We start from the raw sequence: 72,089 nt of genomic DNA on the forward strand, positions 1-72,089 counted from the left end.
TTCTGGCCATAAAATCACACAAACGGGCTACCAGAAGATGTAGGAGGCCGGTATACATTTCAATCGGCCATGGGAGGCCATGGATTAGGTGGGGATTGAGGTGGATTAGGGTGGAATTGGGTGGCGGCGGCTAGGGTTCATGTGAGGATGCAGAGAGAATTGAGAGAAGTGGGATTCAAGGGCGGCGTTTGGTGAAAAGTGAGTTAGGGTAGAGGGTCGTTTGGGATTAATCATGGTAAGGGGTAATGATGGTCGTTGATTTGAATGATCAACGACCTGGATTAAAATGGTTAAGTGGGGAATCCGGGTTGGGCTGGTTTAATTGGGTTAGGGATCAGGTTTAAATTAAAATTGGGCTGGGGAAATTGGGTTTGGTTTGGGGTCAAATTGAAGACAAATTTGGGCTAAAATTTAAATAGTCACTTTTCCCTTTTTAATTTATAAAAAATAGTAAATAAATTTTTAAAAACAAATTGAAGGCACTAAAATGATTTATAATATATAATTAATAATTTAAAAATACAGGATCCCATTTTATAAATGTGAAACCTGATTAAACCTTAAAAGGGCTAATATTGCAATTATATGCAATTTAGCTTAAAAGATATTAAATAAAATTGTAAAAATATGTAAAAATTACATTATCCATATTTTGGCATAAATATAAAGATCCAATAAATGAATCATCAAAAATAATAATTTTGAAAATACTTGTTGAGATTTACGGATAAAAAAGGGAAATAAATCGAAAAAACCTTTAAAAAATTATGGAAAAATAATAGAACATTTGGACATGCTTATGTATACATTTATATGTTATTTTGAAGTTATTTTTCATATCGAAAATATATAGGGGAAAATTGGGTATCAGCAGTCTCACGCCTAGGCAAGCCTTAGGTAACCAATTCTTATAAGTCTAAAACTGCCTCTTTGTGTTTGCTGCTTAATGACTGACAGGCTTAAAATTAGTAGGCAAACTGATTAGGGCCCCTGCTTCTGAGCTCATAAAATAAAACTGCCTATCTTCTATGTTTTGGTATTCACTTAGGCATCATGCCTTAAGATCCTGTTTAATAATACTGCCCTTATTTGTGTTTGATTTGTGCTGCTTATGTGCATTATTTGTGGAGGTAAACCTGAGCCTCGAATTGCTTATTTTCTGTCTTATGTGCTAAAGTCCTATTTGTTCTTGCATGTCGCCTAGTATTTTCTCCTTTAAGCCTAAGGGTCTGTCTAGAACTACCTGTAGGTAGAGGTCCTAAATTCCTCCAGGACCATTAGGAAGGGGCGGGTAACAGCATGCAATAGAGATCGCTAAACAACACTCGCTTTAATAACCGCTAAGTGGTGGGAAGGGTAGAAAGGGATATGATGACTACGCGCTAATGTCACCTGTAGCCCCTCATTGAGGAATGTTTACCGGACATTGCGTGGGGTGATCATGTAGGTTAACCAATCTAGGACCCCTCCTTTCCCAAAATTCCTTTTGCTTAAAACATCATTTTTTTTATGAACACAACTTGTTCAAATCCTTTGTCTTATTATCTGAGTCATACAATGTCCAATATGTTTTATTTGTTTCAACTACTTATTTGTTAAAGGACTAATTCATAAGTAAAAGTTCGGTCGGGACCCACTGTAATGGACCGAGAGGGTTGCCTAACACCTTGCCCTCAAGGTTATTTCGAGCCCTTACCCTAAATCTCTGGTAATGCAAACCAATCAAAGTTTTAACCGCTCTGGGTGCCCTAACGCACCATAATCCATTAGGTAGCGACTCTTCAAATACCCAATTCCTAAAAGGAAATGAGTTATGTCGAAACCCGGACTTCTCTCCGCGGAGGGAAAAAAAGGGGGCTCGACAGCATGGCGACTCTGCTAGGGATACCTTTAGGCTCTTACCATAATGAACTTATCTTTGATAAATTAGTCCAAGCATGCTTTATCCCGTACCTTTTCCCCTTATTTGAATTTAATTGCCTATTTTCTTTTAAGCCTTTATGATCCTTTATTCCTGAAACTGACTTGTCTCTTTGTTTTCTTTCTTCGTAACTGTATTTCAATTATTTAAATATTGTATTTTTTTTCCTACGTGCAAATACCTAACTACATGCTATTAATTGCTTCATAAATCATGCTTCACATCATATTCCACTCGTGCGTACCAAATCCTATAGCAATGCTTAATGAGTGGATGCGCTCTTCCAATTTATTACCCTAAAATTCGGAAAGGCTTATTTGCGGTAAAACCAGTCGATCAGCGGTGCAGTCGACGGTTCTGTGCCTTTCTCCCTCAAGTTGTCCGCTGGAAGGTACCAGTCTAAAACCCTATAGTAACCTTACTCTGATCGAAATTGTGCATGCATCATGGTCAAACCTAGTCGGATCAGTTATGTTGTCCACATAATGATCCTTTAAGATAAGCATTATCCGAAGTCCACCGGGGTTTCCATAATCCCAACGGACATAACCACGTTTAGTGCATTAATTTGGAGAACTAAATGTCAATATACTAATCATGAATGTATAAATAGTCGAGTCTGGTGGGGGAAAAGGCCTAACCTTTTTGTTTTGCAGAAAATGAGGCACGAGGTCCCCAGATTCGGTATGGTTAGCAATATTCCACCATTGCTGCTAGATTGGTGGGAGGACCTTTGCTCAAGTGACAAGAAACATGTAAGGAAGTACATGGGTAACTTGCCTTCCTTGCTAGACATTGAGCCAAACAACAAGTTGATCGAGGCTACCACTTTGTTTTAGGACAATGAGAGGTCTGTGTTCCGTTTCGCCGACATAGAAATGACACCACTTCTAGAAGAAATTGGAGGGCTTGCGGGATTGACTTGGGATAGTCCCGAGTTATTGGTGCTGGAAAACTGTACCAGTAAAGGGTTCTTAAAGATGATGGGGTTGAAGAAGAATGTTGACCTGGTATGCCTAAAGAAATCTTACATACCCTTTGAATATATGTATGAGAGGTAGGGCCATAGCAAGTCCTACCGTACCTACCATGATGAGATCTCTCTCACTTCTCTAGGTCACATCCACCGCAGAGTGTTTGTGTTCATTGTATGCTTCTTGGGCCTGATAGTGTTCCCAATGAAAAGTGAAAGAATCCACACTAGGTTGGCAATGGTCGCCAAGACTATGATGGAAGGAATTAATGGATAGACATATATTATAGTCCCCATGATCATAGACGACATCTACAGGGCTCTGGAGCTCTGTCAAAGAGGGGTCAAGCATTTCGAGGGTTGTAACTTGTTGCTGCAGTTGTGGTTGTTGGAATATTTCCAAAAGGGTCACTATCACCAAGAATTTCCGCGAAGGGCTTGGAACGACCATATTGCCTTCCATCACACCAAGCGGATGACTTACATTCCAGACATGTTTGCTCAGCCAAATACTGCTAAAGAATGGGTAGGGTTCTTCGACAATCTGATCGAGGGACATGTGCAATGGATGTTTGAATGGTTCCCAACAGACGAATTCATCATCAGATCCAGGGATGCTCCGCACTTGGTGCTAATCGGGTTGAGAGGGATATACCTCTATGTCCCTATCAGAGTTATGAGGCAAGCAGGCAGGAAATAGGTTGTACCAAGGGTTGTCAAGTTGAGTCATTTCAGGGCAGACTTTCAAGACGACGACATCCCTTACAAGTGCCAAGCTCAGCACATGTGGCACTGCAAAATCATTGTGGAGAAGAACACCATTGGGCCAGACATGTATCATGCGAGGTACGAGCCTCTCTACCCGGCCTGGTTAGAGGACAATCTGAAAGGAATGGTGACACCAGAGGCTGGTTGAGGGAATAGGATCATAAATGAGGAAGCTGAGGCTCAAGTCAAATACAATAGGCTGCACAAGAGGGTCCACGACTCTGATAATGAGCATCGGGAAATACATGAAAGGAATGTGAGGTTGATTGAAGAATGGAAAGAGATGGCAGTCACTTCCAACAAGAAACTGGAGTATCTGGAGCAAGGAATAGTGGAGCTGGAAGGTAAAGTCATAAAGAGGATCGAGGATTGCTAGAACATTGAAGGAGCTGAAGGAGGGCATCTGGCTAGGGCCTACTTGCTACTGGGTCTGCGTGAGCTGGGGGACCTATATGATGGAGTCAGGAAGATCGAATCTAGGGAAGGTCCTTCTAGGACCAAATAGGCTAGATTTATTTGCTTTCCTAAATGTAATAAGGCCAAGTGCTAGTAGTGACTTATTTTTATTATCTTAGTGATGTTTTGGGATTCGTCTATTTTTATATTATGAAATGAAGCATTTATTGTCATTTAAAGTTCTTCAAATTTATTTGCCGCTAGGCCTACCCCGGGCATAACGAGGTTCCCAAAGTACGACACGAATTTATATTTCTGCAATATTTGTTTAAATACTGCAAACAATTCAGGATCCTCACTGACTTGTTACCTTTTTTGTTTTCTCTTTATTTTGATTATTCCCATACCCTTAGGTTGTTCACTCATACTGGCCTTATCAGCGTATCATACCAGATCTAAAGGCCATCCACCTCCTCCTCCTCCAAGCAACACAAAAGGCAGAGAAAAAGCAAAAATGGACGACTTAAGTGGTATCCGAAAGGAGAATGTTGAGAACGCAAAAACCTTAGATGGTCGTAGTACTCCGGCCCCAAATGATCTAGTCTTGAGATTGGAACAAAATATATTGGAATTGCAAGGAGAACTTGAGCAGGTTCGTAACCTGGCAAACTTGTCACTCACCCTAAATGTCCCCGACATCCACCAACAAAACACAAAGAACCCAGCACCTCCCCAGAACGTACAAAACCAACATCCACAAAATCCTACCGCACCAAATCAATACGCAACTCCACCCCAAAATCTCAATCTATTGTCAATACCTACTCTGCCACAACATCACCATCAACCAATTCAGTACCCACCAACCACCATTTACCACACTCCCCAAAACACACCACAACCCATTCTCGATCCCCAAAACTCCACCAATGAACATCACTACACTCAAGTCCCTGGCACCATCAAAGCAACCCTATATACGTAGAAACTCTACCTCACTCTACCCAACTAATCTCCTACACACCAGAATCCTCCAAAAAGGACCTGCTCATTAAGAACATGGATGAAGAGCTTAAGAAGTTAACAAGCCGAGTTCAGGGTGTTGAAGGTGACAGAGGAATAGAAGATTTGAACTATGAAGACCTATGCATACAGCTAGATGTGGAACTTCCAGAGGGGTACAAACCTCCCAAGTTAGAGATGTTCGACGGCATAGGTGATCCCAGGGTTCATCTAAGGACCTATTGTGACAAGCTTGTCGGGGTTGGGAAAGATGAAAAGATCCGAATGAAGCTCTTTATGAGGAGTCTTACTGGAGATGCTTTGTCCTGGTATATCAGCCAAGATTCCAAGAAATGGTCCAATTGGGTAGGTATGGCGTCAGATTTCATGGACCGATTCAGGTTCAATATAGAGAACGCATCGGATGTTTTCTATATCCGGAATCTTAAGAAAAAACCTACTAAGACTTTTGTGAATATGCTACTCGTTGGAGGTCGGAAGCAGCCAAGGTCAGGCCATCTTTGGACGAAGAACAGATGAACAAATTCTTTGTTAGAGCACATGATACGCAATATTATGAAAGGTTGATGGTAATATAAAACCACAAATTCTCTGATATCATCAAACTTGGAGAAAGAATCGAAGAAGAAATCAAGAGCGGGATGGTAATGAATTTCGAGGCACTACAGGCCACTAATAAGGTGTAACAATCAGGTGGCATATCGAAGAAGAGAGATGTTGGAGCAGTAATGGTGGCCCAGGGTCCAAAATCTCCACTAATCTATCAAACACCTCTACCCACATATCAAACACCTCCACCTACATATCAAACACCTCCACCCACATACCAAGCATCACCGTCTACATATCAACCCTTATCTCCCAGATACTCTCAAACAACCACTGTCTATCACACCTATAACTCACAATCATCTCACTTCAAATCACCACCATCTCACCAAAATTATCCAAGACCAAGACCCAACTTCGATCGCAAGCTGCCCAGACAATACACCGCCATTGTTGAGCCTATCGACCAGTTGTATGAAAGGTTGAAAGACGCGGGTTACATCACTCCTGTTCTCGTTGTGGCATTAGAAAACCCATCCCAATAGGTTAATCCGAACAAGACTTGTGCGTACCATTCCAAAATGAAGGGGCACACCACTGCTGAGTGCCGAACATTAAAGGATAAGATCCAGACGCTAATTGACAACAAGGTTATACAGGAAAAGGAAGTCGCGCCTAATGTCTGCGACAACCCCCTCCCTAATCATAGAGGTGGTGGAGTACATGTGATAGAGACAAACAAAGAATGGGACCCCGAGGGGTCGATTGGGCTTATTCGAGAAGGTGATGGATTTAACGTTGCATTCACACTTACCCCTATCGTGGTATAGACTCAGTCAGCAATCAAGTTTGAGGTAACTACATCAGTTCCATTCGAGGTAGAGGTGGCTACGCCTACAGCCACCCCCGCTCCATTTGAAGTAGAAGTGGTCACACCTTTCACTGTGACAGTATCAACCACACCTCCATTCGACTCAAAAGCGATACCCTAGGATTATGTTGTCGAGGCTCGGCGAAAAGGGAAGGCCAAGGTAGAAGAATTTGATGTTGCACAAGGGAAGACTAGGCCTGAAAGAGTCTATACAACTGAACAGTTGGGAGGATCAAGCAAGGATGCCACTACCAGGAAACCCGTCATTGAGACAGGGTCAGATGACCTGTAGAGGAAAGTACAGGCAAAGGAGTATTCCGTTGTTGACCATCTGAACAAACCCTAGCACAGATATCTATCCTGTCACTATTGCAAAATTCAGAGGCACATAAGAACGCTTTAATGAAAGTGCTAAGCGAGGTTTATGTACCCAATAACATCACTGGCGGGGAAATGGCTAACATAGTGGGGCAAGTATTGGAAAGCCATAAGATTATCTTCCACGAAGATGAACTACCACCTGAGGGGCTGAATCACAATCGGGCATTGCACATTACAGTGCAATTTGAAGACAAATTCATTGCCAGGGTCTTGGTTGATGGAGGTTCGAGCCTAAATATTTGTCCATTGGACACTCTAAAAAGGTTGGACAAGGGTTTCCATGAGATATGGGTAGGAAGAATGAATGTGAAGCCTTTCGATGGGTCCTAGAGGGCCACGATCGGGGAAATCAACCTTTGTTTACAAATGGGGCCAACTTGGTTTGACGTCGAATTTCAGCTACTCGACATACCAGCCTCATATAACCTTCTGTTGGGCCGACCATGGACCCATGCCACTGGGGCCGTACCTTCCACACTACATCAAGCCGTGAAATTCGAATGGAATCATCAGGAGGTGATAATTCACGGAGATGGGAGTAACCCCATTTACACTAGTCAAACCATCCTGTCCATTGGACATAGAAGAAGGCTAAGAGGGGAAACCTATCATCATATTGAATGGGTCAATGCCGTCGAGAAGGATAAGTGGTGGAGTAACAAAATAGAAAGCATACTAGCATGGTCTAGATATGAACACGGCAAAGGGTTGGGAAAGAACCTCCAAGGTATCACCAAATCGATATAGCTGAAAAACCATGGTACCACCTTTGGGCTCGGATACCAGTACACATGGCAAGAGTATAGAAATTGGTCGCCTCCATGGCGTGGACCGTACTACCCTCTCGAGCAAACAGTGGCACATTTGGAACAAGCTTTTCACCAAGCTGATACGATATGGGGGACTGCAGAAGAAGAAGCACTAGCTGGTTTGAAGAATTTGTTCTTGGAGGATGAGGACATAAACTGCAGTGCCATAACTGAGGAGGAGGAGGAAGAAGGCCTCACTATTCAAACCGTGAAGAAAGGAGTTATTCTCAAAAACTGGATCGCCACACCATCCCGAGCCTGTCGAGTCCCTGGGTAGCTTGGCAGAATTTACTTTTATAGCCATTCTAGGCATTTAAGATTTCCCGCAATTTTGTTTTAAGATTTACTTGTTTCAAAATAAATGCTCGAATCATCGAGGCCTACTTTGTCTAATGATTTTTCAGTTTTAATCAAATGCATTTGCTCTTTATTATTCACTATTATCCTTACATTATTGCTTTCTATAGCGTTATTATTACTTTTCCTGATGAACTAGTGACTGTGACATGTAATGAGGCAACGCAACATGAGAATAGTGATTCAGATGAGGAAGATGAGATACCCGAGGAAATTGTCAGGGAGGTTGAAAATTTTGAGAATAAGCCTAAGTCCAATCTAGATGAGACCGAGGCAGTAAATTTGGGAGACGCCGAGGCCGTCAAGGAGACTCGCATCAGTATTCACTTGTTACCAACAGAGAAGGAAGAGTACATTCTCTTCCTAAAAGAGTATGAGGATATTTTTGCATGGTCATATGATGACATGACCGACTTGAGCACATCTAGAGTGGCTCACAAGTTGCCTACTAATCCCATGTGTCTTCCAGGCAAACAAAAACTCTGAAAGTTCAAACTAGACATGAGCCTAAAAATCAAGGAAGAAGTTACCAAGCAGATCAAAGCCAAAGTTCTCAGGATGGTTGAGTACCCAACCTGGTTAGCTAACATCGTGCCAGTTCCGAAGAAGGATGGGAAGGTCAGAGTATGTGTTGACTATCGAGATTTAAATAAAGCAAGTCCCAAAGACGACTTCCCACTGCCAAATATACACATCCTGATCGATACTTGTGCCAAGCATGAACTCTAATACTTTGTAGATTGCTTCGCGGGTTATCACCATATTTGGATAGATGAAGAAGATGCAGAAAAGATAGTTTTAATCACACCGTGGGGTGTGTACTATTACAAGATGATGTCATTCAGTCTGAAGAATGCTGGGGCCACTTACATGAGAGCCATGACAACTATCTTCAATGACATGATCCATAAAGAAATAGAAGTGTATGTGGACGACGTCATTATCAAATCTAAAAGGGCTGCAGATCACATAGCGGACCTGAGAAAGTTCTTTGACAGACTAAGGAGGTACAATTTGAAACTAAATCCTGCAAAGTGTGCCTTTAGGGTTCTCGCAGAGAAGTTATTGGGATTCATCATCAGTCGTCGAGGGATCGAGTTAGATCCGTCCAAAGTCAAGGCTATTTAGGAGTTACCGCCACTTAGGAGCAAAAAGGACATGATAAGCTTCCTAGGATGTCTCTACTATATCAGCCACTTCATAGCACAGTCCACAGTCATATGTGAACCCATCTTAAAGATGCTGAGGAAAGATGGTGAAACAAGTTGGATAGAGGATTGTCAGAAACCTTTTGACAAGATCAAGGAGTACCTGTCCACACCACCAGTTCTGGTCCCGCCAGAACTAGGACGACCTTTGCTACTCTATCTATCTATATTAGATGGAGTCTTCGGATGTGTTTTGGGACAACATGACGAGACAGGGAGAAAGGAGCAAGCCATATATTACTTGAGCAAGAAGTTCACACCTTACGAAGTACGGTACTCTTTGCTAAAGCGTACTTGTTGTGCTTTGACCCGGACAGCTCAGAAATTGAGGCATTACTTCTATGCCTACACTACATACCTCATATCCAGGATGGACCCTCTGAAGTACATATTCCAGAAACCCATGCCGACTGGAAAGGTAGCCAAGTGGCAGATACTATTAAGTAAGTTCGATATCGTCTACGTAACCCAAAAGGCAGTTAAAGGACAAGCATTGGCAGATCGCCTTGCTGAAAATCTGGTGGGAGGAGCATACAAACCTTTAAAGACGTATTTTCCTGATGAAAAAGTATCATTTGTAGGAGAATCCATTAACGAAGCATATGACGGTTGGAGGATGTTCTTTGATAGAGCCGCAAATTTCAAAGGAGTAGGCATTGGAGCAATTTTGGTATCAGAAATGGGTCAACATTATCCGGTATCTGCTAAACTCAGATTTCCCTACACCAATAATGTGGCAGAGTATGAAGCCTATATACTAGAACTCAAAATGGCAGCCGATATGAACATTCAGGAGTTGCTAGTGATCGGTGATTCAGATTTGCTTGTGCACCAGGTACAAGGAGAGTGGGCCACCAAGAATTCCAAGATAGTGTCATATCTGCACCATGTACAAGAATTGAGAAAGAGGTTCACGAAGATAGAATTCCGACATGTGCCCAGAATTCAGAATGAGTTTGCCAATGCATTGGCCACCTTGCCATCTATGATACAATATCCAGATAAGAATTATATTGATCCCATTCCGGTGAGTATTCATAATCAGTCGGCATATTATGCTAATGTTGAAGAAGAAACGGATGGAAAGCCTTGGTTCCATGACATCAAGGAGTATTTGTCAAAGGGAGAATATTTGGAGCATGCAAACCACACTCAAAAATGCACACTCCGGAGATTGTCCAATCACTTCTTCCAAAACGAAGGAAACTTGTACAAGAGAACTCTTGATTTGGGTTTGCTAAGATGTGTCGACGCAAAAGAAGCTTCAAAAATTGCTTGAGGACGTACATGCTGGAGCCTGTGGCCCGCACATGAATGATTTTGTCTTGGCTAAGAAGATACTTAGGGCCGGTTACTTTTGGATGACCATGGACACAGATTGTATCTAGTATGTCCGCAAATGCTTTCAATGCCAGGTGCATGCCGATATGATAAAAGTGCCGCCAAACGAGCTCAATACAACAAGCTCACCTTGTCCATTCGCCGCTTGGGGAATGGATATTATTGGTCCTATTGAGCCAACTGCTTCAAACGGACACAGGTTTATTCTGGTAGCCATTGATTACTTCACAAAATGGGTAGAGGTTGTGTCCTACAAGGCTTTAACCAAGAAAGTCATCGCAGATTTTGTCAAGGGTCGATTTTTTGCCAATTCGGTGTTCCCGAATCCATTGTCACTGATAATGCCGCCAATCTCAACAGTGATCTGATGAAAGCTATGTGTGAAACTTTCAAAATCAAGCACAAGAATTCTACAGCCTACAGACCTTAGATGAATGGAGCCCTAGAAGTCGCCAACAAAAACATCAAGAAGATACTAAGGAAGATGGTAGAAAACCACAAGCAGTGGCATAAGAAGCTACCTTTTGCTTTATTGGGATACCGCACTATGGTTCACACATCAACCGGGGCGACTCCCTACATGTTGGTTTATAATACTGAGGTTGTCATCCCAGCCGAAGTAGAGATTCCTTCTATGAGAGTCATACAGGAAGCTGAACTCGGCGATGCAGAGTGGATAAGGAGTCGCTATGAACAATTGGCCCTCGTCAATGGAAAAAGGGTAAACACAGTGTGTCACGGCCAACATAATCATAACAGAATGTCTAGAGCTTTCAACAAAAGGTCAACCCGAGGCAGTTTGCACCAGGTCAGTTGGGGATGAAGAAGATCTTCCCACATCAAGATGAAGCCAAAGGGAAATTCTCTCCCAACTAGCAAGGTCCGTACATGGTTCACAGGGTGCTGACAGGGGGAGCACTTATACTTGCAAAAATTGATGGAGAAATCTGGCCAAAACCAATCAATTCAGACGCAGTCAAGAGATACTATGCTTAGATTATTTACATTTCCTCATCCGATGTAATTGAACTATGCTTGACCTGATTCCCGTTTAAGAGGGGATATGTAGGCAGCCTTATGGGCTCGGTCATATCATAATAAAATTTTCATTTCCCCCAAATATCATAAACTGGGGCAGAATTTAGATGAGGACCCTCAAAATTCCGAAGCAAGTCCAGCCAACGTCATCGCATGTCAGACGGTCAAGAATCAGTTAAGAAACTGGGGCAGAATTTTGAGAAGGATTCTCAAAATTCCGAAGAAGGTTCAGCAAGGCCTATCATCCACCAACAGTCAAAAAGTCATCTACCAAACTGGGGCAGAATTTTGAGGAGGACCCTCAAAATTGCATAAGAGAGTTGCAATGCCTTTGAGACGTGTTACAGTCACTAGTTCATCAAAAATCGTTTGATATATCAATATGTTTCTAAACAACTCTATTTTTATCAATAATTGCATAGTTTCGAAAACTCTATTTCCATAACAGTCAGGTGTTACCTAGGGGAACTCGAAAGGGGCTTCCAGGATTGAGCAAAGCAAGGCCAGCGGACAGAAGCACGAACCAACCTCCCCCCACAAAACTTACAACTTTTCTTTGAATGTAGGCACATTTGACGTAAAGATAGTGCTCACAAACATATATACACAAAGCAAATTCACTATCCATCCGGCCATTATGAATATATCTCCAGCTAAGACATACACTACTCTTATTTGCTACTCGCTCTTTGCATGGGACTAATCCTTGTCCCTCATATTTGCATGAGGCTAATCCCTGCCTCCACATTTGCGTGAGGCTAATCCTTTCCTCCATACTTGCATGAGGCTAATCCTTGCCTCCATACTTGCATAAGGCTAATCCTTGCCTCCATACCTACATGAGGCTAATCCTTGCCTCCATACATGCATGAGGCTAATCAATGCCTCCCTAATTGCATGAGGCTAATCCTTGCCTCCATACTTGCATGAGGCTAATCCCTGACTCCCTGCCTGCATGAGGCTAATCCCTGCCTCCCTACCTGCATGAGGATAATCCTTGCCTTCATACTTGCATGAGGCTAATACTTGCCTACATACTTGCATTAGACTAATCCCTACCTCCCTATTTACATGAGGCTGATCCTTGCCTCCATACTTGCATGAGGCTAATCCTTGCCTCCATACTTGCATGAGGCTAATCTCTGCCTCCCTATTTGCATGAGGCTAATCCTTGCCTCCCTACTTGCATGAGGCTAATCCTTGCCTCCATACCTGCATGAGGCTAATTCTTGTCTCCATACCTACATGAGGCTAATCCCTGCCTCTCTATTTGCATGAGGCTAATCTTTGCCTCCATACCAATATGAGGCTAATCCCTGCCTTCCTACTTGCATGCTAATCCTTGCCTCTATACTTGCATGAGGTTAGTCCTTGCCTCCATACATGTATGAGGCTCATCCCTGCCTCCCTATTTGCATGAGGTTAATCCTTGCCTCCATACTTGCATGAGGCTAATCCTTGCCTCCCTACCTACATGAGGCTAATCATTGCCTCCATATCTGCATGAGGCTAATCTCTGCCTCCATATTTGCATGAGGCTAATCCTTGACTCCCTATTTGCATGAGGCTAATCTGTGCTTCCGTACTTGCATGAGGCTAATCCTTGCCTCCATATTTGTGTGAGGCTAATCCTTGCCTCCATATTTGCATGAGGCTAATCCCTTGCCTCCCTTTTTACATGAGGCTAATCTCTGCCTCCATATCTGCATGAGGCTAATCCCTGCCTCCATATTCGCATGGGACTAAGCATTGTCCTTTTTCGCACAAATTTTGCTCTATTTCTAGCACTATCTATTTGCTTTTCGATCGGGCTAAGCTCTGCCCTCCATTTCACAAGACTAAGCCTTGTCTTGTTAACATTATTATTGCATATCATAGGCTGAAATATCGCCAATCTATCCAAAGGCGTCATAGTCTAAAGGCATCATCCTCATAGCCGGAAGACACCATGCCATGGCCTGAGGATCTCTCAAATTTGCATATCATTATTCAAAGACGTCATGGTTCAGAGGCATGATTTTCATGGCCCGAGAACATCATTTCATGGCCTGCGAATCCCTCACTAAACAATTCATAGCCCAGGATGTCATGGCCCAAGGACGTCATCTTTAACCGTCCAAAGATAACCTTCATGGTCCAAAGGGAATATGCATCATGTTTAAATTTTTGCAAATATATGTTTGTAGAATCTTTTATCTGTAGGTAACCAGTAAGCAACCGCTATCCTAGCAGGAGCGATCTCGCTCCAGTTCCTTCAACTGTCTCGAACCTTAACCGCTCACCCTAGCCGTTTCCGCATCGCGTGTCCGTTCTTGCAATAATTTCATTAGCATATTCCGCCGATGAATCCAGAACTACACATGGCCTGATTCCTGTAAAACCAGGGATATGTAGGCAACTCGAAGACCGGAGTCCGGCCTCTATCTTTCAAAACATCCCGCCCGGTCAACTATTGATACCCAATTTTTTCCTATATATTTTTAATATATATAAATAGTTTCAAAATAGCATATATGCATATATAAGCATGCATAAGCATTTTTATAATTTTTTCTATAATTTTAAAGGCTTCAAATTGATTTGCTTCCTCCCTTTTTACTCATAAAATCTCCAGTAATTATCCTTCAAATTATTTTGTGGTGATTTAGCCATCTAATTTCTGTATTTATGCCAAAACATTGTTAAAATATTTTTAGTGAATTCTTTTATAATTGCATTTGCATTTGTTAAGCTAATTTGCATATATTTTGCAATACTAGCCCTATTAATGCATAATTACATTTATATGCATAACATGATCTTCTATATTTTTAAAATATTAAATATCTATTTTAAATCATTTTAGTACAAGAAATTATTTCTTAGAAATTATTTATTATTTATTATAAATTATATAGCGTTAAATTGGCTATTTAAAACTTAGCCAAATTGTATTTCAATTTCAGCCTCAATTCAACCCAATACCCCAGCCCAATTTCAGATCAAATTACCCGACCCAGGCCCTAAATACACCTACCCGACCCAAGACCCCACCACATCATGGCCGTTATCAACGGCCCTCGTTAAAACTTATCTTTTTTAATTCCAAACAACCCCCAACCCTAATCATTTTCTATGCACCCACCGCCCTAAATCCTTTCTGCTCTCAAAACACTCTCAACCTAACCCTAATCTTCAAACACCAACCTCCCATCTCCTGTCATCTCCGGTGACCTGTTTTCATCTCTTACGCCTCTAATTGCTTCTCTCATGCTATTCTTGCCTTCTTTAAGGTCCTCGAGGGCCCAGGGCCATGCTGACTTGCATCTAAGGTTCATCGCATGCATGTTCCTAGCTATTCCAGTGTGATTTCAAGCAAAATCATTCTATATTTGCTACGATTCTTGGGATTCTAGACAGGTTTCTTCATCTCTATATGGGTTTCCTTCGAAACCCTAATTTCTTTTCTATATCTCCTAGATCTATACAGATCTAGGATGATTTGAGTTTGTTTCTTGAATGATTTACACTAACCTTGAGGTTCTTTACAAGAATCATGTGATTTCAAGTGTTTTTCATCTTCTTCTAAAACCAGGGTTTTCAGAACTTCTTTTTAAAACCTTGTCTAACTTATTCTTTGTATTTAAACTTCTATTTCTTAAATATTTTGACTGATTCTATGAGTCTACTACATCTTAACTCGTATATGCTGAAAGCCTTAATTTTTAGGGTTCTTCGTTTGGTTCTGTGTATTAGCATGACTGACCGGTTCTCGTTTTGAGTTTCTGTGATCTCTCGTGACTATCTTGCCTCGATGTGTTTCTACAGAGTTTCTTAGCCTAAACTTAAACCGATTCTATGTGCTTGTGCTCTTCTTGACTATTCCAGACTTGCCTCTTTCTCATTGAATCAGTACTGTTTAACTTTCATGTTTGCAAGAGTTGTATGCCGACTCTTGACTATCCATGTTTTACTTTATTTATATGCTAAACGCTAACTCTTTTCATAACTTTCTTTTTGGTTGATTTTGAATTCCCTATTTCTTGGTTTGATTTGAAAACTTTCCTTTAGACCTTCGATTCTTACCTTCCTACTCGATGTGATTGATTTGCTTTCCTAAACTAACTTTCCCTTACCTTGTCTGCATGGTTACTTGATTCTTATCGACTATCTCCTTAATTAGAATTTTCTGAACCTAGCCCTAATTGTTTACTCTGTGCCTACTATGTTTGAATTATTTCCTTGTCTGTTATGATCCAGTTACACATTGATTTAATTCCTTATTTGCTACTTGTTCTTACCATTTGAACTAATTCCCTTAATTAAGGGAGTACTTGTACTGATTTTGCTCTAATTGGTTTTGAGTTCTATAATTACTATACAATTGTGATTCTTGCCTTATTTTACCTAGTTTCGAACTACTATATGTATGCTCTCTCATTAATAGTCAACACACGAACACATTAGTTCAAACTCTTTCACACTCAAAACTTTTCTACTCTCTTTCTTTGGTTACTTGCTATTATTCTGAGTTAGCCGGCTGTAAGCCAAGGCTAACCATTGTGCTCTCCTATTCTTCACTTTATGTTTACTATCTCTTTACTGGTATGTTCTTATTTCAATTCAAGTCCCAAAACCAATATGTTTCTTTTACTACTTCAGTTTATCATGTTTCTAATTTGTTTCTATCTATGGTTCTGTTGTTCAACATGTAATTGACATGTGTATATTACTATTTCATCTAGCGTGCTAGTCTAGCCCTCTTAGGGTATTTTAGAACATGTTCTACTCCCTTGGTAGTCTGTCTCGATGTGACTCTACCCTGTTTTGAATGCTTGTCTACTTGTTATCCAGTTTTGATATGCATTCACTTTGCAAACTGATTTGTCACTTTAAATGGCTGATTCTATAATTGTTTCTGAAATTCATACTGTGTTGGTACCACTAGATATTCCCTAATCCCTTAAACCCCCACAAGAATTGCTATGCTCGTGTATATTATGTGCTCTATGTGTCCCCAAATCCCATTACCCCTGTTTGTGGTTGTTGAACCTGCCTTGGTTCTATGTTCTTTGATTATGTATGGACCTGTTTTGGGTGCTGTGTTTGGACTGTTGCTTATTACTCTACTCTCTTTTTGAAACTGTCTTATTGAATAACTCCCTCTGTTGTTTTTACAAAACTATTTCAAACGGTTTTCCTACTTAAATCTTTTCAAAACTATGTCAAGCACTCTCACATCTACTCTTAGGTTTTAAGTTCTACCCCTCTAATGTGTGACTGCTTAGGGATCCCTATGACATCCTTCTGAACTCTGATGCATTAAAGTTGGCCCTTCCACACTGCACTACTCAACTATGATTATGAAATCTGGGTGTGTGTATTGCCCGGGATCCCTTGAGGTCCTTAGAGAACTTTGACACACCCGGATTATGTGAAAGGCTGTGAGGCAATTTGGCATTGGAAATTCTGGAAATTAGGGCCTATTTGTAGGCTCACTATAGTGTAACTTCTTATTTTTCTTATCTACTTATGTAATTCATTCGATATTGGCCTGTAATAATTTGTTGTAAACGAATACTGGGGTTGGCTAGTGAAAAGGGGAGGGTAGTCATATATGTTATCAATATCAATGGGTAGAAAACATGCTTTAGGTTTATATTTTTCTGTATATGCATTAGAATTCATGTTTAGGACCAATACATGCAAAGCATATCATGCATTAGATACCATGCTCCTAGGTTTCATATATACTATTTTCAGCATCTCACTTTGACATCTTTATTATCACTTAGAAATCCTGTTTCTAGGATAAATGACAACATTAAAATAAACTGTTACTTATGCATATTTTGAAATCATGTTGTAACCTGTTGTGCATTTAGAAATCCTGCTTTAGGAATTCTGCATATAAACTATTCTAAACCTTATATGTGCATATTAGATATCATGTTCAGGATCTTGTTCATACTCGCTCAGTCACACCTAGTTAAACTACTGATGCATGAAAAAAGGTATAAAACAGTCTCACGACTAATTATCCTGTTTAAGTAAAATTGGTAATGACCCTGTATTTTGTGGCACCTAGAACGGTATACTTAGGTAAAACAATTTATAATAGTTTTCTTTAATAATTCTGGTAACAACTATGCACTGTCCCACGCCTAGGCAAGACTTAGGTAACCAATTCTTATAAGTCTAAAACTGCCTCTTTGTTTTTGCTTCTTAATGACTGACAGGTTTAAAATCAGTAGGAAAACTGATTAGTGCCCCTGCTTCTAAGCTCATAAAATAAAACTACCTATCTTCTATGTTTTGATATTCACTTAGACATCATGCCTTAGGATCATGTTTAATAATACTGCCCTTATTTGTGTTTGAGTCGTGCTGCTTATGTGCATTATTTGTGGAGGTAAACCTGAGCCTCTAATTGCTTCTTTTCTGTCTTATGTGCTAAAGTCCTATTTGTTCTTGCTTTTCGCCTACTATTTTCTCCTTTAAGCCTAAGGGTCTGTCTAGAACTGCCTATAGGTAGAGGTCCTAAATTCCTCCAGGACCATTAGGAAGGGACGGGTAACAGCACGCAATAGAGATCGTTAAACAACACTCGCTTTAATAACTGCTAAGGGGTGGGAAGGGTAGAAAGGGATATGATGACTACGCGCTAATGTCACGTGTAACCCCTCATTGAGGAGTGTTTACCGGACATTGCGTGGGGTGATCATGTAGGCTAACCAACCTAGGACCCCTCCTTTCCCAAAATTCCTTTTCGCTTAAAACTTCATTTTTTTTATGTACACAACTTGTTCAAATCCTTTGTCTTATTATCTGAGTTATACAATGTCCAACATGCTTTATTTGCAATTATTTGTTTCAACTACTTATTTGTTAAAGGACTAATTTATAAGTATAAGTTCGATCGGGACCCACCGTTGTGGACCGAGAGGGGTGCCTAACACCTTCCCCTCAAGGTTATTTCGAGCCCTTACCCTAAATCTCTGGTAATGCAAACCAATTTAAGAGTTAACCGCTTTGGGTGCCCTAACGCACCATAATCTGTTAGGTGGCGACTCTTCAAATACCCAATTCTCAAAAGGAAATGAGTTATTACCCCCATGTAATGTCGAAACCCGGACTTCTCTCCACAGAGGGAAAAAAGGAGGCGCGACAGTGGTCATGGTAAAAAAGAAAAATGGGAAATGGTGGATGTGCGTTGATTTCATGGACCTAAATAAGGCCTGCCATAAAGATTCTTTTCCACGACCCCAGATCGACCAACTCATCGATGCAACAACAGGGCACGAATTGCTAAGCCTTCTGGATGCATATTCGGGTTACAACCAAATCCTCATGGAGGAGGAAGACCAGGAAAAACCACTTTCATCACCCACCAGGGAACATGCTGCTACCAAGTCATGCCGTTTGGATTAAAGAATGCGGGAGCAACATACCAAAGGTTGGTCACCAAAATGTTTAAAGATCAACTCGGCAAGACGATGGAAGTTTACATCGATGATATGTTGGTCAAATCCAAAAGGAAAGAGGACCACATTGACCACCTTACAGAGGCCTTCAGCATATTAAGGCAGTATGGAATGATGCTAAATCCCGAAAAATGTGCCTTCAGTTTAACCTCAGGCAAATTTCTCGGTTATTTGTATCACAAAGAGGCATCGAGGTCAATACAGACCAGATCAAAGCCATCGAAGGAATACCCGAAATACTGACCAGCAAAAAACAGGTGCAAAAACTGACAGGCCGGATAGCCGCCTTGTCAAGGTTTATCTTGCGGTCGTCCGACAGAGGCCACAAATTTTTTAATGTGCTAAGGAAAGACAACGGGCTCCAGTGGAATTCAAACTGCATCGAGGCCCTGAGAAAACTAAAAGCGTACTTGTCCTCACCGCCACTACTCGCTAAAGCGGACCCCGCCGAACGCCTTCTAATCTACCTGGCCGTCTCATAGGTCACAGTGAGCGCAGTTCTTCTCCACGAAAACAAAGGTACACAATCCCCGATTTATTATATTAGCAAAACCTTGATTGACGCCGAAACGAGGTATCCCTACCTCGAAAAACTGGCTCTGGCATTGGTCGTAGCTTCACGAAAGCTTAGACCATATTTTCAATGTCACCCCATATTGGTAGTGACAACTTTTCCCCTTAAAAGCATCTTACATAAGCCCGAGCTGTCAGGAAGATTGGCAAAATGGGCTATAGAATTAAGTGAGCATGATATCACCGATCAGCCGCAAACAACGATAAAATCGCAGGTACTCGCTGACTTCGTCGCCGACTTTAGTGCCGAACTATTGCCTGAGGTCGCGCATAAAGCGCTTCACACATCCCCTAGGCAACCCGACCTCTGGGTTCTCTACACCGACGGCGTATCTAAAGCGTCGGGATCTGGACTGGGACTCATGCTTGAAGTCCTACAGGTGAAGTAATTCGTCAGTCCATACGGTGCCCCTATATGACTAACAATGAGGCCGAGTATGAGGCCATAATTGCAGGATTGAAACTGGTCCTCAAATATGGTGCACGACGAGTCGTCCTCAAGTGCGACTCACAACTCGTCGTCAATCAAGTTACTAGCACTTTCCAAATCAAGGAACAAAAGGTATAGAAATACTGCGCAGAAATACATAAGCTACTGCCAAAATTCGATGAATGTCGACTCGATCAGATACCGCGGGCACAAAACATCGAAGTAGATGTCCTCGCCAAACAAGCAGCAACAACCAAAAATGTCAACAAGGAGAACGTGGTCACCCTCATCCACTCGTCAATAGACCAAGTAGAGGTACATTCTATAAATTTAACTTGGGATTGGCACAACCGTATCATGACATATTTGCAGGAAGGAACACTCCCACAAGACAAAAAGGAAGCCAAAAAGCTTCGAATACATGCAGTCAGGTACAGCCTCATAAACAACGATCTTTACAAAAGGACGTTTGGCAGCCCTTTGGCTAAATGCCTAGGACCAAATAAAACAAGGTGTGTGCTCGAAGAAGTACACGAAGGTCACTGCGGTGCCCATATAGGCAACTGGGCCCTCGTTACATGCCTCATTCGAGCAGGATACTACTGGCCCACTATGAAAAAGGAAGCAGTGGATTACGTCAAGAAGCGTGAATAATGTCAAAAGTACGCACCGATGATACACTAAGCAGGAAAACTCCTCACTCCATCACTTCGCCATGTCCGTTCATCAAATGGGGAATGGACATCGTCGGACCCCTCTCGACGGGTCGAGGTAAGACACGCTTCCTTTTAGTTTTAACTGACTACTTTTCCAAATGGGTGGAAGCAGGTGCGGTCGCCCAAATACGCGAACAGGAAGTCATCACCTTCATGTGGAAAAATATCATATGTCATTTTGGCATCCCCAAAGAAATCAGCTACGACAATGGACCTCAGTTCGTCGGAAAAAAGATGACCGAGTTCTTTGACAAATGGTCCATCAAGCGAATACTCTCCACGCCACATCATCCAGCTAGCAATGGTTAGGCAAAATCCTCCAACAAAATAATACTGAATATACTAAAGAAGAAACTCGAGGACGCCAAAGGGTTGTGGCCGGAATTTCTACCGGAGGTATTATGGGCCTATTGCACCACACCAAAAACCAGCACAGGCGAAACGCCATATTCATTAGTCTACAGGACTTATATGGCTCATGTAAGGATGGTAGAGTAACGGAGAGATATGGCTCATGTAAGGATTGTAGCCCAAAAACAACAAGCGGAAAGGTACTACAACAAGAAAGCCAACATACGTCCGCTCAAAGTCGGAGACTACGTTCTCAAGGCCAAAACACAAGCGACCAAAGATCCAAAATAAGGAAAATTAGGAACCAACTAGGGCAGGCCATATAAAATTACAGCGGCGGCAAGCAAAGGGGCATTCCAACTAGAAACAATGCTGGGAAAACTGCTATACAATAAGTGGAATGTCGCCCACCTCAAATACTTGCACTTCTGAAAAAGGACGTCGCCCGAGTCGTACTATTTTTTCTTCACCCGGGTTTTTTCCTAATTGGGTTTTCCCTGAGAGGTTTTTAACGAGGCGACGAGGGGGACGTCTCGAAGTTCAAAGTATAATTCATCGCCCCTCCTGCCGATGATATCTCCAGGCCGAACGATGAAGGGACCAGATACAAGGAAACTTCTCCAATGTGTATGAAACTGACATATACAATACTCCAATAAATGAAATAAAGCAACATTTTACTCAACATTTCACTATCCATCGATCTCCGTTCAAAAAGAAGAGTTCAACCTCGTTCGAACCACAATGGGTTAACATTTCGACCAGATCGAAATAACACCCCTACGGCCAAGGGTCATCACCAAAAAGAAGAGTTAAACTCATTCGAACCACAACGGGTTAACATTTTGACCAGCTCGAAATAACACCCCTACGGCCAAAGGCCATCACTAAAAAGAAGAGTTCGACCTCGTTCGAACCACAATGGGTTAACATTTCGACCAGATCAAAATAACACCTCTATGGTCAAGGGCTATCGCCAAAAAAAAGAGTTCAACCTCGTTCAAACCACGATGGATTAACATTTCGACCAGCTCGAAATAACACCCGTACGGCCAAGGGCCATCGCCAAAAAGAAGAGTTTGACCTCGTTCGAACCACAACAGGTTAACATTTTGACCAGCATGAAATAACACCCCTACGGCCAGGGGTCATTGCCAAAAAGAACAGTTCGACCTCATTCAAACCACAACGGGTTAACATTTTGACCAGCTCAAAATAACACCCCTACGGCCAAGGGCCATCGCCAAAAGAAGAGTTCGACCTCGTTCGAACCACAACGGGTTAATATTTTGACCGACTCGAAATAACACCCTTGCGGCCAAGGGCCATCACCAAAAAGAAGAGTTCGACCTCGTTCGAACTACAACGGGTTAACATTTCGACCAACTCGAAATAACACCCCTACGGCTAAGGCCGTCACCAAAGAAAAGAGTTTGACCTCGCTCGAACCTCGATGGGTTAACATTTCGACATTAGCTCGAAATAATACCCCTACGACTAAGGCCGTCGCCAAAGAAAAGAGTTCGACCTCGTTCGAACCATAAGGGGTTAACATTTTGACCAGCCCAAAATAACACCCCTATGGCCAAGGGCCATCGCCAAAAAGAAGAGTTCGACCTCGTTCGAACCACAACGGGTTAACATTTCGACCAGCTCGAAATAACACCCCTACGGCTAAGGTCGTCGCCAAAGAAAAGAGCTCGACCTTGCTCAAATCATTTAATAGTCGACGTCACACAGATTACTTGACATCTGGCGTCGCCCGGATTACAATAAAATATCACACCATGCTGGGCAGTCCAGGGGCCCACCGCAACAAGAAAACACACAACGAGAAAACATTTCAGAGGTACACAACAAAAAGTAACTGCTCCATTACAGCTGATATATTACAAAAGTTTTTTACAAAGGGCTCAAGGATGCCCCCACAAAATAGCAAAACAAAAATAAATGCAACCAAGTCCTACGCCACATCATCCCCCGTGGCATACTCCTCATTGTACCAAGAATCAGAGGCAAGCTTGTCTGCATCATCATAGTCAACATCGTCTTCGCCGGGCGTGCTGGGGTCTTAACTACACCCTCACGAGTGGCACGTGCTTTAATACGCACATCTCGAAATTCTGCCTTAGACACTTTCTCGTCGGCACGAAGAGACTTATACATGTCAAGTTGAGCTTCGGCATGAACCCACATCTCATATAAATCTCGTGGCACGACAGGGTCGACCGATGCATGAGAGGTAGAGGGTTGTGACTGCCATCACACATCCTCCGCTTTCAAAGCAACAACTTGATCGTTTAACATGGACAACTTCGCCTCCATATCTCGGATACGTCCCTCAAACCTTGCTGTCTCAAGCGCAGATGCCTCCGCCTCCTTGTCCCGCTCTGATCTACAAACATGAGTGGCGTCTTCTAAAGCCACTACCTTTGAGATGGCAGTCGCCCTATCCCATTCAGCATGGGTCAATCCATCAGCCTTAGCGTTCAGCTCACCCCTAAGGTCGACAGCCTCCGCCGCCTTCCTATCAGGCTCAGTCGTTAAGGCAGTATTCTGCACTTGAAGATCGGTGTTCTCAGCCATCACCCCCTTACTCATCGCGTTCATCTTCTTTGGCCTTAAGAGCCGCCTCAAGTTCACTGCATCGGGCAATGGCCTTCATCAGGTCATCATCCCGCTCCTTCAGCTCTTCGATTTTCTACGCCAACTGTTTCTTCTTCTGCTTGAGTCCGTCATGGAATAGCTCAAAATCATTGTCCTAAGTGAAGAGGTTGGCCAATGCACGATGTTTGGTATGGTATTTCTTATATTTAGAGGCCACTCTCCCAAAAACGGTCGTCCTCTGCCTATCCCTCCGATTGCGCTCAGCGTCTATGATGAGGGTCTACTATGCAAAGCAAATACAAAACAAGGAAGGGGTTAAGTATAGAAAATGAACCCAGAAACAAAGAGAAGAGATAAACGCTTACCTGTAGAGCCATGCCAGAAATGCTCCGCGACAGGTCTACATCACTCATTGCATTAAGCATCGTGCTCTCGGAAGCAGCACATAAAGGGGCAAACGTCGGTGCTTCCTGTTCGCAATTCGCCAACAAATCATAGTCCACAGGGATGACTATGTGTCGATCAGGACCTTCCGTCCTCACCTCTACGTGAGTATGCCACTCCAAATATGCCACTCCTCCGACGGCAGACGATGCATCACACTCAGCAAATTGTACAGATCCCCCCCCCACCCCGATATATTCCTTCGGTCGCGGGGGACCTCCCTGCCAAAATAGCATCCGCCATAAGAACTGCACTTGTGCCTGACCTAGGCAAAGACGCCGCCCCGCAGCATCAGTTCTGTTATTTCCAGTATTAGAGGCGACGGCCTTCCCAAGCTCTACCTTCCTCCTCTTCCTCGACGGTGATTCATCCTCGTTAGAGGAATCATCCATGAGGTGATAGATGGGTCGAGAGGAGATCTCTTCCCGTACAACGACGTCACAAGAAGAGTCTCTAGCCGGTACGGATTGAGCACGGCCTCCTCGGACAGACTCGGCTAGGGAAAACTGCATCCTTGCTGACGCGATGGCCTGGCAAAATGCCGGGACTGGAGCCTTCTTCTTGGAAGACTTACGACCTATCATCATGAAGAGGTCGTATCAATAAACGACAGCCAATAGCCAAAGGTTAAAAGCAAAAGGAACACATACCGGATGGAATTTTCGATCCAAAGCGTTTAAGGAAAGCAGGCCAATCTCGAGTCCTCTCCATATAAGGAAGTATGCGAGCTACCCAGTCTTCAATACCGATAATGGGATGGGGTGTACGCCCCATAGCTATACGGGAAAGTTACAAATAAGTACAAAATTGGAAAGAACGAAAGTAAACAACGAGTACTAGCACCTACGGTTACAATTCCACCGCTTTGGGAATCCAGTTGGGTCCGACACCAGGTGCTCGGTTCTAATGAAGAAGTATTTATGCCAAAATTTACGACTTTCTCGGTCGTCCGTTCTGACCACCAGCTCCTAGTCCCATGATGCCTCAAGTGTATCATAGTGCCTCTATGAAAACTCGAGGAAAACAAATGTAAAAAGTGATGAAGGCCAATTTCACGCCCCGCCAACTCTGCATACTTCGTTAGTACTAGAAAAATTATACGTATACGGAGATAGTTGCATCGGGCAGACCTCGTAGAACCGACAGAATTCCTCCGCCAACGGAAGGAGAGGGAGGGTATGGCCAATTACAAAAGGATATACGTAAAAAGCACAATATCCCAGTCAATGGACATCCACGAGATCCCTCCCAACCGGAACCATCTCAACATGGGGAGGAATGTTGTACGTAGACCAAAGGTCATATGAGCATGCTCAGTCTCAGAAACCATCGGGACGGGGGAAGAGGCAGGTTCTTTGTGAAAATCATTCCGGGACATAGGGTTTCTCGGGAGTATCTCCTCCATGGTGGGAAAGTTGCCCCCCTCCTCCACTGCCATATCCTCACCAACGGAAGGAGGTACCATGAATAACGGGTGGCGTCATAAATTTCTTCGTGTGACCGATGCATTCTGGGCATCTTGATGGCAGAAGGTATGACGGTAAAACACAAAATAAAGAATGAACAGAAAAGATGAGAAGAAGAATCATGAAAATAGAGTTGAAGACCCAAGAAGAGATGACCAAAAAAGACAATACATACACAAGAAAGAAAATGGCTAAAAGTTCTTGAAAAAATAAAACCTTCACCTATTTATAGTGTTGGGTGGTGCTAGAATCGAAACGGAGGTCTACCAATGGCACCAAAACCAAAGCGACAAGCAATCAGTCTCTCCCTCGGGAAGACGCCTAATGATGACGCACGTGGGAGTGACATCATTTCCCGATAAGCTACGCCATCCAGGATACCGTGGAACGCACCACTCATTCTTTCCTGGTCAAACCGGTGTAATTCAACAGCCAAATTTCTCTGTGGGTAAAGGTGATGTCCGCTTATCGAGGATGTATATGGCCACGACCTCAACAAGCAGAGGGACTAACTGTATGGGTCCAAATTTGGCAACTACGACAGCTACCGAATAGGACGAGGAACGCCTGTTTTTGACGAGTGAAGTGGCTAGGATACATGCTTAGCCTAGTATTCCCGGATTGGTATTGGATAAGAAAGATTTTGTTTTCTTCCCACTCATGAAGAACAATAAAGTGAGGGAAGGGCTTCCGTGGAAAAAGGGTAAGTTTGGGATGAGAGGGTGAACACTAAAATAGTAGTCACCAAATTTTACTATATTTTTTATGAAGGCGAATTGATAAGAAAAGGTACTTCCATGTGTATAAAAGCACAAGGGAAGGAGGTGGAATCTTCTAGTTCTTCCTATTTGACCCGAAACCGATCGATCTAGCCATGAGCAGGTTGAAGAGATCTCTAACAGGCCTTAGAGGACCGAACACACGTATGTGGCAAATACGGAGGTTATCGTGACGCAACGTCTGATGGTCGTCGTGATGAAGGACGACGACCAAGAGCGGTCAGTCGAGATAAGATGTCAACGGTAGTGTAAACCTAGTAGGAGACAGTAAGAATATACTTTTCGAATATTCTTTATGTTGTACTTTTTAGGGTTTCTTGGGAGATTGTCCCTTATAAATAGGAAGAGTTAGTAAAGAAAGGGGGGATCCGGAAAAAGAGACAAAAGAACACTTTGTAAAAGATTTATCTGAAAGAATATACAAGAGTGGCCTGATTCTTGATTGCATAAATGTGCAAGAGTGGCCTGATTCTTGATTACATAACTCAAAGCATACATTATTGTTCTATACTGACAAGATCCGAGAAATCCTCAAGCATCTGATACCTCCTTCTTTTCTACACTATTGCCAGGGGAAGTGGCTTCCCAAAAGATCACAATAATTGAGTAATAACTTTCTTATATTACGTTAGCCATATTTATCTATATTCATTGCACATTTATATTGTAGCATTCATGAGCACCTAATCGGCTCAACATATTAGCTAAACATCTTTCATCTTGCCTACATCATTTAATATATAATCTAGATTTTATTATTTTTAACTAAGATTCACCCCTTTTTTCATTATTAATTGATTTAATCATAAGGTTCAACACTTTTTGGTCAAACAATCAGAAGTTTAGCATTTTTACGAATTACGCTCAGATTTTCAAGAGATAAATAAAATAATTATCACGTGAAAACAAGGAATTAACATATTATTGTAAAATCAAAAATCATCATTACAAAATGCTTCTTCAGTAACCAACCATCTCGAGGATAATTCATCCTCCCAACAAAATATTAGATCTTACTGCAAAGCTTGAATTAATGCACAAAATTTCCTACACTGTTCAAACAAACTTTAAGATGGAAAAATATTTCCATTTTCCCTCTGCCAGTAAATGAAAGAGATATTGAGTACTGGAGAAGAATTTTCATCATAAATTATTCACATTTTCCTCTTCGCTTGGCGGGGGCAGATGGAGCTGCACCACCGGTCGTTGGCCTGCAAGAGCAATGGGTGTAAACATCATTTCAAGAAATTAACTATAATTAGTCATAAGATATTCTTTTATCTGATTATGGTAGTCATATTAGAAAGGAATAAGCTAGGAAATACAGAAGTTGGAGGAGTGCGGCGGATGATTTTGAGAAAACATGACGTGTGTTTGGTATGACGAAAGTGATTGCCCATGAAAAATATTTTCATAAAAAATGTTTTCAAAAGTTTGGTTGGTGAATAAAAATATAATTTGAAACAAAAAAAAAAAGGAATATATATTAGATGTTATTAGCAAATGCGGGAGTACTTTGATGAAATTCTTGAGTACTAAAGATTAGTGATATTGGTTTAGTGCTAGTTGAAGCAAGTAATATAAAGCTAAAAATTAAGATAGTCATGAGGAAATGACTTCTGCCCATAAATGGGGAACGTCATTTTCTTTGACTTTCGTCATATCAAACAAACGTAATATTAGACAACTGAAAAGAAAAGAAAAGAAGGAGAAACTCACAGGCCAACAAAAACTTTGAAAGAGTCATAGATGCCCCATTGTGCTCCAGTGAGTGTACCAATCATGACTATACGAAGAGGAAGACCGCGAGTACAAAGACCCATTACGCCTAGCTTGTTCACAGCCTGCAAAAATGCACAATATAATCTAGTTAAATGTGAACAAATAATTTTAAAGGATGCAACCAATTAATCTGTGTCTACTCACATCGCCGACAGTTGCCCCCTTAGCATTGTTGAGGAAAGAAACGAGGTTATCAGCAGGGTGTGACACAATAGCACAAAGAATACCAGCTAAATATCCACCAGCAAAGCTCACACCAAGCTGCGTAGATTTACTGCACTGCTCTTTTGGTGTTGGGATGACATGTTTGTACAGTTGTTCCACAATGGTTTCAAATGATGCAAACTTCATCATCGTGTCTGTACACATGGAATTCCATGTGAGGTAGAATGTCTAGGCAAAGATTATATAATTGCGATAGAAACAGGATAGCAGTAATTGTTCTTATTCACTTGGTGTATCACAGAGCGTGATCGCTAAAGTTGGTATGTCTGAACATACTATGCAAGATATGAACTTAAAATAGCTCAATAAAATGTTCACAAACAGCGAAAGGGGAAAGAAAGAGTGAATCAGTAGAACTCAAATTATGTAGTGGTTGATTCGGCTTTGAGTGTGTGTGTGTGTATAAAGCTTGAGTTCTTCCAAATAAATTGGAGAAGAAAAGATACGTAAACTAACATGGTATCTGTCGTCCCCAGAGAGGAGTAAGCCCCTTGTATAACCTGTATACATAAAATTCAACAGCCAAATTTCCATTAGCAATATGCAATACATGCAGTAACACAACAATGAATTCATCGACATAACAGGCATTACCCTGCAGCTCCTTCAGCCTTAACAAATTTAGGAAGCCCATCAGACAAGCCTCGGGCAAAACCAGGCTGAGTTTGGACGCGCACTTTGACAGCCTCGAAAGGGCAGAGAGCAACATCAGCAATAACCTCAGCAGATGCAGAACCAGCAAGGTATATCAAAGTCTTGTACTTGACAGCATTCTCTGGGCCGGCAAGATCTGAGTAATACTTCTTGAAATATTCATAGAATCCATATTTGCAAGCTCCCTGAGCACTGTAACCAATCAGGGTAGGAACCCAACCCCGAAAGAAGCCTCTAACACCCTGCTCTTTGAGCAGAACACCAAAACCAGAGGAAATGCTCTTGTACTTTGCAGGATCAATCTAGTAATTCAAACAACAATAGTAAGTACATTAGTAACCAAAAAGAAAAAGCAACATAAACTGTTACAAAGGAATTTACAGAATGGTGTAAAACAGTACTCTTATATTAATATAAGGAAAATACACCAGATTTGTGCTGCGACATTTACCGTTGTCCACATAGGCAAATCTACAATTTAAATTTTGTGGGTTCATATACCATATTATACATTTTTAAAACTTTTTTGTGCAAGCACACACAGGTGCGAATGTAGTATTGAACCTACGGGTTCAAACATAACTTTCGGTGTGGAGTAAAAATTCATCAAAATTGCAAAAATAGTAGATAGGAACCTATTACTTTAAAAATATAAGGGTTTCAATGCTAAAAACCTTGAAAGTTGAACCCATAGGATTTAAATGTTGGATCCACCTCTGAGCGCGCACACACATATATAAAACCCGTTCTAGATTCACCTCAGACCATCTACATAATCAAGTGTCATCCGGTAATTCAAATTAACAATCAGCAATTTAATCAAAAATTGATAATTTAATATTCTTCACGTTCTTAGATAGTTCTTCAAGAATCATATACAACTTAAAGTGTATAGGTATGTCAAGATTGCACTCATTCAGATTCTACATCTAAGTAAAGGAAATGGTCATATGATAGGGTAGAGAAAAGTACCTGCATGTTGCACTTGACAAGATCGAGGGGGGTGACGGCCATGTGGGTGAGACCACAGCTCATAACACCTCCAAAAGTACAAGCAGCGTAATAACCAGGTGAGAACATCTCTATCTTACCTGAAGACTCCTTTGGTGCCGGAACCACAAAAGGCTTCTTCGCCATCGCTGATGATGATGTATCCAACTCAGTTATCACATTTCTGTATACAGAGAATGGTGAAGAAGAAGAAGAAGCCGTGCCATAAAGAAAAGTGGGGATCAAAGGTTTCCGGGAAGAGTTATGTGTGTAGGCCATTGTAGTAAGGTAAGATAGAGAAGTTCAACACACTTGGTGTGTATGTGTTGAGTAAATAATGGAAATGGAGATCAAGAGGAAGGAAATTGGTATGAGAGAAAGATGTTTTTGAAGGTGGAGGAGGAAAACAAGGACCGTTAATTAAGTTTCCTACAAGGAAGGAGAATCAAACAATTCAAGGGCTGTCCTTAATTACTTTTCCTTTAGCGTGGCTTTTGGACCATATTTGGCTCCTACTTATTTTATGAAAACAATTATACTGGTATGCGTTGATTTTACCCGTGGCTCTCCTTTCATTATACCCGTGGCTCTCCTTTCATTTGATTTTTTTTTTTTTTTTTGCATGCCCCTGCCTCTTGGTATGCGTTGAATTATACTGATGCGGTTGACCTTTTCTCCCTTAAATATTTTTTTTATATATAGTTAATACTTAGAGTTTAACTTATATACAATGATAAAGTATTTATTAATATCAAGTCACTCAAAGTTATTATCTACATGTAACCCTCCATAAAAGCTGAAATTTGTAATCTTGAAAATAAAGCATGTTTTCATACTATCTGTCTATATATATTAAAATCTAGTTAGTAGAAAAACTTCAATTAGCACAGGCAAATCAAAGAATTCAGTCCAGTGAATGCGCACTATCGCATGGGCTACTTCTTTGTGACAATAAATTCGGCGCGAGCCATCTCTAACTATATATATACAACTTGAGTCGGAGATAGTGGGTGCATCTACACTAGCTAGTTTTACTTTACATCTGCATTTGTCAATGGAGCCGCTGATAATTGAATTTTGATATTACGATTCGAACTACGGCCTCTACTCCTCTGGATATCTCTTTGTTATTACTCCATATGTTTTGCTCAATTAACGAGTGAGGATAGGATCTCAACCATCAGTCACGTAAGAATACAAATCACTTAACGGATTTCGTGTAAATACCAATTGTAGATAAGTATTTATCATACTATTACCACTAGCCATTCTCAACTACGGGCACCTTGCACGGGGGATTGGCATCGGCAGAATACCAAAGAAAATGCTTTGCGATACTTTTGACAGAAGCACGCTGCAAAAATTATGGATGGAAAAACTCTGCGACAAGGTTCAACGAGCTGCGAGCTGGGAGCTCCTTTCCTATGAATAGTCGTCCTTGTTAATAAGGAAGATTACACGGAAGACCAAGTAACTACACCGAATAATTTATGTCTTAGGTACTGTGACATATTTGTTGGTATACATGTTCGCTCTTTCAAGTGCGGCGAACCTGTTATAGAAATCAACAGTTCAGTTTTATCACTCAATGAACAAGATTCAATAGAGGCTTTTATGCTCGATGCTCTATTTGGCCCCAGATGTGGACTATACTGGAAAAGCTTTAAAGTAAAGTATCACAATGCATGGAAACTGCAAAAGGCAAGCATATATATAAAGAACATAAAGACAGTGATGGTCCTGATGGAGAATAAATAATACAACTTGTTATGTTCGGCAAATACACCGAATAATTTACTGAAAATGCTTAAGGCCTAATAATCAATTAACATCTACTAGAACATAATGCTACTTCAGCAACCATACTCTTTGCAATTTCTATTACATAATTCACATTATGCTACCTCTTCACAGGTTTCATTATCGTCAAGCTGACATGCTAGAACTTTGTAAGATGCTTTGCAGGACGGATTTTGAATCACCTTGTACGCAGTTATCTTCACTCCTTCAATGGACAGATATTTTAGAGAAAAGAAAAAGATAATTTGTCAGGAGAATGCGCCTATAATCCTAAATGATTGTGCACCTCATCTACCCACTAGGAGAACACTGTGCATTTCATGGAAATGCACCAGTGGCCATACATATGACAAAACAACATCACCAAGAGAGAAAAAGAAAATTTTCGATCATTGAACCGAAAAGAAATTACAGAACTGGAACCTTGACCATAACATAGACTGTAGTTTGTTCCATGTGAGAAACTTCATCTGCAGCATTCAGTAGTTTTACATGTATTCAGATTTAATCCACAAGAGTGCCTAGTAACTGATTGAATGAAGCAGCAACAGTTTAGAAAATTTTGGCATAATACTCCTACAATAGAATTTAAGCATTACCAGTTGATACAGTAATCGGATGCATGAATTCTTGGGAGAATTTTGAGTGCATGTGAGATGTCAAATCTTATTTGAGTCCTCTTTGGTTTGATATTTAATACAAGGGAAAAGGGATTGCACACCTCTAGTACAGCTTTAGTTTCAGAATCAAATGACTTGCAAAGAATCTCATAATTTGACTGTAATCCCATCTGCAGTACCAAACAAGAAGAATGAAAAGCTTAAGCAAATTGTGATGAAAACTGAATTATCGCAGACAGTCGATCTACCTGTGAAGGTGACATGGTAGATATCAGGTACCTGCAGAATATTGACATACACGAGTTATGGTAACAGGCCATTGGTATATTTCAGGTTAGAGATAAGCATCTGTTATCTAATAATGAGAGGAAGACTAACTGGAACAGATTATGTAACAGGCCATTGGTATATTTGACTTGTTGAGTCATCCAAAACACATACAAGCATGTCCAATACATCAGTTTGGAATAGTTAACCATAAAATATTTTGTTGTATTTTTATATGTTCATTCCAAAAAGCAAGAGTCAGACACAGAAATCTCCTGAAACTTCAACAATTTTTCTGTTAGCATCTTCCCCTTTAGCATGCTATCCAACATCTTATGCCAAGATATGACAAGCTTACTTCAATTACAGAGGATATATCTTTGGCGAATCTTACATATGGAACCACTTAATGATACTTATTGATTCCAGATGACAGTTAGTGAATTTGATTATTGGTACAGCATAAAGAAAGAGGACGAATAGTCTAGTTTTCTATAAAAGTAAAAAAGTATGCTTTACTTATACTCAAAGTGTAGCTACCTAAGGTTATTATAATTTTGTTGCTTCACATATTGAAACTGATAACTGATAAAGTTGATGCCGTGTGACCAGGAGATCATGGGTTCGAGCCGTGGAAACAGCCTCTTGCAGAAATGTAGGGTAAGGCTGCGTACGATAGATACTTGTGGTCCGGCCATTCCCCGGACCCCGCGCATAGCGGGAGCTTAGTGCACCGGGCTTCCCTTTTTTTTGCTTCACATATTGATATTTCAATACCATCATCATGTAAATGGCATCTGCTAAATGGAAATAAAATGCTAATCTAACATATTAATACATCACCTTAGCTTATTCCTATAAAAGTGTATTGCCGTCATGTTTGCCTTCTGGACAGTTAGCACCAAGGCACTCATTTTGCTCTGCAAAGTGATAGCTTTCGTTAGCACTTGAACATGTCCACTCTACTGCAAGACAAGTATCTCCATGAGGGAAGAAACATACTACAGAAATTTTCAGCAGTGCTGTGACTAGAATGAGGAAAGATTAGTCTATCACCTTCTGAGCAATCAGCTCAATTAGCAGCATTAAGAACTTTCCCAACCCCTTCCCCTGAACACGTTGCTCAAGCTGTAATTCATACACATAAAGAACAGGAATTTCTTCCTCGATGGTGAACCGATAATGTACAAAAGCCACAAGATGACCCTTATCATCCGTACCGTCTGCATTACTCCTTCCTTTCTTTGATAATTTGAACATAATGTTGGCATCCGCATTTACGGTTTCATAGACAAATATATAACGAGCTTCAGAAGAAACCATCTCCCTGCGCTTTACTTTCTCTTCTTTAGGCCATTCTGTTCCATATGCCACCTCCATATTCACCTGTAAAAGGCATATACCTTCAGAAAAGAGGAAATATCCCTATCATCATGGATTTGTTGTTGTAGCCAAACTCGAATATAATAAGATAGCCAATTTTGATACCTTGAGGAGGTATTGAATATACTGCTTTACTGAAGAAGAGAGGTAATCTCCGCGTCCAGAGTCCAAGTACACAGACAAATCTAGTGATCAAATCATACATTATACATATGAAAATTGACTAGAGTATAACAGTAAACAACTATAACAGACTATGGTTAAATAGTTTTCCTGGCCAATGAAAATATGCACAAAAATATGTCAGAAACTGTATAGCTAGAGAAAGATCATAAGCTATCACCTAATGACTAAATTTATTCCCTTATGCAAAGAAGGATAACTTAATTCTCGAAAAGGGTAAAAGAGGGCTCTTGTTGTCCTCTTTCAGAAAGATGAGATTTTCACTACCTTCACTTCGCTACAAATCAGAAAAACACATACCCCAACCTGAAAAAAGACTTACTCGCACCTCGTGTTTACATCAAGCTAAAATTAATATAGTTGTAATATAAGCATTGACTTAGGTTAGTTTATGTTAATATTCTCCTTGATCAAGAATTATGAATTTAAAAAAAAAACTATTTAATACATGAAATTCATTATTTTCACAAAATTTTGATCATATTTGATGATACTATATGCATAGAGTGCAAATATAAGTTCAAAAACATTTTTAAAAAATTATGTTTCTTAGATTAGTATCATTTGCAAATACATACTCACTTAAGCATCATTAGTTGATGGGGTAAAATTTTATGTAAAAGATTGACTACATTGGTGCAACGGTAAGCTCCCTCCCTCCTCCTCCTCCTCCTCCCCCCCCCCCTCCAAAAAAAAAGAAAAAGAAAAAAGAGAAAGCATTTAATTGGGAATTATGACATTCTCAATTTTCCAAAATAGTACAGTATCAATAGATATAACTAAAATAAAATAAAAAATGCGAACCCTTTGTGCTGTAATGGTGAAAAGATGGAAAGGAAGAAAGAGGGTCTTTCTCAGAAAGAGCAGCTTTGATTATCTCTTGCACTTTCTTCTTCTTTTCCAGTATCTGCCTTCATAAAACAAAAAAGAGTATGTTGAACTGTTAATAAACTGCTTTGTATTTTTTAGGTTTTCAAAAATTGATGTGTTTGGGAAAAATGGGCAGACGTTGATCCAAGTTACCTCTTTTCTCGTCATCTTCTTGTCTCTGTTATTTTCGGCTTTCTTGCTGGACGCAACCCTCTTCTCAGCTTCCATTGCTGCGTGCAAGAGGATCCTCTGAAGCCTCTTCTTGGAAAGTTATACATTTTTTGTACCCACGATTTTAGTAAGTGGCATCACTGCCTCAGCCTGCACCCCATAGTTCTTGAAAATTCTGAATAGGCCCTTAAAGTTTGAAAGACAACAAATTTTTTTAATAAAATTTTACGACTTTAGGTCGCGCCTTCCTTTTATATTAATCCCAGCAAAAAGAGCACATAACATAGGGGGACTTCACCTGACCTTTGTTCATTACATCCAAAAGACCATACTTATAACTGCTAATAGAACAAATACAAGGATAGAGTAGCTTTCTTACCAATATTATGTAAGGAAGTCTAACTATGTATGAAAGGAGTTCTCAAAAAGTGCTTATGCAGAAAATTACATAGATTCAGTAACAGAGTTCCTTCTTCCCTTGTGACTAAATGTAGCCATTTGTATAATTGTATCTTGTCCATCATATATGGGCTTGTAGCTTGATTGGGAAGATCTTTCCAGTTATAAAAGATAGAATTCCCATGAACGATGCTCCATTTAACCAATGCATCTACTACTTGATTAGCTTCACGATCACTACTCCTTCTACAGTTGGGAGGTTATTTGGATTGATATGGTGAGATTGCTTCCAATTTTATCCTTGAAGAATATAAAGGTGGACAATATAAAAAGGAGAGTAATGAATTCACTTGGATTAATAGGTCTATCACAACTATTATGTTCCAAAATATTTGTCAATTTTTGCTCCGTCAAATTAAATTAACTTTGACTAACATGATAAAATGTATTCCTTCATTGTTATTACTAATGATTTCAATCGTTTATATATCGTTTTAAATTCTTTCATAAGTCAAGGGTCTACCGGAAACAACCTATCTATCTTTTTGAAGGTAGGGGTAAGGTCTGCATACATACTATCCTCTCCAGACCCTACTTGTGGGATTACACAAGATCTGTTGTTATTGTTGTTGTTGCTTTAAATATATTTGTTTCATTAACATTTTAAAATGTATGTTTTTCTCATCTCTCCTATGATATGCTCCCTCGTATGTATTTGATCAATTCATCTTGATCAGCTGATGCATGAATTCTATAGTTGTTGGCTTTTTTGGATAAATAATCATTCCCTTTCCGAAATATGGCTTTGTGATGACTGAGAAGGTAATTCGAAATTCTTCGCATAAGATTGATTTGGGCGAGTGATAAATCTTTGGGACACTTTGGAGCCCTGAGGCTAGTTTGGTACGAGGGATAATGAATAATTAATTCCGAAATTAAATTTAAGAAGAGCTTATTCTAAATGATAGAAAATTGCAATATAATTAATCTCGGGATTGTAATGTTTTTTTATCCCCATTAAAAGATAGAATAACTAATCCTAGAATAACTTCTTTCCAACCAAACGACCCTTAGAAGTTAATGAATCCTTGCAAGTGGTGCATTTACTTTAAAATCCCTATTCTTGTAGTGATACGAGTGTTACTAAATCTTGTTAACATAAATAAGGAAACCTTTCCTAGACGCTGAACCAAGAGCAATGAAAAGAAAAGCAACAACTATTCGCTATTCTCTGCTGCTCTTGGGTTTGCTTGTCTCTTGTAGCCAATTTTCTCAATCTAGCTTATCATCACAAAGCTGCAGGGCCCATTTGAAAAATTAACATTCGCAGAACGTTTGTTTTGTATTCACTAGGTGGAATAGCATTTGTAACCCTGCATATTAATCTCTAATCCCTCAAATCCTATCATCAGTTATCGCAGTTCCTGCAGCCTCACAATCTCAGCAACACAAATAAATCATAGCCTATAGTTGTTCCTTTATCAGCCTTGTTGAAGACTCGGAGCCCGTTTTGATAGAAAACCATCATGAGGCTTCAATATCACTAGTATGCATAAGAATCTATGTCCTAATAAAGTATTCAAAGATTTCTTAGCATAAAAACGATATCTTAATTTCTGATGAATGTTTAACATCAAACGTAACCAAAGAAAGATATCCAATATTTTGTTAGGCCGCGCCTTTGACACCTCAACTAAAACAAATTCATAAATTTAGAAGACAAGCACCATATTCAGACAGAATCCAAATCAAACAAGTCTAAGCTCCAGGAATCTCAGGTTCTGCCTCAGCAACGGTCTCATCAGCTGGTCGATCCAACTTCACGCCAACATCTTCTGAATAGTCACCATGAACCTGTAAAAAGAAGAGTCTCATTGTTAGGTTAAAAAAAAGATGTTACTTGAATAATCTAATTGTAAATTTTGAACTATCCACGCATGGCGGCCAATGTCATGAACGGAAACAGAAAACAAAAGGGAACTTACCTCCATCAGCTTGCCAATATCAAATTTTGGGGCCTTGAGGATCTTCACTTTGCGAATATAAACATTTTGCAGTGGGAAGATGCTTGAAGTCGCTTTCTCAATCTCTCTACCAATTGACTCAGGGATGAATTTTGCGACCAACTCCTTCAAGTCACAGGAACTTGCTTGGTTTCTCATGATCTCAACCATTTTCCGACGGATCTAACACAATAAGACAAACATGTCAATAAGTAACTGAAAGTGAACTTGCGAGATAATATTAAATAAGTGACCTAAACTAGAAGTACCACAAACCTGACGGATCTGGCTGCTCTGAGCATAACATGTCCGCTTCTGCTGGTTTGGACGTTTCTTTGTAAAAGCAATGCAGAACATCCTGAGAGTGTAGCTATCTGTAGTTTTGACATCCACATGAGCCTCAATCAATGTCTGCCACTTCTTTACCAGAGACCTCAACTTGTCTGTTGTGAAATCCATTCCCTGAAGTTACTCAACAGCAAGGTTAAAATTCAGTCCATAAAAGAAAAAGGCTATTCTACAGTCATGAAGAAATGATCGTCTAAAACGGATCTCATCTTACCCAGAAGTTTGTGAGGACATTCTTCCCTTGCACATCTTCTGCCCTCAAGCGGATCTTCCTGAAAGATTGATCCTCATCCTTCTGAAGATCAGCCAAACTGACTTCAAATACTCTGTGCTTTAGTCCTTCCGAAGCAATCTGGAGGCACAAGGGGATAAATGCACTTGTTTAAGTGAAACTGCACTTGCATTCATATATATATATGAAATGAAAAGTTCCACCATAACATAGAATGATCAGACCATAATCGGCAAAACACATACTTTATGAAGAGGGGGTTTCAGGAGTTAAAAGTCATCCAAACAATCTAGACTACAAACTACCTGGAACAGTTAAAATACAGTTTAACCAAATCAAAGGTGAAGGGACGAAAAATTAGCATCCCACAAATCTATGTTCTATAGCAAACTACTACTATGCTTATGCCTCATTTTCAAAATAGTTGGCATGCGAGTATATTATATAAACCATCAATATCATCATTTGGAGCCTCAAAATGGTCAAAGCCAATGGTCTTTTGACGCTTTAAGCATAAGGAGCAATTAACACGTGGGGGTGCATAATAGTATAAAGACAAACAACAATTATGTTGACAAAGGCATTAAAAACTACTGCAATTTATGAAGTAAAAAACTCATATTAATCAAGATTAACAGCCATACTAAAGTTCCACTGAATGAAAGAAAAACAGTTCTAGGTTTCTAGTACATATTCAGTGACTTGTTTTGAAACTTCTAATTTCTCATTCCTAATCACCTATATACTCATTAATAATGCTTTCTTAACAATCAATACATAGAATTCTCAACTACATTTTGTCTAATGTGCCACTCTTCAAGATATATACGCTCTAAGGGGCCTATAATGCAGCCTCCTTATGCAAGCTGAAGAACCCGCCGTGTCCTATGCTAAGCTTCATGGACTGAGCCTTAAGGCACCTTTAATGACTCACTGATTTGGACACTGTTTCCTTCCAATACTGCGTCCTAACACATTCAACAGAGGACTCATCATAAATTGACTAGTTTTAGCTGATAATGAACCGACCACAGCCCTCTTCCTTTATTATTTTTTTAGGAACAACCCTCTACTTTTATACAAATGTAGCTCATATAGATGGAAGGGACTAAAGAATTATTTAAACGTTCATTATGACTTTTATGAAGAGAATCACTAAACATCTAAATGTGTAGCAACTTCATTTATATGTCCCCAACATTTGGAAGGTCAAGGTGTAGATATCGCCCACATTTCACAACCAAATTACACCAGTTTGCAGCCTAGAACTCCACTCAAGTCTGTTTTATATTAATTAATCACATTCCTAGATATATAATCATCCTTGTACGTCATAATTACAAAAAAAATACCCAATGTGATCTCACGAATGGGGTCTAGAGAGGGTGGGGTGTACGCATACCTCACCGCTACCTTGTGTGAAGTAGAGAGGTTATTTTCGATATGCCCCAATTCAAGAAAAGCATTTTCAAATCAGGTTTGAAAAATACAAGAGTAAAGAAAAAACTAAGATGAAAGTACTGAAGAAGAAAAAAATAGCCATCAAAAATAGTAAAGATAACCAAAGCAAAAGAAACAATAGTAATAAAATTGAAGAATAAGATAATAATAGAATAATAATAATAACAATAAGGCAAAAAGGGAGCAGATAAATGCTGTAAACTAGATCCATGCTTTCCCACAAAAAAGAGATAAATCGCTCGACTACCTACTAACTTTCTACCCTAAACCTCGACCTCCATGCTCTCCTCGTGTCCTATCTAATCACATCTCCCTATTCTTCCTTGGTCTACCTCTGCATCTACTTAGACCTATCATTGTCAACCCCTCGTACCTCCTCATTGGGGCATCTGCTCCTCCTCTTCACGTGCCCGAACTATTGTACTTACTCCCACCTTTATATCTTCGTTCTTAATGTTATCTCTCCTAGTATTCTCACATATGCATCTAAAGAAATTTAAAAAAAAAAGCTCCTAAAACGGGTAGAGAGATGAACTAGTCCAGAACTACTATAAGTGATAACCAAAATAATCCAAAACCAAAAGCAACAGGCATAAGCTTAACAGAATAACATAAGAGAAAAAAGGAGTAGAAAATGAGGAAGAGAATAAGACCTTAGTACCCTGAGTCCTAGTGACCAGGGTCTTGCCAACGTTCTTGATATCAAATACTGATGGTGCCTTTATGTCATACCAGTCCTTCTTTGCGTACGGATCCGCCCTGCCCACATTTTCACCACACCCAATTTAGTACGTCTACATTTACACCCAAAAACTAAAACAGAAATAATCAAAGGGATAAAAACTTACGCCTTCTTCTTTCCTCCTTTCTTTCCCTTTGAAATCCTCTTGTTCTTGCTGCACAAGAATGTAACATCAGAATCGAAAGTAAAACAGAAAGATAGAAGTAAATCAGCAATATGAAATAAGAGTTAGAAAAAGTGGAGTGGGCGAGAGATACCCGACAGCCATCTTGGGAGGGAGATGTTGCAGCTGCTTTTGGACGAGGAGTGAGGGGTTTGGGAGAAGGGGAAGCTGAGGCTATAATGCTGCAAAACCCTAGTTCTCTTTCAGCAAGTGCTGCTGGACTTTTTGGGCCTAGTTATAAGCCATAGGCTAGAATAATGGGCCAGAAAGTTATTGGATGCCCATCGACTTTTATTAAGTAAAAATAGCACGGTATAGCCAGTTTTCGGACTGGTCATTCAAAAATAGTCAGCATTTACGAAGTCAATGAAAAATAGTCACTATTTTGCTGCAACAGATTCCGGTCCAGCATAATATACTGGAGTTCGGTGCACCTGTGTATGAACTTCAGCATATTATGCTGGACCGGTATACTTTGTTGAGTCCAGTATAATATACTGGAGTTTGGAGCACCGATGCTCCAGTCTCCAGTATATTATACTGGACAATTATACTTGCTGGAACTCCAGTATATTATGCTGAAGTTCTAGTGTACTTATATTGGAACTCCATCATATTATGCTGGAGTTCTAGCATACTTATCCAGGAACTCCAGTATAATATACTGGCGTATTTTCGGGTTTTGAACAGTATTTTCGCTCAGATTTATCTTTACACGAAAAGTGGCTAAATTTCGATTACTTTTGAAACTAGGCTATTTTTGAACGACCAGTTGTAAATCTGGTTATTTTTGAATTTCTCCTTTTTATTAAGGCAATATACATAAGTAGCCACCCAACCTATACCCCAAATCCCTGCTACACACTTTTTGAGGACGGATATCATATTACACACGTAACCTTTCAAAATTATGTCTAGTACACACTACTTTTTTCTTGACCAATTTTTCAGAATGTTGAATATCACGCACCAATAACATTATGACACGTGTTAATAATTTTCTTTAAAAAATAAAATACTTAAATTTCTCTTGACCAGTTTCTCTTTCCTATTGTCTTTCTCTTTCACAAGAAAACCAGAGGCACCACCATACTTCCATTCTTCTCTTTCTTTGAAGACTCACTTTCTTCATCATTTTTATTCTTCTTTACCACTATTTCTCCCTACTCTAAAACTTTATCACCATTTTTTGGTTTCTAGGTTTTGTTTGCTATGGAAACACCATTTTTACCGAAGGGTGTTGCCACTGTAATAGTGGCCGGAAAATGGAGGTCGCCATCGTTTGCATTTTTTAACCAAACGAGACCAGACCTGAACGAAGAACCACCAACTTGCTGGAAAGATCTGAGAGCTCTACCCAGCCGGAGAAGATTGACTTTGTCGGTCATGATCTAACAGTGAATGTAACGACCTGGAGGTCTCTGTGTTGCTTGAGGTCGTCACCGACGTTACAAGTTAAGGACGAGATCTACTTAAAGGAGATGAAAGGGGGAGGAGATGGCCGATGGGAGGCGTGGGAGAGAAAAGGGAGCTGTGGTTGTCGCCGGATTCCCAGGACGGTAAGGGCTCCAAATGAGGAAGAAGGGCCTCAACATTTTTTTCCTATCTTTTAACTAATAATTTAAGAAAATTAAGGAGAGAAAAAATAAGATTTAGACATGTGTGCTTATATAAGTATTTGGACAGATAATCAATAGGTTTCACGCGCTCAGGTTTTTTTGTTAAACACACGCGTGCCATCTGGCATAAGTAGTGTGTACTACACATAATTTTGAAAGGTTACGTATGTAATATGATATTCGTCCTCAAAAAGTGTGTAATAGAGATTTGGGGTATAGGTTGGGTGGCTACTTATGTATTTTGCCTTTTATTAATGGTATCACATTACTGATTGGACCTATAAACATCTAAATCGATTTAGCCCCTTATCAAAGATTTAATTAGTGGAATACTTTATTTTGATTTAGGCTAATACGTATGTAGACACTTAAAGTTGCCATGACTTTTTATTTTGACATTTTAACTAGAGTTTGTTCCTATCAGGCACTTTAACATGATTAAAAATTGGGGTAAGTGTACAAATAGTCATTCTCAGATATGTTATTTAAGGATTAATCAGTACATATTTTTATCCTGAAAAATTGAAATTCATAACGCACTGACTAATTATTAAATAGTAGTCCTTTAGAGTGGCTATCTGGTATCATTTCTACTTAAAAATGTACCTATTAAACACAAAATGCTGACATTACAACAACAAAAAAAAGTATTGCAAATATATCTTAAGCTGATCAAAATAATATATTTTCTTTCCCTTAAAAGCTCTTATGTTCTCTCCCTACTACCTATCACTCCTCCCCACTCTTCTGCTGCTTCTTCCTTATATTGCAACCAGTTTTCTCCATGAAATTTTATTTTCTTAAAAAAGGTCAGACAAAAAAAAAATAAGAAGAAAATTGTTGAAGATAAGATATGATTTTCTTTTACAACAAAAAGGAATGTACTACAAGTTGCAACTTTTCTAATTTCAATATGATGGGGAAAAAATACAATTTAGAAATTAAAGTTCACATAATTTGAATCTCGAGAAATAAAGAGTATCACATAAAATGATATAGATGGAGTATAAAAGAAAGCTGGCGATTTTCATGTTTGCTTGAAGGTATGTTATACTGCACAAGGAAAAAAAAGTAGAACAAAAGAAAGTTGAAAGAACAAGTACTTAACTTAGCTAAAAAAAAAAATATTGTAATACAGAAAAGGGTCAAATTTGCTACATTTGCAAGGTACCTTTTTGCTCAATTAATGGGAGGGATACATAAGCCATAGGCTAGAATAATGGGCGAGAAAGTTATTGGATGCCCATTGACTTTTATGAAGAGTATCACATTACTGATTTAACTAACAACAATAATAACATACCCAGTATAATCTCACAAGTAAGATCTGGAAAGAATAATGTGTACGCAAACTTTACATCTACCTGAGGAGGTAGAGAGGCATATAAACATCTAAATCAATGTAGCCCCTTATCAAAGATTTAATTAATGGAATACTTGATTTTGATTTAGGCCTAATACGTATGTAGCCACTTAAAGTTGTCATGACTTTTTATTTTGACACTTTAACTAGAGTTTGTTCCTATTAGACACTCTAACATGATTAAAAATGGAGGCAAGTGCACAAATAATTATTCTCATGTATGCTACTTAAGGATTAGTCAGTACTTATTTTTGTCCTGAAATTTTAAATTAAAAATCTGAACTTAAGGATATTTTTGTCCTGAAAAACTGAAATCCAGGACGCACTGGCTAATTCTTAAATAGCAATCCTTTAGAATGGATACCTGATATCATTTCTACTTAAAAATATATCTATTAAACACAGAATGCTGATATTGCAAAAAAATATTACAAATATATCTTAAGCTGATCAAAATAATATATTTTCTTTTCCCTTAAAAGCTCTTATCTTCTCTCCCTACTATCTATCACCCTTCGTCGCTGCCTCCCCACTCATCTGCTTCTTCTTCTTCTTATTGCCACCACTTTTCTCCATAATTTTTTATTTTCTTAAAAAAGGAAAGACAAAAAAGAAATAAAAAGAAATAAAAAGAAAATAGTTTTTGGTCAAAAAAAAAAAAAAATTATTCAACCAAATGTATATATGTACATCTACTAATCCTTTCGGGCTCTAGGACTAGTTCTCTATAGTCAATACCTATTTAAGTAGCATCTCAACCGATACATAGAATCGAAAGAGTTTGCTACTTCTATATAGGAAAACAATTCAGACTAGGGGTGGGCATTCGGTCGGTTCGGTTTGGTTTGAAGAAATTCGGTTCGGTTAATCGGTTTTCGGTTTTGTAAAAGTAGTAACCGAAACCGAACTAAAATAAGTTCGGTTTAGTTCGGTTTTTCTAATTTCGGTTCGGTTATTTCGGTTCGGTTTTCGGTTTGAATATTATCATATCGGACTCCTTCTATGTAATAATACGACCGGTGAATTTGTTGATTTTTCTCAAAACTTCGAAATTGTTGGAAATATTGTGTTTATAGAAAAAAAATAGATTAAACTTTGCACACTATTATGGATTATAAAATTCAAACATAGTGTAAATTACAACTCTGTGTGAAATTCTCCCGGTATCTATCACATATGCTATGGAAGTTTTAATAGAGGGAAAGTCTTTAAGATTAGAAAGTTGATAGACTTACTTAATTGGGTTGATTCTTTGATAGATTAGACCTAATAGTATTAATTTATTACCTACGGGCTTAGCCTATATATAACTTAAATAACATATATACTAATAATTCGGTTTTTCGGTTAACCGAATTAAAAAACTTAATAACCGAAAACCGAACCGAAAAACTGAAATTTTAAAATTTTAAACCGAAACCGACCGAACAAACCGAATAACCGAAACCGAAATAAAAAAAAATTCAGTTCGGTCGGTTTTTTCGGTTCCGACCGAAATATGCCCACCCCTAATTCAGACACTCTAACACTTTTTGCCATTTGTGATATCTCTGCCCTCTAGTATGCAGCTAGAGGACAATTTCTCTTATTCTATACCCACTCTCTTTCTTTTCCTGCTAGAACCTTCAGCTATTCCGTTCCTACCAGACATAGTAAACAGTAGCAGCAAACAACCATCTTACAATTTCTTGTCTTACTCTGCCTCCCCTCGTTCTTTTAGCCATCTAATTTAGTTTTTCATTCCATGTAGTTATCTGTCTAGGTTCTCCTATCCATCGCAGCAAGGTAGCTTATATGTATCTTGATTAGGTACATCCGAAGAACAGATGTGTAAAGATTTCATCCTCACTTGAGTTGTATAAAACACACTCCTTAGGAACATGAATCCTCCATCTTTCCAGTCGATCAATGGTAGCCAATCATTGTCGAATTGCAAGTCATAGTATGAACTGATGTCTTGGCATCAGCTGTGTTCCTATAGTAATGTGTTTCCAAGGTACTTTCTGGTACTGTGGACATAGAGATAGGTATGCTTTCTTTATGCTGAAACCTTCCTGTGTAGCGCATTTCTGCAGTTCTACCATAAGGTCCTTGTCCCTATACCAGTTCCTTGCATAAAAAATCTTCCTCACAAGTGATCATGCTTGTTTAGGTGTTGGCATAGTGGCTAAGTCTCTGTTTTTTATATAGAATCCATGAATCCATAGTACCCAAAGAGACTCATTTCTTATGATCACTGCCCAAAGAAGTTTACAAATTGCTGCTTTGTTCCATGTGTGAAAGTTGATGAGATTTAATCCTCCAGCTGACTTAGGCATACATAGTTGTTCCCATGACACTAGTGCCTTCCTTGATGCATCATAGCTTCCTGTCCAAAGAAATGTTCTGCAGATACTCGTTAGTAATTGAATTACTTTCTTTGGTAATAGGAAGACTTGAGCCAATATGTTTGCATCTTTAACAACACGCTTTTGATCAATTGTAATCTTCCACTATATGATAGCAGCTTGGTAGTCCAGCACCTAATTTTTGATGTCATTCTCTCTAATAATGGTGTACATTGTTGTATAGTGAGCTTCCTAGAAGAGAGGGGAGCGCCCAGATACTTAAGGGCATCTCCCCTAAAGTTTAAGTAAATTGTATTTCAGTCAAGATTTGTTCCTTCAGGGTTGTTGGGACACCATGATATACAGAGAACTTTTGTCCAAATTTGCTTTGAGGCCAGAAACATCCGAGAAGTGATTGAATGCTTAGAGCAATGGCTGGATTGATATTCTATCTGCTCGACAGCACATTATGAGATCATCCGCAAAATATATATATACACCAACTTCATCTTCTCACACCTTGGATGTAGTTGAAGTCAAGGTTATGTTGTAGTTACTTGAGGGCCTTGTTCATGTATTCCATAGCCAGAACAAAAAGTTAAGGAGACATAGGGTCCCCTGTCTCAATCCTTGTTTTGCTACAAACTTAGAAGTAAGCCCTCCATTGATTAGGAGTGAGTAGCTCACTGTGGTAACACATTCCATGATCCAGTCCACAAACTTCCCAGGCAAGCCAAATTTCAACAGTACACTCTTTATAAAACCCCACTCCACTGAATCATATGTTTTCCTTATGTCAATTTTGATAAAATATCTAGGTGATAATCCTTTTTGAGTATATCCCTTAGCTAATTCATGAGTCGCTATAACATTGTCCAGTATACTCCTCCCTGCTATTAAAAGTTGATTGGGATGGCCCAGCTAAAGAATCCATTACTATTTTCAACCTGGCAGTGAAAATTTTTGCTATAAGCTTGTACATGGCAGTGTAGCAAGCTATAGGTCTATACTCTTTCACATATGTTGGATTAGAGACTTTGGGTACTAATGTTATTGTAGTACAGTTGATCTCTTTTAATAGTTTCCCATTGTCAAAGAACTGTAGGATAGCCTGAGTAACTTCTTCTCCTATTATTCCCCAAAATACCTTAAAAAATTCTGCAGTGAACCCATCTATTCCAAGAGACTTGTCATTAGGTAAATCCCTCAATGCCTGAATCACTTCCATTTCTATGACAAGTTGAACAAGAGCTTGTTGTTGCTCTTTATTGAGGCATGGTCCATCTTTGGCATAGTATGTGTTTAGGCATGGCAACTCTTGAGCACTTGTTCCTAGCAGCTTTTGAAAGAAGTCTGTGAATTCTTGTTGTAGGCTCTATTTGTTGCACTCCTTGATCATTGCATATTGACACAGTACTATTCCTCGCTTGTCTAGCTTTGAGTTGAGCATGCAAGTACTTAGAGTTGGAATCCTCATGATTGATCTAGACAGCTTTAGATTTTTGTCTAAGCACTCTTTTATGAATAGTAGACCATTTCTCTAGATCCCACAGTACCCCTCTCTCTGCCAAAATCAGTTGAGAATTATAGAGATCATTTCCCAATTCACTCTATATGTCATTAAGCTCTGACTGTATCTCCTCTAATTTATGATCTAGTGATGACATTTCTCTGCTCATGGTCGTAGTTACTTGCTCAATATGCTTCAGCTTCTTGCATACTCTGTACACAGTATGTCCTGTGATGCTAATCTCCCAAGCTTTTTGAGTGGCCTCTTTGAATGTTTCCTGATGCAGTAGCACATTCAGCAATCTGAAGGGCTTGGGTAATCTTTGTCTAGGCACAATGGTAGATATAAGGATAGGTGAGTGATCTGAGCATCCTGGATTAAGGTAACAAGCTTCCAGATTGCCATAATTGGTGAACCATTGATCATTGCCAAGAGCCCAGTCAATTAAGCTATAAATTCTATCCTCAGGATCTTGCTTGTATCTCTGGCTTCTTTATTATCTACTTTCCTCTATCATTATTGTTTGTTTTCTCCATAGGCATATCTTCAGATTGTTGTCTAGTTGTGATCAGACTGACAACATCATTTGAACTCTTGATACCTGTATCGGTTCATTCCCCACATCCTTGTTTGGGATAGGATCATTTTTGGCCATCCACTCCTTCTTTTGGTGTTTCCTCCCCTTGTTCACTTGATGTTGCTTCCAGTTACCAGTGTCATCTAGTTCCTTCTTACAACTAATTGTGACATGTCCCATTTGAAGGCAATCTTGACAAAATAGAGGTTTCCATTCATATTCCACAACCTGCATTCGACATTGCCCATTGGGCCTCTCTAATGGAATTTCGTCTGGCAATGGTTGGGATATGTCTATTTCAATTAGCATCCTAGCATAAGCAATTCTATCTTCCTGTGTTGTAAGCTTATTGATGATAGGCTATAATTACGTATTTTAGTCGCTCATTACACTCAAATTTACTGCACTTTAGTTGAGTTTGTGCTTTAATCGCAAGTGTTTTGCACTAACGGTGTATTTTATGCCTTGTAGGAGTGATTCCGAGTTATATAGATGTTATGGAATGAATTCAAGTGATTTTGAGCTTTGAAGTCTGAGTAAAAGCCCAAGGAATTAATCCGGGATCATATTCGGGGATCAACGGATGATAGAGCAACAAAATGAAGAATCGAGTAGGTATATTGCGCACTGTCTAGTAAAATACACATAATTTTTTGCTCAGAACTCCATATGGGCTCCATAATATGGTTGGAAAGATAACTCAAAGGGCTACAACTTTTATGTTTTACGTTTTTCCAAATTCTAAATGGAACAGGGTGAAAAACGCGGTCGAAACCGTGACTGCGGACCTGAGGCGGGCTGAGGCAGTATACCTGCCATATACCGCGTTTGTACCGCGGTCGGACCACGGCCGAGGCAGTCCAGACGTGAAATATTATCCTTTTTCGCGTAGGAGAAGGTATAATTGTTTGGGCCCGACCCTACTTGGTATATATACATGGAAAAACAGTATTTTTAAGGGGTTGGACAGATTTTTGATTCGACCTAAGGAGGCAGAGACACAATAGGACCAAGGGGGGGAATTCTTCTATGAGTTTTTCCTTCCTCTTCCTATTTTTCATTGTTGGTTATGACTTTTAGTATTGTAGTTTTACATACTATTATGAATAACTAATTTGTTATCTAGAGTTTTGATAGAACCTTTTGTAGGATAAATTTTTGTTATGTTTTTATATAATTGAGTCGTAGCTTTTCTCTATTTATTCAACTACGTTTATATTGTGGTTGGTTGAAGAGCTCTCAATTAGTTGTGCCTATTTAATATGTATTACTCGGGAGAGAGTGCATATTTAGGTATTTATTGAACAACATCACTCCCAACGTATGTGAGGAATCAATAACCAAGGGTTTAAAGGTGGGATTAGGGATAACGAAACCTTGGGTGCGATCTAAGTGACCTGTAATTAAAGCCAGCTAGCGTAACTCAGGAGAGTATGTCTAGTAAATTGTAGTAATTACTCGGGAGAGAATTACAATACGCAGAGCGCTCATGATCGGTGATCACGCCCAACTATGCCTTATAAAAAGGACAATGCGGTCATTTCAAATATAATCCAGTTTACAAGTCCAGAGTCTAATCCTACAGAGAACTAAGGTTTAGTTACAGCTGTTCACTATCACCAAGAAGATAAGCTTGAACAATTCCTAACTTATAAATATTTAGATTCTTGTGTTTAACTAATTAACTAACAAATTAAAATACTCAATTAACAACTAAATATACTAAGGGTTAGAGACAAGATTAAGGAGGTCTAGAGTTATGATTTCCCCAATTGTCGGAATCCTTCCCGCTATGTCTTATATAATTTCGCCTAAGTATTCTCTACCGATCATGAGCACTCTTATTACCGTAAATCTCTCCCGAGTAATCACGACAATTTACTAGACGCACTCTCCCGAGCTACGCTAGCTGACTTTTGATACAACTCACTTCAGATCGCACCCAAGGCTTCGTTATCCCTAATCCCGCCTTTAAACCCTCGGTTATTGATCCCTCATATACTCTGGGAGTGGTGTTGTTCAACAATTACCTAAATATACACTCTCTCCCAAGTTATGCACACTAAATAGGCACAGCTAATTGAGAGCTCTTCAATTAACTACAATAAGAACGTAGTTGAACAAATAGAGATTATACTACGGCTCAATTATATAAAAACATAACAAGAATTTATCCTACAAAAGGTTCTATCAAAACTCTAGATAACAATTTAGCTATTCATAATAGTATGTAAAACTACAATACTAAAAGTCATAACCAACAATGAAAAATAGGAAGAGGAAAGAAAAAACTTGTAGAAGAATTCCCAAGCCTTGCTCTTATTGTGTCTCTGCCTCCCCAGGTCAAATCTATGTAAAAAATATGTCCTCTTTCAATTCTTGGCCGGCTTCCTTGGTTTAATATAGGGTTTAGGGCTTAAAATCCCGTGTTTTGCACTTTGGTCCCTTAAAATCCCATGTCCTGCTGTGGTTCCACCGCGGTCGCGCCGGAACCGCGGCCAAACACACTCTCAGATTCTTCAGTTGTCCGCGACTGCCTTCTGCCGCGGTTCTACCGCGGTTCTGCCGCGGTCGCGGTTTTCACCCTGTTCAGTTTGGAATTTGGAAAAACATAAAACATGAAAGTTGTATCCCTTTACGTTAGCTTTCCAACCATATATTAAAGAGTGCAAATGGAGTTCTAAGCAAAAAGTTATGTCTATTTTACTAGATAGTGCGGAATATGCCTCTTCGAGTTTTCGTTTTGTTGTTTTATCATCCGTTGATCCCTGAACGCGATCCCGGCTTAATTCCTTGAGCTCTTACTCAGACTTCAAAGCTCCAAACCACTTAAATTCATTCCATAACATCTATATAGCTCGGAATCATACCTACAAGGCATAAAACACACAATTAGTGCAAAACACTAGCGATTAAAGCGCAAACTCAACTAAAGTGCAGTAAATTAGAGTGTAATAATCGACTAAAATACGTAATTATTGCCTATCATCAACACCCCACACTTAAACCATTACTCGTCCTCGAGCAATCAACCTACACTTTTTTATAGACACAACCTTTTTAAACAATTCTCCTAACTCATCACACCAAGAGTATTTAAAATAGACTAAGCACAAAAGTGTAACATCTTCACCTCAAGATTTGACTCATAAGTACCACGCATTATTCACAACTCACCCACTTACTCTAACATAGAGGTCACTAACATTACCTTTCCTTCATGAATCAAGTGCCCTCACACAACAAAAGTGAGTAGTTCCACACAATAAAATTTAAGAACACTTAGGAACTCAAGATAGAAAGAATTCACTCACTCTCAGAAATAACATTCATATGCCACAAAAGATGCACCATAAGCTTGCCCGTAGTGTACTACTCCACTAATCGAGCTCATTCAATCTAGGATCAATTAGGACTTTATTTGGTTGTAATGTAGGTTGAGGGACGGGTAGGATACATTTAGATATAAGAGTGACTACACCTCCCTAAGCACTTTAATACATACACTTTAACATTTAAAGCCCCACTTATGTCAAACCAAAACTCCACCTTTACATCAATGTATATTAAATCCATACTTCTTTAAGCACAATTACATCAAAAGCCACCGCCACAAGGAATATTCTTCACAACAATACAACTATATTTTTTTTCTTTTCTTTCTTTTTCAATTCAAGTGGCTCTTACTTTTCAAATCAATGCACCATTTCTCCTTAATTCATTAGTTCCACTCAAAAGCCAAACCAACCACCCCACACTTTAACTTTTACAAAGTTCATAAACAATTCAAGTGCTCATGAGAGGTTACAATGGTTCAAAAAGATGGTTAATTCAAACAAATGGGTAAGGCTTGTAATGTGGTTGCCAAAAAAATAAGATTATAGGCTCAAAGGGGTTAACTACGATACATAACAATTAGGTGGGTAAAATATACATATCTGGCTCAATAAAGAAATGTCTATATCACTTCCAAGACTGAACAAAACTACTATTTCACTTCACAAACACACATAGCAAGTTCTAGACATCAAATGCAATGCACAGAATACAACAACCCTCACGCACACATGGCACATGACTGACTCACTCAAGATTGGAGCATCAAGACACTCTAGTCAAAGCATTTAAGCAAAGTTAAGATCATACAATTTAAGGTACTTCTACAAGAGTCAAAAACTGAGCCTAAGCGTCACAACCAAAGTACTCACTATTCTCAAGGCATAACAAAGTCAAGAGATATTGCTTCACTTCAAAACACAACACAATGACTCCTACTCCAAAAAAAAAACTAACTACACCCGGTTCAAATAAAACCCTTGGAAAAGAACCATGGTTTAAAGAAAAACCAAGGGGGAATAATTACACTACCTAACAAAAGAAAATCTTTTTGTACTTTTTCTTTAGACTTAAATCCCTCAAGAAAATTGTCTAATAGATCCATCGTCGGAAAAAGTCCAATCTTTTCTATTTAAAAAAAATTATTCAATTAAACTAACACAATTAAAATAGCATAGAAAGTCACCCAGACAATCTCCTCACCCCACACTTAAAATTGTGCATTGTCTCCAATGCACACCATACTAATAAGAGGGTAAAAGAAACTCCCTGGTAGGCTAAAGGCCGAAGCAATAGCAGCTCATGGGGTACTCAGACTTCTCCCAAGCTTGGTCCTTCGTGCGGGTACCTCACGCTTAGTTCCAACCATTTGGTTTGTTATTGCATTCTTCCAATATCTTTGCTTCCATGCTCCTAGAAAATAAAAAATTGACACTACAAAAATAATATAATTAAAAAAAAATTAATACAAAAAATAAAAGAAAGCAGTAAAGCTGGGTTGCCTCCCAACAAGCGCTTGATTTAACGTCGCGGCACGACGTGAATCACTTTCTGCCTCCACTTCGAACTTATGAATCGCACCCCAAGTTTTGCTTCAAGCTTATGATTATGCTCTTGGGGCGGTACAAATTCTTGCGAGCCAAAAATTAGATAGAGTCTTATGCACTTTTTGGCTCTCGACCGAGGAGTGTTACCTTGCCTAGACGGCCTTGAGAATTTCAAAATATAAGGCCCATCTACCTCTTCCTTGGACTCCTTTTTATGCCGTAAAGATCCATTCCCATTTCACCGTCCGAACATAATGTAGAGAAGTGTTTGGAATTAGGTCTAACACGTTCCAATACATGAACTTCAAGATTTTCGACCTCCTCAACACCCAAAACACTAGAGTCAACTAAATTTGTATCTTCAACGTCCCTGGTCGACTCTAGTATTATTTCTTCAACATCGGCATCCTCAAATTCTAGATGGTTAGAGTGTTGGGGTTCTACTTTGGACCCCTCCATTGGCACCTCAATTTCCGTCTCTAATGCAAACTACTCCTGGCTACTATCCATAATATTGACATATTGAGCATTAAAAGCTTCAACTAATTGACTCACTTGAGCCTCTAAGTTGTAAATAGTTTCATCTTGCCTTTCTATCTGCAGCAGTATTTTACTTTGTTGTTCTATAAAACACTTTAACATATCTTCGATCTTCTTTAGGTCAGCTTCCCGAGGGTCTTTGTTCCTATTATCCTCACAAGAAAACGTAGAATCATCATAATAAGAGGTTGGGGGAAGATAAGAAATATAAGCACAACCATGAAAGTGACCATCTTGACCACCACACATATCACACACATTCCACACATAAGATTGAGTTGGTGCACATAACTTGCTCTCGGGAATATTTTAATAATTTTGCCAAGGGTAGTTTTCATCACAATATTCGTAAGGAGGATTAAAAGTAGAATTACCAACATCAAAAATTTCATAATTCAATGATGCCATTTTTTTAAATCAACAAGTAAAACAAAAAAAATCAAATACAAAAAATAAAAATAAAAGTTCAAACTTGAAACCTAGCAATATGTACACCTACAGCTACACCATTAGTTCCCCGGCAACGACGCCAAAATTTGGTCACGCCCAACTATGCCTTATAAAAAGGACAATGTTGTCGTTGCAAATATAATCCGGTTTACAAGTCCGGAGTCGAATCCCACAGAGAACTAAGGTTTAGTTACAACTGTTCACTATCACCAAGAAGACAAGCTTGAACAATTCCTAACTTATAAATATTTAGATTCTTGTGTTTAACTAATTAACTAACAAATTAAAATACTCAATTAACAACTAAATATACTAAGGGTTAGAGACAAGATTAAGGAGGTCTAGAGTTACGATTTCCCCAATTGTAGGAATCCTTCCCGCTATGTCTTCTATAATTTCGCCTAAGTATTCTCTACCGATCATGAGCACTCTTATTACCGTAAATCTCTCCCGAGTAATCACGACAATTTACTAGACGCACTCTCCCGAGCTACGCTAGCTGGCTTTTGATACAGCTCACTTCAGATCGCACCCAAGGCTTCGTTATCCCTAATCCCGCCTTTAAACCCTCGGTTATTGATCCCTCATATACTCTGGGAGTGGTGTTGTTCAACAATTACCTAAATATGCACTCTCTCCCGAGTTATGCACACTAAATAGGCACAGCTAATTGAGAGCTCTTCAATTAACTACAATAAGAACGTAGTTGAACAAATAGAGATTATACTACGGCTCAATTATATAAAAACATAACAAGAATTTATCCTACAAAAGGTTCTATCAAAACTCTAGATAACAATTTAGCTATTCATAATAGTATGTAAAACTACAATACTAAAAGTCATAACCAACAATGAAAAATAGGAAGAGGAAAGAAAAAACTTGTAGAAGAATTCCCAAGCCTTGCTCCTATTGTGTCTCTACCTCCTCAGGTCAAATCTATGTCAAAAATATGTCCTCTTTCAATTCTTGGCCGGCTTCCTTGGTTTAATATAGGGTTTAGGGCTTAAAATCCCGTGTTTTGCACTTTGGTCCCTTAAAATCCCATGTCCTGCTGCGGTTCCACCGCGGTCGCACCGAAACCGCGGTCAAACACACTCTCAGATTCTTCAGTTGTCCGCGACTGCCTTCTGCCGCGGTTCTACCGCGGTTCTGCCTCGGTCGCAGTTTTCACCCTGTTCCGTTTGGAATTTGGAAAAAGGTAAAAAATGAAAGTTGTAGCCCTTTGCGTTAGCTTTTCAACAATATATTATGGAGCGCAAATGGAGTTCTAAGAAAAAAGTTATGTCTATTTTACTAGATAGTGCGGAATATGCCTCTTCGAGTTTTCGTTTTGTTGTTTTATCATCCGTTGATCCCTGAATGCGATCCCGGCTTAATTCCTTGAGCTCTTACTCAGACTTCAAAGCTCCAAACCACTTAAATTCATTCCATAACATCTATATAGCTCGGAATCACACCTACAAGGCATAAAACACACAATTACTGCAAAACACTAGCGATTAAAGCGCAAACTCAACTAAAGTGCAGTAAATTAGAGTGTAATAATCGACTAAAATACGTAATTATCGCCTATCATCAATCGGTAGAGAATACTTAGGCGAAATTATAGAAGACCTAGCGGGAAGGATTCCGACAATTGGGGAAATCATAACTCTAGACCTCCTTAATCTTGTCTCTAACCCCTAGTATCTGTAGTTATTAATTTACTATTTTAATTTGTTAGTTAATTAGTTAAACACAAGAATCTTAATATCTATAAGTTAGGAACTGTTCAAGCTTGTCTTCTTGGTGATAGTGAACGTTGTAGCTAGGCCTTAGTTCTCTGTGAGATTCGACTCCGGACTTGTAAACCGGATTATATTTGCAACGACCGCTTAGTCCTTTTTATAAGGCATAGTTGGGCGTGATCACTTATCAGTGCAAATTGGTCGCCCTAGACAACTGGCTATTCTGCCCAAATTTCCAGTAGTCCAAAATTGGATAGGTAAATTTGATAGCATTACCCACATAGGAATGATTTGGTCAGGCTCATCACTCATCTGAAAATTTGGACTCCATTGCTTGAGCACTAGAGGTCTGTGATTGAAGGTATACAACCCATTCTGCAGAATTATGTTCTTATCTTCCTCACAATCAAATTTGAACATGAAGTACCCGTCGTTATGGAGAAATACCTGATGGGTAGTGACTGAGTTCCATACGCTATAAACAAATTTAAGCATCTCCTTGAAAGTAGGATTTCCTCCAATTACATACCCAATTAAGGCTAGACTCCATTTCTGGTTCTACACTTCAATTTCTTGTGGGTTCAATTTAACTACCTTGACGCCGTCCTTCAGTACCAGCGGATAGTATTCAAGTTTCATTCCCAATTATTGCTGTCGATTCCCTTTAACCACTTCCGCCATAGTAGGCTTAATTTCAGTAGACTTGCCCGAGAAAGTGAGCTTCCTCGCCGCATTTGAAGCTCCTACTTCTGGATCGTGTGGAGTCTCTTCCTCTCTTGGTGGAATCGCCGTTTTTATTACTGTTGGAGCATTCATCATCCCTGGCATCCAATGCATCGATTGAGGTGCTAGTGTTTGAGGAACGCCAGATTCTGGTATTATCTGCCTAGATGTATTTTCGTTAGCTTTAGGTGAGGTCGACGCCGGAGCAACCTGCCGCTTCTTCCTTGCCATTTCGACTGATGGTGTACGTTAGTAACCCTAATGTAACATGCCGAGAGCTTTAGTATTTTAAAAAAAGAAGCGGAGTCAAAATAGTATAATTAGTTAGTATACTACATGATGGCGGAGCCAGAATTTTTACTAAAGAGTGTCAAAATATAAATAATTAGATACACCAGAAAATCAAAGGGAGTCGGCGTACAGTAAATATACATAAAAGAAAAAAAAATTATCTAAAAATATAATATAATTTCTCAGACGAAAAGGTAACGATTGACACTTATTGATTTTGTTGAATGTGACTCCGCCACTGAAATTTATTACTACACCCTAATCTATATTTTATATGAACTAGAAAATTCTCGGGAGTACAATGATCATAGAACTCCTTGCCCTCAAAAGTAATATTAATTATCTGCTTAGGTCTTCTTCTTTTTTCCAACAAGCTATGAGATTCTTTCCAGCAAGCTATGATAGTACCTATGTGTAAATAGAGAAAAAAGTATCTGATAGTTTTGCTGGGTATGTATGATGCTGAAGACCAGAAATGGCGAAGAAAATGAATAGAAAAGGGACGACAGAACCAGTGGCGGGAGAGTATTTGATAATAGGATTTCTATTTTGTTTTTGGGTTGAAACCTATTCAGATTTTTACACAAATAGCCCATAATATTTATTGTTTACTTTTTCTAGCCATATACATAATTTATCATTGATTATACATAATTATACATGTATAATACATAAAATATGTATGTATTATACCTTCACCGTCTATTTTTAATTTAAATCGGTTTGGTGGACTGCTATTTGGATTAATTCTTCCACGTTGTTGCGTTGTACCCCATGTCAATGCATATACACTTTTTAAAATTACATAAATATCTAGTTGATCTCTGTATACGAACATCCTTTCTTAAAATATTAGAAAATTATCTTAAAATAATAAATTTTTAATTTGGTATATATTTCGATAATATTATTTATACCGTTTGGTAATAACTTTCACCTATAAGTTTATACAACATGTGGACGGACAAAAATATATCAATAAACGTGGCATGGTATAGTAATACATTGAGTAATTTATGATATGAAGTATAAATTACAATACAGTAACTAAGTTATTTTGGTTTGTACGGATTTCTCTTTACATCATTACAAAGTAGAATATACAAAAAAACTAATGGAAGAACGATGATGTACAAGAGGAAATATGGAACATGAAGAGCTTCATGAAATGTTCAAATCCAAAAACCAATTCATAATTCAGGAGCTTTTACTATATCTATATCTATACTATATTAAAAGTACGAAGGCCCCTAGTAAAATGCCATTCGCTTTTTTTATTCCTTTAAAATAAATTTTGCATAGGGCAAAGTCGTAATTAAATTACTTTCCCTATTATTTAGGAGTTTCAAATCAACTAAATTCATTATTGTTGCGGAAGCCAAATGTATATAGTGTGAATGAGTCACAACTACTATACCAAAAATTATGACAGCCACCAAATAATAAATAAGACAATAAAGCAACAATAAAAGGAACACCAAAATTTACGAGGTTCGGCCAATTTTACCTACTCCTCGGACACAACCAATATTTTATTCCACTCCAAAAATACAAGTGAAATAATACTAAAGAGAGAAAATACAAATGCCTTAAGAAGATAAGAAGGCAAATGAGAGGTGTGTTTAAATCCTAAACATTAGGCCTTCTTTTATAGGGGAAAAATTTCCCATCCCCCCCAACTCTTCTCCCAACCGATGTGGGACTTTGGCATTTTGCCAAACTTCAACAAATCTCCACCTTGGCAAAATTCCACATCTTCAATTCTTTCTCAATAACAAATTTTGGTTGTGTCTTCATCTTCAATCTTCAGTGTTTAACAATGTTGATCAAATCCAAACAATGTTGAAACTTGATCGTAGTCACTACTTTTGTCAGCATATCAGCAGGATTCTCTGTAGTATGAATTTTCTTCATCGAGACTCCACCTTCTTCTATGATTTCTCGTACAAAATGATACCGAACATCAATATGCTTCGTCCTTGCATGATAAACTTGGTTCTTCGCTAATTGAATAGCACTTTGACTATCACAAAAAATTGTGATACCTTTTTGTTCAACACCAAGCTCCTTTAGCAATCCTTGAAGCCAAATTGCCTCCTTCACAGCCTCTGTAATAGCCATGTACTCTGCCTCTGTTGTAGACAAAGCAACTGTTGACTGCAAAGTAGACTTCCAACTAACTGGTGCCTTTGCAAAAGTAAACACATAACCAGTAGTTGATCTTCGTTTGTCCAGATCACCCGCAAAATCTGAGTCACAATATCCAACTACAGACTGATTGTCTTCCTGCTCAAAAACTAACCCGACATCTACAGTATTATGAATATACCGTAGAATCCACTTCACAGCTTGCCAATGCTCCTTCCCTGGATTGTGCATATATCTGCTAATAACTCCAACAACTTGTGAAATGTCAGGCCTTGTGCAAACCATTGCATACATCAAGCTACCAACAACATTTGCGTATGGTACCTTTGACATATACTCTCGTTCAGCTTCATCCTTTGGCGACATAGTAGTACTCAGCTTAAAATGGGGAGCAAGTGGAGTACTAACCGACTTAGTCTTCTCATCTATGCCAAAACGCTGCAGTACTCTTTTCAAATATTCTTTCTGAGATAAACAGAGTTTCTTTGAACGTCTATCTCTTATTATCTCCATGCCAAGAATTTTCTTTGCCTCACCCAAATCCTTCATCTCGAACTCCTTCTTCAGTTGAATCTTCAACTTATCAATTTCTTCCGAATTCTTGGAAGCTATCAACATATCATCAATATATAGGAGAAGATATACAAAGGAACCATCTTTAAGCTTGTGCAAATACACACAATGATCGTATTTGCTTCTCTTGTACCCTTGCCGCAACATAAACTCGTCAAATCGCTTGTACCATTGTCTAGAAGATTGTTTCAATCCGTACAACGATTTTTCAAGTTTGCATACCATATTTTCTTTTCCAGCAACTTTGAATCCTTCTGGCTGAGTCATGTAGATTTCCTCCTCCAAGTTTCCATGTAAAAACGCAGTTTTTACATCCATCTGAACTAGTTCCAAATCCAATTGTGCTACCAAAGCCAACATAATTCTAATGGAGGAATGTTTTACAACTGGAGAAAACACTTCATTGTAATCAATTCCCTCCTTTTGAGCATATCCTTTGGCCACCAATCTTGCTTTGTAGCGAACATCTACTTGGTTAGGAAATCCTTCCTTCTTTGCAAATACCCATTTGCACCCAATTGCTTTCTTTCCCTTCGGGAGATTGGCCAATCTCCATGTATGATTCTGATGAAGGGACTGTATTTCATCATTCATGGCAATCCTCCACTTATCTTCTTCTGAACTTTGGACAGCGTCTTTATAAGTAGTAGGAACATCATCAGCTACAATTGAGGTTGCACAAGCAACCGTCTCTATGAGACGAACAGGTTTCGTTATTGTTCTTTTTGGCCTGCTGGTTGCTATTGATTCAAGTTGTTGTTGAGGTTCCTGAGTTGGAATCTCCTCTACTGGCTCTCCTTCCAGAGGGTAATCTTCATTTGTTTCCTCCTCTGCTTCTTGTGTAGGAAAAATAAATTTTCCCTCAAACTCCACCTGCTTAGAAGCACCTTCACTTTGTTTGGTATCTTCTGTTACCTTATTTACCATAGCAGATTCATTAAAGGTAATATCCCTGCCGAATATTACTTTCTTTGTCATAGGACACCATAAGCGATATCCTTTGACTCCAGAAGTAATTCCCATAAAAATAGCCTTCTTTGCCCTTGGATCCAATTTTGACTCTATCACATGATAATATGCAGTTGAGCCAAACACGTGCAAAGAGTCATAATCTACAGCAGTCTTTCCATACCATTTTTCAAATGGTGTCTTGCCATCAATAGCAGCAGATGGTAGACGATTAATGAGGTGGCATGCATATGTAATTGCCTCAGCCCAAAATTCTTTGCCCAAGCCAGCATTGGACAACATACACCGTACCTTCTCCAGCAAGGTCCGGTTCATACGTTCTGCCACTCCATTCTGTTGTGGTGTATGTCTAACAGTGAAGTGTCGGACGATGCCATCATTTTCACAGACCTTATTGAAATGATCATTTTTGTATTCACCTCCATTGTCTGTGCGAATACACTTGATCCTCCTGCCTGTTTGATTCTCCACCATCGTCTTCCATTTGAGAAAAATTCCCAGCACTTCATCTTTGCTCTTCATTGTATACACCCATACTCTTCGGGAAAAATCATCAACAAAGGTTACAAAATAGTGCTTCCCACCCAATGAAGGTGTTTTGGAAGGACCCCAAACATCAGAGTGTACATAATCCAAAATGCCTTTAGTATTATGGATCGCTGTACCAAATTTAACCCTTGTCTGTTTCCCTTTGACACAATGCTCACAAAACTCCAAGTTGCAAGCCTTTACTCCTTTTAACAATCCTTGATCTGATAGAGTTTTCAAGGATTTTCCTCCAGCATGTCCCAAGCGCATGTGCCATAGCTTGGTTGCTTCTGCCTCTTTGTCGTCACTGGATGTCACTGTCGCTGTCCCAATAACTGTACTGCCACGATAGCGGTACATATTATTATTCTTCCGATTAGCCTTCATTACCACTAGTGCACCGGAGCATACTCTCATCACTCCATTTTCTGCAATGATTTTGAACCCTTTTGATTCTAGGGCTCCTACAGAGATGAGATTCTTCTTCAAATCCGGTACAAATCGAACATCTGTTAATGTTCTGATCATTCCATCATGGTTCCTTAATCGTATTGAACCAATGTCATATGAGGTAAGAGGGTTGTTATCCGCTGTGTGGATGACTCCATATTCTCCTTCTTGAAATTCCACAAACCAGTCCCTGTTGGGACACATATGATAGCTACAAGCCGAGTCCATCAACCATATGTTTGATGATGTTGATGACTCTGTTGTAACTAATGAGAAGTCTGAATCATCACAATCAGCTACATTTGAATCCATAATGGCCTTTCCATTGTTATGTTTGGCCTTATTTCTTCAACTTCGGACAGTCTTTCTTCCAGTGCCCTTTTTCTCGACAAAAGGCACATTCATCTTTGCTGGGTCTGGATCTTGACTTGGATCTTCCCTTCTTTGTCCTCGTTTGATTTTGAGGATGACCCCTCACAAATAGTGCTTCTCCTTCTCCGCCCTTCTGTTTTTCTCGCTTTCTTTGTTCATAGCTATACAAAGCCGAACAAACTTCTCTGAGGGAAACTTCGTCATTTCCATTGAGTAGAGTAGTTTCAAGGTGCTCGTACTCATCAGGAAGTGACGCTAACAACATCAAGGCCAAGTCACCATCATCATAAGTTGTATCCATATTTTGCAAATATGTGACCAACTTATTGAAACTGGTGATATGTTCATTCATCGTGGTACCAGGAACATAGGTGAAGTGAAACAGTCTCTTCTTAATGTACAATTTATTTTGACTATTTTTCTTCAAAAATTTATCCTCCAGTGCTTTCCATAATTTACTTGCAGAAGTTTCCTTTGTGTATGGATATTTCTGCTCTCTAGCAAGGTAGGATCGAATGGTACCGCAAGCAACACGGTTGATAATTCTCCAATCTTCTTCTCCAATAACATCTGGTTTCTTTTCTTCAATGGCCAGATCTAGCCCTTGTTGAAAAAGGACATCTAGAACCTCGCCTTGCCACATCCCAAAATGTCCGGACCCGTCAAAAATTTCTACCGCAAATTTCGCATTTGACACAATTCTTGTCATAAGCGAAGATGCCAATGATGACGTATTGTTGACACTTGATGTAGATTCTTCTTGTTTATTGTCTCCCATATTTGACACAAATATTATTTAATAGCTGACGACACAAATCAAGATTATTTCCTTTCTGATGTAGAAGATCAGACTAAGCTGCAACCACAGAGCATACTCAGACAGAACCTTGACTCAGTTACCAAGATAAATCTTTTCTGATGTGGAAGATCAGACTATGCTGCAACCACAGAGCATACTTAGACAGTACCTTGGCTCTGATACCAATTGTTGCGGAAGCCAAATGTATATAGTGTGAATGAGTCACAACTACTATACCAAAAATTATGACAGCCACCAAATAATAAATAAGACAATAAAGCAACAATAAAAGGAACACCAGAATTTTACGAGGTTCGGCCAATTTTGCCTACTCCTCGGACACAACCAATATTTTATTCCACTCCAAAAATACAAGTGAAATAATACTAAAGAGAGAAGATACAAATGCCTTAAGAAGATAAGAAGGCAAATGAGAGGTGCGTTTAAATCCTAAAATTAGGCCTTCTTTTATAGGGGGAAAAATCCCCCTCAACTCTTCTCCCAACCGATGTGGGACTTTGGCATTTTGCCAAACTTCAACAATTATTTCCTTGTAGTTTTGAAGTCACATACAAATTTTCTTATTTAAACCTTGTATGGAATTCTAATATCTTTTATATTATTATAAATTATAATTACCATCCAGAATTATGAATTCGAAACCTACTAAACCTTTTTTTCTTAAAGAAAGTTTGTGTCTACGTATCCTTTTTAGTTCCAAGTCCGTTCAACATACTTTGACGGCAATTAGGATGAATCTACACTTAAACTTGGACATTAGCTACATCAACAAAAATCAAGATAACTTAAAACTTAATCAAAGCGTCAAATACAATTAGTGAAACAAGGTTCAATGCCTTTTCTTTTCTGGGAAAGAGCTGACTCTAAACCCTAATGATTCCCAAGATTATCTATCTATATCTATATCTATTCTATATTATTATAAAAGCACGGATAATTTATGTTAAATGTTGTACGACTAAAATATCCCCAAAATATCAACTGACTTTTATGTTCTTAAAAATTTAAAGTCTCCTTTTATTATATAATTTCATATTGGATAAAAGTATAAAATTAAGAATTTCTCTTATCTAAACTATATTTTATTTTATATTTATAGCTACAGTTATTGAATTAGGCTTTTGTTGTTATCTTTTATTGATATTTTTTGTTATCGTGTGCATGTGAGATTGAATTCAACTCACTTACTTTTTTGCTTTTTCTTCCCCTTAAATTTGATGAGAAGGTTTTAGATGCCAACAAAAAGTTTGATAAATCAAAATAACAGATCATACAAAATAGATTGAGAGATTATCCGCAACAACGGGTGGTTGAATCGCACAAACATTGATATCTAAGGTAGTGGAAGACTTTTTTTTTTCCTTTGTGTTTGACAATTATGTTATTATTGGCTACTATTTTTTTTAGGCGGTTCTTTGCTTCGTCTAATTGATACATGGGCATAAAAAAATCTCCGTAGAAGACGGATTCCTGGATAATCACACTTGATGCACCAAAATTATATATTGTCTAGCATATAACATGCAAAGGATCTAAGTCTAAAGGAAGAGGTTTGTCGTACCTATAAATTGTGTTTATGTAGAAAACATTGATAATTAGCAAACTTCTTAACGTTGGGTTGGAATACTTTTTATTATGACGATAATTGTATCCTCTTGATTTTGACTTACATAAATAAATAGCATTTATAGGAGATGCATTATAATCTTTTTAGGTTAATCATTCACGTGTAGAATATAATTGATCAAGGGAGAATATTGACAGAGAAAATTTGTGAGTTCTATCTATTTAATTATTCTGGAATTCTTTGAAATTGAATAAGATAAAATTTAACTTATTTTCCTTTTCAAAAGTGCTAACTTAATAATTCATATAAGTCCATACTGGAAATAATTATTGCCGTCATCTATATTCCTTTCGGAGACTTTTCTTGTATGAATTGGCTAAAGAGTGGTATCTTTGACATCCTCATATGATGCATGAAATGATCAACTCTTTTTTTTTTTTTTTTTTTTGTAACAAGAATTAATCATGTTTAATTTATCGTTTTTCTATTTTCAATTTCAAAATATTACGTGTAAGGCACGTGCATAGAGACTAGTTATTATAAAAGCACGAATAATTTATGCTAAATGTTGAACGACTAAAATATCCTCGAAATATTGGTCGACTTTTATGCCCTTAAATATTTGTATAATATAAGAATCTAATGGTAAATTACCTAATTGTTTAATTCTTTTTCGATTTAAACTACACATATGTTAGGCCCTACTTAAATTAGAAATGAACGTTCATAATTTCCTCTCTTTCTTCTATTTACGTTAGATGCAACGTATGCTGATATGCAATATAATCAAGTTGCATACATGGAGTTTTAACCTTTTTTTTTTTTTTTTTTTGGTATTGTGATTTGTTTTATTTTTATCAATGTTGATCTGATTTGGTAAAGTTCTTAATTTTTATTTATTGTTGGAGATTATTTAGCTATTAAAAATTTCCTTGTCTTTGCTTGAAGAATAATGGTTTCAGATAATTTTTTCGTTTTCTCCCTATCTAACATAGTGCATGATAAGCATAACTATATTTGATTGTTTGCATCACACAATATATTTAATTAGCCAAGACAATAGTAGAAAATATTATTGTTAGTTAGCCAAGAAAAGATTTTCAGATTCCTCAGGAATAATGCCAAATATATCTTTACGGAATGAATTCCTTGATCTCTAATTCTTATTTTCTGTCACTAAATATAGTATCCTTTAATAGCAATTGAACTCAAAGATCTTTGGTCAAAATTATTAATATTATCTACCATCAGGATTGCAAATCACAACACCCAATCAAGAAGTGCAAACATTTAATATTTCTACTACTTAATTTCTTCTTCATAATTCAACCAAATATGTTCTGAATATTAATAAGGTTAAAAATATTATTATTTCTTACATAAAATTTCTATTAAATGACAAAAATTTACAGACGACATGGCAACGTCTATAGAGACTAATACTATATTAAAAGTACGAAGGCCCTTAGGGAAATGTCATTTGCCTTTTTTACCCTTTTAAAATAGATTTCATACTAGATAAAATAGTCATTTTCATTATTTTCCTAGTAAAAAATTTCATTAGGTATTCTGCTCTCGGCATATGATAGAGTGAAACTTGCTATTGTGCGCCACCATCGGAAATGCCTAGGGGACGACCTCGGAGAGCGTCAGCTGCAACTGAGCTGGAGGATCTACCAGTTCTAGGAGCTGGACGGAAGTCTGTGGGGGTGATAGAGGAACATATGAGGGTAGCGAGTGGGAAGGAGCTAATAGAGCAATGGCCAAATTTACCTACAAAGGAAATCAAAACTCCGCCGAACCCGGTAACATAGGGCTTCTACCTCGAGCGTATCGGAGAAGGCAAAGAGCTCACACAATGAAATTGCGATACCAACTAAGAAAAATGTGGGGAATCGGATGAAGGAAGCAGTTGGAGCACAAAGGAAATTGGATATGCAAATACAAGGGAATAATGATCAGAAATGGAAAAGCATATTTGCTGCAAATAAAATGGCTTCCATAGGTATGAATTTGCAGTTTATTGCTCATAAAATCAAGAATGGTGATAAAGTAGCCATGTTGTGCAAAGAGATGAAAGAGGAAGCTACAGAGAAGTGAAAATTATCTCTTATAGTTTATGTTATTGGTGCTACATCAGGTATTGGGACCATAGACAGATTTATAGCAAGTCAGTGGAACTTTGTTTCTAAACCAACAGTTTACTTACATAATAATGGATGTTTTTTAGTGTTGTTTAACTCTATGGAGGATAGAAATGATGTAGTGTACTCTGGGCCTTACACTCTGAATAGCAAGCCAAGAATTGTTTAGATGTGGTCTGAGGATTTTAATTTCAACAATGAGGTCTTGAAGACTATTCCGTTATGGGTGCAACTGCCGAATCTACCATTGAACTGTTGGGAATCTAATTCTATGAGTAGAATTAGTAGTACACTAGGCGTACCGTTATATGCTGATGATTGCACGACTAAAGTGGGACGTATTTCATATGCCAGGATTCTAGTAGAAATGGATGTAACAAGGCCGTTGCCAAAGCAAATAAAAGTAGAAGATCCAAATGGAAGGGTTTTGGATCAAGAGGTTTGGTATGATTGAAAGCCACTCACTCTACTGCCCAACCTGTTTGCAATTGGGACATGTATGTATAGATCATATAAAGGAGAATCCATCACCTAAGCATCCAAAAACCAAATACCAGAAGCTACTACAAGAATGGAACAATGATTAGAGAGAATCTGAGCATACAGGGGCAAGCACAAATTACAAGAAGGGAGAAAATTCAAACAATACAATCAATTACAATAGATGATCAAAAGCAAGAAGATGGATGGTAGACTGTGAAGGGAAAATCTGTGACTAAAGGTGTAAAGCAGAAATCAAATAAGGTCGCAATAACATGTCACGACCCTAAAACCGACCCGGTCGTGATGGCGACTATCGCGAACTAGGCCAGCCGACACAAACTCCAAATCCAACCAATAATTCATAAAAGTCAGTTTTAAGCCACTAACTAATAAAATCTCATAACATAAGTCTAAATAACCAGTGCGGAAATATAACACAAGCCCGACATCGGGGTGTCGCAAGTCACGAGCAACTACAAGCTCTGTCTAAGTACAATAAAGTCTAACAAAGTCTGGAAGACAATACTAATATAATCTAGGGAAGATATGACGGAGAAGAATTGGGCTACGAACCCCATGCAGCTACCTTGTCGACTCCGAGACCTGCTGAATGAATAATCAACGCTCGCTATCAAAACCCACAACTCCTGGATCTGCACACAAAGGTACAAGGAGTAATGTGAGTACGCCAACTCAATAAGTAATAAAAACAAATGAAAACTGAGCAGTAAGAAAACAGATAATTCCACATCATAGCACCACAACAAATATAATACATTTCCAAAACAGTACCTCAATCAATTATCTCGTAAAACAAACTCAGTTTCAGTAAAACATTTTCTTTTTAAAAACATCTTTCAATAGTTTCAAACAAGTGATGAAACAATGAGTAAAAATGATAGAAACATAACCAGCCCCTCGGGCAAGACATGTACTAGGCAAAATATCAATAGAACCAGCCCTTCGCACTACCTCATATCACTCACACTGGGTACCCGCGCTCACTGGGGGTGTTCAGACTTCGGAGGGGCTCCTACAGCCCAAACGCTATAACAAGCCAACTCGTGGCATAATAAATCAGTCTCTCGGCCTCTTATATATCATAATCAGTACAACATGTTGCGGCGCGCAGCCCGATCTCATGATATCCTCACAACACAGGCCCTCGGCCTTCCTCAGTCAGAAATCTCTCAAGCCACTCGGGCTATCAGTAAAATAGGGTACTCAACCCAAAATATTATTTGTAGAATCAAAATAGACAAAATAACACCGAGTTATGAAATCAGTAAATATAGCATGACTGGGCATAGATATTAAACCAAAACAGTGAGGAAATAGTAGTAAAAAGCCCATAAGGTTGCAAACAGCTTGGCACGAAGCCCAAATATGGCATTCATCCCAAAACATAGTAATACTTTCCAAAATACAATGATATCAAACAATTTTCTGTCAAATATGCGACTTATTAGTCGTACGGGACGGACCAAGTCACAATCCCCAACAGTGCATGCTCCCAGACTCATCATCTAGCTTGTGCGTCACCTCAAAATAGTGAAACGATGTGAAATCCGGGGTTTCATACCCTCAGGACAACATTTACAATCATTGCTTACCAAAAACCGGTCCAAACTCTAACCCGTGATGCCTTTGCCTCTTGACTCAGCCTCCGAATGCTCCAAATCTAACCAAAATTAGTATCATACCATTAACACGCGCTAAAGGAACAAAGCCCAAGCGAAAATAATCAAACAAACTCAAAAATCCCGAAATTGGCCAAACTCGACCCCGGGCCCACGTCTCGGAATTCGATAAAAAATATGTCACTAGAATCCTTATCCTCCCATGAGTCCATATATACCAAAAACATCGAAATCGAACCTCAAATGGCCCCTCAAATCCCCAATTTAAACTCTCCAATTACAAGCCCTAATTCTCCAATTTTTTAACTCTTAAATCCTACAAATTTCATGTCTAATCAGTTAGAAATCACCATAGAATCGATTGAGTTAAAAAACCTTTCCTCCAAGTGTTACCCCTCGAATCCCTCTTCAAATCCTCTCAAAAAGTTCCAAGTCCGAACACAAATGGTGGAAAAGTGACCAAATTCCGTGAAGGCAAGAATTTATATATTTTGCCCAGGGGTTCCGCATCTGCGGTCCAAATACCGCATCTACGGAACTTCACTTAAATCCCCTATCCGCAACTGCGATTAATACACTGCACCTGCGGGCTCGCAGGTGCGACTCACCTTCCGTATCTACAGTGCATCCCCAGCCAACCAACCTCCGCTCCTGCGATCAAAATGTTGTTTCTGCGGCTCGCACTTGTGGTCTCCAATCCGCAGGAGCGGTTATGATAGAAAACAACAACTTCAACTGCAACTCCATTTTTTAACTCTCTAATAACCCATCAAAATCATCCCGAGGCCCTCGGGACCTCAACCAAACTTACCGACTAGTCATATACCACTATTAAAACTTATTCCAACCTTCGGAACACTCAAAACAACATTGAAACACCGAATCACCCTCGGATTCAAGCCTAAGGATTTACAAATTTTCGAATTCCGCAACCGATCCAAAAATATATCAAACCTCATCCGAATTACCTGAAATTTTGCACACACGCCCCAAATGACACAACAGACCTACTCCAATTTCCAGAATTCCAATCCGACCCCGATATCAAGATTTTCACTGCCGACCAAAAAACGCCAAAATTTCAATTTTGCCAATTCAAGCCTAAATCTACCGCGGACCTCCAAAATACATTCTGAACACGCTCCCAAGTCCCAAATCACCTAGCGAAGCTATCCAAACCATAAAAACCAAGTTTCGAGATCATTTACTCACATGTCAACTTTCGATTGACTTTTCCAACTAAAGCTTCCAAATGAGAGACGAAGTGTCTCATTCCACTCTAAGACCACTCCAAACACAACACAATCACCGCGATATGATGAAATACAGCTGAACAACACACAAGGAAGCAGAAATAGGGAAAGCAGAGCGGTAACTCATAAAACAAACGGCCGAGTCGTTACATCCTCCCCCTCTTAAACAAACATTCGTCCTCGAACGAGTCAAGAAACATACCTGAAGCCTCAAACAGGTGGGGATATCTGCTTTGCATCTCCCACTCAGTCTCCCAGGTAGCCTCCTCCTCGGGCTAACCTCTCCACTATACTTTTACTGAAGCTATATCCTTTGTTCTCAACTTTCAGACCTGCTGCTCCAAAATAGCCACTGGCTCCATATCATAAGTCAAATCACCGTCTAATTGAACTGTGCTGAAATCCAAGACATGAGACAGATCGCTAATATACTTCCATAGCATAGAAACATGAAATACCGAATGCACGCTCGACAAGCTAGGTGGCAGAGTAAGCTCATAAGCCACATCCCCAATCCTCCGAAACACCTCAAAAGGCCCAATGAACCGATGATTCAATTTACCCTTCTTCCCAAATCTCATAACACCCTTCATGGATGAAACCTTCAATAGAAACTTCTCCCCAACCATGTAGGACACATCACGAACCTTCCTGTCAGCATAGCTCTTTTGTCTTGACTACGTTGTACGAAGCCATTCTTGAATCACCTTTACCTTGTCCAAAGCATCCTGTACCAAGTCTGTACCCAAAAGTCTAGCCTCACCTGGCTCAAACCAAAATAAAGGAGATCTACACCTTTTCCCATATAAAGCCTCATATGGAGTCATCTGAATACTCGATTGATAACTGTTGTTATATGCAAACTCTACGAGCGGTAGAAACTGATCCTATGAACCCTCAAAATCAATGACACAAGCATGCAACATGTCCTCCAATATCTGAATAGTGCGCTCGGATTGCCCGTCCATCTGAGGGTGAAAAGCTGTGCTCAACTCAACCTAGGTACCCAACTCTCGCTGCACAGCTCTCCAAAACTACAAAGTAAACTGAGTACCCCTATTTGAAATGATGGAAACTGGGACATCATGCAAGCGAACAATCTCTCGGATATAAATCCCTGCTAACCACTCTGAAGAATAGGTAGTATACACAGGAATGAAGTGTGCGAACTTGGTCAGCCGATCCACAATCACCTAAATAACATCGAACTTCTTCAAAGTCCGTGGGAGCCCAACACAAAATCCATGGTGATCTTCTCCCACTTCCACTCTAGAATATCTATTTGCTAAAGCAAGCCACCCGGTCTCTGATGCTCATATTTCACCTGCTGACAATTGAAACACCGAGCTACAAATTCCACAATATCCTTCTTCATTCTTCTCCACTAGTAATGCTGTCTCAAATCCTGATACATCTTCGCGGCACCCGGATGGATGGAATACCGCAAGCTATGGGCCTCCTCCAAAATGAACTCCCGAAGCCCATCTACATTGGGCACATATATCCGGCCCTGCATCCTCAATACCGTATCATCACCAATAGTCACATCTCTGGCATCGTCGTACTGAACTCTATCCTTGAGGACATGCAAATGAGGATCATCATACTGGCGCTCTCTGATGCGATCAAACAAGGAAGACCGAGAAACCACACAGGCTAAGACTCGACTGGGCTCCGAAATATCCAACCTCACAAACCGATTGGCCAAAGCTTGAACATCAACTGCAAGAGGTCTCTCCCCAACAGGAATATATGCCAAACTACCCATACTCACTGCCTTCCTACTCAAAGCATCGACCACTACATTGGCTTTCTCCGGATGGTACAGGATAGTGATATCATAGTCCTTTAGCAGCTCCAACCATCTTCGCTGCCTCAAATTGAGATCCTTCTGCTTGAACAAGTACTGGAGGCTTTGATGATCAGTAAACACCTCACAAGACACACCATAGAGATAATGCCTCCAAATCTTCAACGCATGAACAATGGCAGCCAACTCCAAATCATGAACATGGTAGTGCTTCTCATGGGGCTTCAACTGACGAGAAGCATAATCAATCACTCTACCCTCCTGCATCAACACACACCCAATACCAACTCTTGAAGCATCACAATACACTGTATATGAACCCAAAGTTGATGACAAAACTAATAATGGAGTCATGGTCAAGGCAGTCTTGAGCTTCTAAAAGCTCGCCTCACACTCATCTGACCACCTGAATAGAGCACCTTTTTGAGTCAATTTGGTCAAGGGTGATGCTATAGATGAAAATCCCTGAATGAACCGACGGTAATAACCTACCAAACCAAGAAAGCTGTGAATCTCTGTGGCTGAGGATGGTCCGAGCCAACTTTGGACCGCCTCTATCTTC

General features: G+C 39.2%; 3 protein-coding genes across 10 annotated transcripts; all 3 read right to left on the reverse strand.

Moving 5' to 3' along the window:
* Nucleotides 1-27,364: 27,364 nt before the first annotated feature.
* Nucleotides 27,365-30,534, reverse strand: LOC104228688 (mitochondrial phosphate carrier protein 3, mitochondrial-like). Its single transcript, XM_009781207.2, has 6 exons — nucleotides 30,098-30,534; nucleotides 29,066-29,427; nucleotides 28,928-28,971; nucleotides 28,391-28,605; nucleotides 28,184-28,308; nucleotides 27,365-27,675 (listed from the first exon to the last, which is right to left on the reverse strand). Exons 1-6 carry the CDS (start codon nucleotides 30,392-30,394, stop codon nucleotides 27,615-27,617), a joined length of 1,104 nt encoding a protein of 367 aa, XP_009779509.1. The 5' UTR covers nucleotides 30,395-30,534; the 3' UTR covers nucleotides 27,365-27,614.
* A 1,269-nt stretch (nucleotides 30,535-31,803) lies between these two features.
* On the reverse strand, nucleotides 31,804-35,548 carry LOC104228690 (uncharacterized). Of its 8 annotated transcripts, none has more exons than XM_009781210.2 (8): nucleotides 35,392-35,546; nucleotides 35,173-35,275; nucleotides 34,291-34,370; nucleotides 33,859-34,188; nucleotides 33,646-33,722; nucleotides 32,784-32,814; nucleotides 32,637-32,705; nucleotides 31,804-32,112 (listed from the first exon to the last, which is right to left on the reverse strand). In XM_009781210.2, the coding sequence occupies exons 1-8, from the start codon at nucleotides 35,464-35,466 to the stop codon at nucleotides 32,011-32,013; spliced, it is 867 nt and encodes a 288-aa protein (XP_009779512.1). In that variant the 5' UTR covers nucleotides 35,467-35,546; the 3' UTR covers nucleotides 31,804-32,010. The 8 variants fall into 8 exon arrangements, with proteins under 8 accessions (XP_009779512.1, XP_009779513.1, XP_009779514.1 ...); XM_009781211.2 differs by having other exon boundaries at nucleotides 31,804-32,385; XM_009781212.2 differs by having other exon boundaries at nucleotides 31,804-32,491; nucleotides 35,392-35,545.
* Nucleotides 35,549-37,394: 1,846 nt separating this feature from the next.
* LOC104228691 (small ribosomal subunit protein eS1) lies at nucleotides 37,395-40,969 on the reverse strand. Its single transcript, XM_009781215.2, has 7 exons — nucleotides 40,852-40,969; nucleotides 40,701-40,748; nucleotides 40,506-40,611; nucleotides 38,374-38,511; nucleotides 38,088-38,273; nucleotides 37,794-37,994; nucleotides 37,395-37,662 (listed from the first exon to the last, which is right to left on the reverse strand). The coding sequence occupies exons 1-7, from the start codon at nucleotides 40,860-40,862 to the stop codon at nucleotides 37,567-37,569; spliced, it is 786 nt and encodes a 261-aa protein (XP_009779517.1). The 5' UTR covers nucleotides 40,863-40,969; the 3' UTR covers nucleotides 37,395-37,566.
* Between the last annotated feature and the right edge of the window lie 31,120 nt (nucleotides 40,970-72,089).

The sequence above is a fragment of the Nicotiana sylvestris genome, chromosome 6, assembly GCF_000393655.2.
Source record: "Nicotiana sylvestris chromosome 6, ASM39365v2, whole genome shotgun sequence".
Lineage (NCBI taxonomy): Eukaryota > Viridiplantae > Streptophyta > Magnoliopsida > Solanales > Solanaceae > Nicotiana > Nicotiana sylvestris.

Coding starts and splice junctions, on each gene's coding strand:
- LOC104228688 (XM_009781207.2), bottom strand. CDS start 30,394: ATGGCCTACACACATAACTCTTCCCGGAAACCTTTGATCCCCACTTTT. Junction 28,606..28,927: donor CTGGGGACGACAGATACCAT/GTTAGTTTACGT, acceptor CCATGTGTACAG/ACACGATGATGAAGTTTGCA. Junction 28,309..28,390: donor AGGGGGCAACTGTCGGCGAT/GTGAGTAGACAC, acceptor GCATTTTTGCAG/GCTGTGAACAAGCTAGGCGT.
- LOC104228690 (XM_009781208.2), bottom strand. CDS start 35,466: ATGGAAGCTGAGAAGAGGGTTGCGTCCAGCAAGAAAGCCGAAAATAAC. Junction 35,276..35,391: donor AGAAGATGACGAGAAAAGAG/GTAACTTGGATC, acceptor TTATGAAGGCAG/ATACTGGAAAAGAAGAAGAA. Junction 34,371..35,172: donor TCACCATTACAGCACAAAGG/GTTCGCATTTTT, acceptor TTTGATCACTAG/ATTTGTCTGTGTACTTGGAC.
- LOC104228691 (XM_009781215.2), bottom strand. Junction 40,612..40,700: donor AAAGGAGGAAAGAAGAAGGC/GTAAGTTTTTAT, acceptor AAATGTGGGCAG/GGCGGATCCGTACGCAAAGA. Junction 37,663..37,793: donor ATATTGGCAAGCTGATGGAG/GTAAGTTCCCTT, acceptor TTCTTTTTACAG/GTTCATGGTGACTATTCAGA.